The sequence below is a fragment of the Scomber japonicus genome, chromosome 20 (assembly GCF_027409825.1).
Source record: "Scomber japonicus isolate fScoJap1 chromosome 20, fScoJap1.pri, whole genome shotgun sequence".
NCBI lineage: Eukaryota > Metazoa > Chordata > Actinopteri > Scombriformes > Scombridae > Scomber > Scomber japonicus.
In genome coordinates this window covers 5,677,418-5,749,506 of record NC_070597.1, presented here as the reverse complement: position 1 = coordinate 5,749,506, position 72,089 = coordinate 5,677,418, and the positions used below count along the sequence as shown (strand labels likewise).

At 40.9% G+C, this 72,089-nt stretch overlaps 1 protein-coding gene across 1 annotated transcript; it reads right to left on the bottom strand.

Annotated features, from left to right (window-relative positions):
• Positions 1–20,482: 20,482 nt before the first annotated feature.
• On the bottom strand, positions 20,483–67,637 carry LOC128381681 (thyroid hormone receptor alpha-B-like). The gene is made up of 8 exons (XM_053341722.1): positions 67,449–67,637; positions 53,342–53,403; positions 45,724–45,824; positions 43,399–43,546; positions 42,072–42,277; positions 25,981–26,127; positions 22,738–22,996; positions 20,483–21,622 (listed from the first exon to the last, which is right to left on the bottom strand). The coding sequence occupies exons 1-8, from the start codon at positions 67,502–67,504 to the stop codon at positions 21,372–21,374; spliced, it is 1,230 nt and encodes a 409-aa protein (XP_053197697.1). The 5' UTR covers positions 67,505–67,637; the 3' UTR covers positions 20,483–21,371.
• Between the last annotated feature and the right edge of the window lie 4,452 nt (positions 67,638–72,089).

Genomic DNA, 72,089 nt, shown 5'->3' with positions numbered 1-72,089 from the left:
CTCTTGGTCATTTGACCTGTCCAGTATATGATCAGCTGCTTTTCTGTGTTTAAGTCAATCAATCAAATGATTCAGATAAATGCAATTTAGGCCAATATTAACCCTCCTGTTGTCCTCGAGTCAAGGAAGGAAAGGAGGAAGGAAAGGAGGAAGGAAGGGAGGAAGGAAAGAAGGAAGGGAGGAAGAATTAAGGAAGGGAGGAAGAAGGAAGGAAAGAAGGAAGGGAGGACGAATTAAGGAAGGGAGGAAGAAGGAAGGTAGGATGGAGGGAGGAAACAAGGAAGGAGGGAGGGAGAAAGGAAAAGAGGAAGGAAGGAAGGAAAAGAGGAAGGGAGGAAGGAAGGAAAGAAGGAGGAAGGGAGGAAAGAGAGAGGAAGGAACGAAAGAGAGAAGGAAGGGAGGAAGGAAAGAAGGAAGGGAGAAAGGAAAGAAGGAAGCAAGGGAGGAAAGAAGGAACAGTCAAAACAGACTGGGTCAACTTGACCCGGGAGGACAACAGGAAGGTTAAGACAGAACAAGAGTAGACAATAATCATTAAAAAGCAATTGTTGAAAATGTAATAAAATAGATTTAGACGCTATAATAATCATAATTATAAAATAAAGGGAAATAAAACATAGAGAAAATGGATTAAAGCAAACAGAGTAGACAGTAGACTCCGAAACTTTCAAGGATCAATAAGTGAATTTATAATCTAGTCACTGAGGCAACACAAAATAAGCAGGAAATTCTGACTCCAAAAGATTTTTTTTTAACTTTATGGGTAAAAAAAAAAAATCTTTGAAATGCACCTTTGGCATCACAGTGGTGACACACAGAGGAGGAAAGATGTGAGATGTAATGTGGGTCACCATCTCTCACGGTAATGACAACAAGCCACTGGGCCTCAGCAGCAGGAGAGAGGGGCTAACATCTGCTGAGGATGCATGACCCCTGGCAAGAGACTATGAGAGGAATATGAAGAACTTAACAAATGTCATTTTATTTTGCTGTATGAAACAGCGCTCTAATGATGGGTGAAAAACAGTCTTTACTCATGCAGGTCAGGCCTGAAGCTTCACTTATCTGAGGTTTTAACAAGGTCAGGAGACGGCCACCATCTGTCCGTACCTCAGAGATTATCTTTTCTTCTCTAAGTACTCGACCACTAACCATACCTGTCAACACTATAGGCTTTGAAAACAAGGGAGATTTTCTTGGACTTCCACCTGACCATAATTTAACATCTCAAAAAAGGTTTCTTAGCTCTAAATCTTATTACCAGGTGCTTTTACTGTCTGTCCTGCTGTAATCTCAGAGCAAAAAGGTTGCGTTAAGTAGATCAACCTTCATATTAGGCTACAATAAAGTGGAGAAAAGTCAAGAGGAAGAAGAAGATAGAGGATGAAGATGCTGCTTTCTATATGCTGCCAACTGCTGGACAGTTGTGGATCAGCTAGTTAAGATTCTGTAATAGCTAGATAAATAAAAAAAATGGAAATACAAGGGGCTATTACAGACTGGGCGCATGAGAGTTGACAGGGTCATCATAATATAATGTGAAAAGAGTGAGAGGGTGTTTATGTTGAGAATAGGCTACATGCTGTTATACTGGGTGATATCCCTCCTCCACCCTTGTCCTAGGATAACCCTCTTCATAACCACCTCCATCATTACCTCCTTGACTTTATGGATGCTCCTACACACTCACACACACACACACACACACACACACTTTACTCTACATGTTCCTCCCTTCATTATGTTGGTGTATTCGCCTCCAAGACACACACCTCTAATCTCCTTATTAAATTCAATCCTCATTACCCGATCTATAAACACACTATTTATCAAACTAGTGCAAACCCTTTTTTTAATTTATTTTTTTATAAATTCTCGCATGTGTCAACCTCTGACATTTTATAATTTAGAGAAGGAGTTAATCCTTGCCTGCTGCACGCTATGTTGCGCTAGATGAGCACTTATCCTCTGTAATCTTTGCTAATTATTTTTGCTTCACTTTGCATTTCTCATATTTCCACTTTCACTTCTTTAAAAACCTCTTCATGTCTTCATGATGTGCTGACGGAGGCAGTAATGGATTCTTTTAGAAAAGCTTCCATCATCCTGAGTCTTTTACATCACTGCTCCCACATGAATTTTTTCCCCAATTCAGTGCATGTTTTTTTTCCACCCGAGTATTTCTCTATTGAAAATATAACCTGGAACTTATTTAGACTTCTGGATATTGTCATAGTAAAAGAAAATAAATTTTTACTATAATTCATGAAGTAATTCTAGTGTAAATAAACACATTCATGCAATCCAATTTAGATTTAAGTACTGCCAAAAGTTCAGACTTTATACACTATGTCCAAAAAATATGTGGACATCTGAGCATTACACTCATAAATGACTGTTGAACATTTCACTCCAAGAGTAGCATTAATCTGCTGCTAAACCAGCCAAATCTGCTGGGTGATAAAACCCTGGCTCTCATGTTTAGGTGGGAAGTTACCCCAAAAACTGGGTGCGGAAAAAATTGATGTTGATTTAATCTCACTCTTGGGAAGAAAGTGATTGGCGTCTATCCCAAAGTGTGATTGAGAAGCAGCCCTGAACCAAAAGTACATAATAGTATGTGGACATGCAGTGGAAATGATAATATTAATCAGGCTTTAAGATTCATTATCTTTATTTTTGTTGAACTAATCTCACAATTGGGAAGAATGTGATTTGGCTTGTCTCCCAAACTGTAACTCTAACCCAAGAGAGAAGCAGCCCTGAACCAAGAAATACCTACATACAGTAATAATATGTGGATGTGTGTGTCCAAATACATTTGGCCATATTGTATATTTGGATGATCTTTAATTATTTTATTTCCTCCGTCTGTCCATTTAGGGACTTTGAGATCCAGCCAATGTTTACATAAATGTTCCTCGAATAACCCACTTCTTCTTTTTTCCTCCCAGTCTGTGACGTAGGCCTCCAACATCATGTATATGTTTTCACCGAGGGGGCTGTTTGAGGACACTTCTTTCACTCTACTCCGCCGTCCTCACCTGACCTGATTTGAAAGGAAGCAGGGCAATGTATAGGCAACAGGAAGAGGAGGGAGGGAAGGGAGGAGGAGGAGGAGGGGGGCAGGGGTGCGCTCACACTCACACTCACACTCACATAAGAGGTTTCTAATGTATACAGAGCACATGTTGTATACACATCACTGCCCTTAATGTTTTGTAAGAGTTATACATGATTTCTATGGTGAATGGTTACGGTACAAAAGAGGCAGAGATTGTGAGGATTAGAGAGACTGAGAAATAGAGATGAGAGGAGAAAAAAAGCCAGCTACTGTTGGAGCTGATCCATGTAAGATTCTTTAGAAGGAGAGAGTGTTTGTACAAGAGAGTGAAAGAGGCGGAGGGGGGAGAAGGGGGAGAGGTATTAGTAGGCCGTCCTCTCTCCCATGGGTCCCAGTAGTTGGATTTGCATTCTTCTGCTCCACTGTCCTGCTAAACACACATGCTTAGGTTTGCATGAAGTCATTTTTTTTATAGATGTTTGTTTTTTTATTTATGTAAAGATTAAAAAAAAAAAAAAAATCTGCTAGACTATATACTACTGTAGACCATGTGTTTGTGCAGCTGTGGCTGTGTGTTGTACGTGTAATTATCGTGATGTGAAGAAAACCAGAAAAAGCAAGTTGGAAGAAAAATGGTGTCTGCAAACAGTCTTTGAGATTTGAGCATATACTGCAATTGACAGCACAGCTGACCGCAATGTTCTCCTGCTGCTGAGTGGAAAATTCCTGCTATGACGGAGCACGGACCATGAAGTGTATGTGTGTATGTGTGTGTGTGTGTGTTAGAGAGAGAGAGAGAGAGAGAGAGAGAGAGAGAGAGAGATGTGTGTACACATATGAGGAGAGGGAGAGGAATGGAGGAGGGCGATTCGAAGGGGGCTGGGCTATTGTCCAAACAGCTAGCGAGGGATTGGTTGGCAAAAAAGCTGCCTTTGTGAGATCACAGCCCCCACAACAGCTTCCACCCACATGGCGGACTTCATGTGAAAAGATTCACTAATGCCTTCGCCAAGTGAACAAAAAGCTGTTTGTCCTTTTTGGGGAAGTGCATCCTTCAAGTCATTCACATCACCTGCTACACAGACCTAATTACTCACTATGGTGTTAACTGGAGTCAGAGTGGACATCTCACTGGCAACTATAGCAACTACCTGTTATATACTGTAGTGTAGTGTAGCATGAATCACTGTCTATATTTTCATAGGACTTCCAGTTACTCCTTAATTAAGAGAGTAGGTCGTCAAACTGACCATGTTAAAAGTTTAGAGTGTGCAATGAGACACTGAGAAAGCCGATAAACTAAAAAGAAGAAGAAGAAAAAACTTATCTCCTTATCTAGTATTTCAGATATTCCACCTTAAGAGTCAGCTAAGTATATTTGTTAGTTGCAGTCTTTAAAGCTGTGATAATACTTATTTATACAGTCCAGTCTATTAGCAGTGGTTCAAATGACTATGTGCCATGTGAAAAAGAGTCTGCAGCTTCTCTTCTCACAGCTCTATGGAGCATTTGAGCATCTTTGTTTTGGTTTTACAACTTTACTGCTTTTGTTTAAATCTCACCACTCTCACTTTCCTTTTCCAGCAGCAGCAGCAGCAGCAGGCAGCTGTTACAGGCAAAAAAAAAACCCTCTGATAAATGTATTTTCTTTACGTCTTTGTCCAGTTTGACTCAGATGAAGACATAGTAGAGTTGAAACGTTGGTCTCTTTGCACTATTGAAAACCAAATGTATTAATCAGTGTGCTCCAGTCTGTTTTTTTCTTCTTCTTCTCTGAGACACACTACCCACCGAGCACCGAACGAGCAGACGCTGGTGAACATAGCTGGGGCAATTAGCAGCTACGGAGATGGATATTTCCCTCGAGAGTTGATGGAGACCACCATTACTGCTAAAAGGAGAGGTGGATATTGAACCTACATTCATTGGGTGACCACAAACATCACTCAGAATGAGTCATCAGACTGAATGCTATAGATGTTGAATGGGTCTGCTTGATGTGAATAGGTAGTGGTGGGCTGAAACATTCACCAGATAAACTTTATAAAGGTAATAATGCGTCAGTGTTGTGTTTACAGCTGACTGAACCCATTTTCATTCCACAATTATCCTCCTACATTAAAGAAATGTGCTGTTTTTATTTATTTATTTACTATTTCTCTCACTTAAATATTGCAAATATGTGTGTCATGTAGTATTATTTAGCATATTATACTAAATGGGTAAATGTGTCTCCATGAATTTGTGGTAGGTTTAGGTGTAAACAAATCTGTCCTTTTGAAGATGGTTTCACAGCACAGCAGCAATAATAATATGTCCTTTATTATTTGACCACCAGGTGGCGATATACTATCAGACTGGACATGTCACCCTCAAGTGACCCTTCACAACCTAAACCAACACTGCAGACCTTTACTCCACATTATCATTTACAGTCTCTCACAATCCAACCTGGCTAATTTCAACAACTGTGAAAACAGTTCAGTCATAAATCCTTTTTTCCTCCAACCTCACAAGTTTTCATTCCTCCATATCTGAGTTATCACAGGTGGGGGTGGAGGTGGGTGCTACCAATAGGCTTTGCACAATTTGCTGAGCTGCTGGCCTCATAACCCTAATCCAAATTGCCTCAACTTGCAGCAAAAGCATGCATCATAAACCCATGACATGCAGATTTATAAGGTACGTGTAGTGATGCTGATTGTTTTTTTTGCCCCTCCAGCATTTTAGTAAAACAAAATAGACTTAAACTCACTGAGGGGCAATAAAACATCAGCTGAGAACCACTGCATTAGGTTTTTATTTGAACTATAAGACCCACAACCTTTCCAACTGCGACGACAAATCACTTTGAGTTTCAGCAGTCATAACCTTGTGACCAGCTGTCTCTCACTGGGAAACCTCACAGCACTCTGAGAGACATCTGATTTGATCTGTCAATAAGTCGGACAGGATGTGCTGTGACATGTGCTGATGAACTGAACAGTGCTGCCAGCGCCTGTCTTTCCACTCTGACACTGATTAAACAAGACAAACCTTGTTTACTCTTCATTTAGCCATTATTTCAAGCCCACAGAGTTTATATCCTTTTGCCACGTGTAACTGCAAAGAACATTGTTTTTCAATTATGTAAATATTTTTTATACCAAAGGGAGGTGCTCGCATACCGGCGAACATAGCTGGCCTCAATCTAAGTAGGATTAAGTGCTCATCTTGGATTATGGTACACGGGGACATTTACATTTTCATCTATTATTACTAAAACCTGCGACAACACTGCAGAGCATGCTTGAACAAGTGTTGATGTGGTGATAATTTGATTTGAGCTTTTTTTTGCTGTCCAAATTATCAATTCAGAGTTAAATACTGATTGAAATTGTGAAGAATAAGAATGATTTGTTAAGAAAATAACAGCTTTAATCTCTATTTTTACCACTCTGGGATGGAAGTGTGCACTATAATCATGACAGACCATTAATAGTAACTGGATCGGTCAATAAAAACCCTAAAATTACTCTCCTCAAACATGCACAGCTGCATATAAGACAGAGACAATGAGTTGATAACAAGAGGAAAAGTTTTTGTGGGTTTCATTTATTAGTCCATTAAAGAAAACCTTCCAGCACATGATGTAGTTGGAGAACTGAGAGCCAATAACAGACCAAAGAGCCAGTGAGATGTAAATTTAGTCACATATTTATTACATAAATATATAGTAAAATAGACCAGCGACAATTACCATAAAAATATCTTCCTTTAAAACCCTGACCATAAACAAAGATTTGAAAATCACACATTGACATTTACAAACACGCTGATTGTCTGGACCTGTCATAAGCAGCCCACCACAAAAACCTGACATCACACCACCCACTGGACTCATGTTAAGAGGAGGAGGAGGAGAAGGAGGAGGAGAGGGAGGTAAAAAAAAAAAAAGGGGAGGCGGGGGTGGCGAGTGCTCAGGATCAGCAGGGGATTGGGTATAGTTGCAGGGAGGACAGGTCCAGGTGAGAAAGGGCTTGGTGTGATAAAAGATGGTGTGGGTGGTGTGAGAGGAGATCACAGTAGATATTAGGAGGTTTTCCTGCGCATGTGTGTTCATTTAAAAAAAAAAAAAAAAAAAAGGAAAGAAAATGTATTCATTTCGCCCAGAGCGTTGCCTAAAGCTTAACTGTGTGTCCTTGCATGTTTGTTTGCCCCTGTGCTTCGTCTGGAATGAATCCTGAATATTGTTCCTTTGATTAGTATGCCTGTGACATTGACGTCATTTGAGAGTTAAATAAAAACAGAAACAGAGCAGCGAAGAACGAAACCTGGTTCAAATAATACTTGCAGATATCGTCTAGCTCTAGTTCTAGGTGGTTTATAGCATCAGGGTAATTGACTCAGTATCCTGCTGTATGTTGCAGTCCAGTCAGTCACAGAAAAATACACTGAATGAACTTTGAAATACTTTCCTCTACTCTTTGTGTTACCCTGAAAATATATGAAGATCCGGCCCCTCTAGATAGAGACGGAAGTAGAGATGTCTACTCTCAGTACAGCGATCGGCCATGTGTTTCCCTGCTGTCCTCCATCCATTGTTTCGCAGCCCTAGCATGAAGATGTACCTACAAACTCTATTTCCTGAAAGCACAGTGTTTTATTTCCCTTTGGCTTCTCATTCTCTCCAAAAAAACCTCCCTTTATCATATAACAGCCCAGCCCTGATCCAGGACCGTGACGTGCACAAACCTGCACGTTTCAATCAATCACAGGCTCACAAAATGAATTACATGAAGAATGTGTAAAATACAAACTGATTGGATGGTGGGCAATCTTCTTAGGTGAGTGTGAAGGAACAAAGCAAGTAAATACAAAGCAGGTAAAGTCAAAAATGGTGCAAGTCGCCCCCACTGAATCAAGTGCTGCTCAACAGCAGTCAGTCAGTGGGAAAGAAATCCTACAGCTTCCTGCTTTGTATTGTTTTAGAGACTTTTGTTACTTTACACTCGTTTAACACCAATATTACATAGTTTTTATCAACTTCAATGAAAGGAGCTAGAGTAATTTGTGTTTTATGTTCCTTTAAAATATCTTTGTTGTATCTCGGTTGTCTGCCATCCAACGGGTTTGATTTTCAACATCTTCCTGTAATTAGTCCTGCATCAGAACATGTGACAGCTTTGCCTCAGTGTGTTGCATTTTGTTGTTCCCGGTTGGCTTAAAGAGTCACATGGGATTTGCCTGGCTTATAGTTTGCATGGAGAGCTGCAACAACAGGTTGACACACTTTCAACGGAACTGACAAAAACACCTCACATCCCATCTTTGGCACCCTCCCTACAAACCCTGACCCTGACCGGATGGGTCGTGACCCCTGAGCATCTGCAGAACACATTATATTTTTTTTTCCCAGCAGCCTCTGCAGTCACAGTGAGGTGAAGAACTCTTGAAGGAGTGATATAAAAGTAAGAAAAGTCGATGTATTAGCTAATTTGCATGTACTCTAATTGAGTTTTCGCAAGTTTTGTAAACTGCTGGTTTGAAGTTGTGAATTTAGAGTGTGTGTTTCCTTAGTCACAAATATACAGAGCAAGCTGAACAGCGTCCTTGAGAAAATAGGACAATAGAGATTGCAAAAGAAACAACAAATCAAAAACAGAACCCAGAGAGAGCTGCACTTTCCCAGATTTTGAGGTTGTCTTCAGCATGCTTCTATTGGTTGAAATTGCTGAAATTATCTGGACACACAAGATTTGCAAAAGGTGTTAAAATGTACCATCCAGACCTTGAAACCAGCACATGAGGCCTTCATTAATGCTAAATCAAGACAGACTAAACTCCTGCACATCGTCAATGCTTAAAGTCTGTTCATTCAGATCTACTTTTTCGTCTCATTGCTGACTTTCTTGATTTATCTTATGTTCTCTGACGCACCTGTTGTTTTTTTTCTTTACAGATGTGTGAAGATCATTCTTTGAGACAGTGTATTGGAAAATAGTGAATATAGACACATTTAGTTCATAGACATTTGTACAACATGAACCCCTCCTGAAATAGAGCCTGACAAGGAAACATATACCATGACTAACTGCTGCATACAAGACTTGGACTTGTTGTGTCCACCAGGTGGCGACACCACTGAATCGACACTCTTTGAAGCATTGTGTGTTTTTGCTGCAAGTTATTACGAAAACACTGTAAGCATGCCAAGCTTTCTGTACATGCAACACTGAGTCCTTCCCGTTGTAAACAGTGTGAGCAAAAAAGTCGTACGACAACGACGTCCCAGTGGAGCAGCCTTAAAAAAGTGGTGGTTGGTGGTTTGCTGGTGTTGTATAAAGTGGCATGGACCTGCTACAGAGTGGAAAATGGTTCATAATTTGATCCCTTTCTTTAGATTTTAAAGCTAGCCGAGCAGAGAGCGTTTCATCCGGTTTTGCATACAACAATAGGCTCGTGTACTGAATGTGCCAAGTGAGCTGATAGCGTATGTGCTCCGAGGGTGTTTGGCAGAACAGAGGACATGGGGACATAATGGACCAAGAGCACGGGGGATAAGAGGACGGAAAGCACCTTTTGAGGCCAGTTTATCAAACCTGAGCAGTTCTGAACCATTTCAAAACCTTATTATCAACCTGACAAATATTGCATATTTTACTGATAAACACAGATCTCCTCAGACTACAACACAATCCACACAATTGAACTAATCTCTAATCTCTATCTCTGATTGATATATATACTAGTAAACAATGAGCTAATTTGTGTACATTCTTAGCTGTCTAGGCATGTGATATTCCCGCCCGTTTACAAAAATATCCCCATGACTATAAATCTCCTTGTAGATAGTCTGAGCAACACTAAACCAATCAACTCTCAAGCTTACGCCTCAACATCACCTGTAAGTGCTCTTAGTTCTTGCCTGGAAATTGGTGCACTAGGTAAGATTCCCAAAATAGGATAATGTCTGTGTCCACTAAAAACTATTCATAATGTCTGATGGCCAGATTGTAGTGTAGAGCAGTGAATAGACCTCTATGTGTGCCACTGGATTAGGGATGGGGGTGTTATCTCACATATCGTCTCTTACTCAGCCATTAACAAGCATTTCATAAAAGCATGGACTATGAAACAAAATTGAACAGTCACTATTTTAAAAAAAAACTAACAGTCTGGACATGAATATTTATGCTCCAACAATATAATAATAATAATTAACAGTCTGAGGGTGATGGTGAGCTCAATAAACAGATTTGGCACTTTGCTCACAGGCTTAACTATTCCCTACTGATTTTTCTGTAGCACTAATGTGGCCACAACGGTGATATTGGCTTAGATTTAGTCATTTAATATTGTGTGCAGCAATAACCTAAAAATCTATCTCAGGAGTCCTTAACTGCTACCACCCAGCACACTAATTCACTCTTTCCCAGATATCCAACTCCCCAGCTTGCATTTTTTAAGTGCAAGCCTTCATAAAAAAGCCTCCAGTGCTCTATGAAAAATGGTGTAGAACAATGCCCCAGAGGAGGAGGGTAACAAAAGCAATCGATAAGGCCGTCAGCTGGAAAGAGAAGCAAAACTGTAAAGCCTTGAACTGCAACCGCGGCAGTAAGCTTTGAGCAAAACAGCGCAGGTTCTGTTTGTGGGAGCTTTTCTTTTCAAATATTACCCACTCACACTTTTGTTAATCTCTTACCTACTTCAAGGGATGATAATGACACTTATTCCCACCTCTACATCAGTAGGTGGTAGCAGGATGTTGGGTTCTGTTTTGCGCTGTTGTTGGCTCTCGAGGAGTCAATGCAGCAACAGCCTGACGCCTAGTGTCATGTATAAGCATGAAAAAAAACCCCCACATAAGAATTGTATGTAAGAAGGTTTGAATGCATATCAGGGCCTTTAAGTATGTTTAGAGTTGTGTTTCACTCAGTTTTGCCTCTGATCCAAGCGGCAACAACTACGACTTTAAATCCCTTAAAATTGCAGTACCACTGACAGCCACTAGATGGTGCTGGAACTCCCTGACTCCCATAGACCCCGTTCAAAAAATGTCAACTTCTCCTATGAAATGCAAAATTTTTTCAATGAGTCATTACGGTTTCAATCTCAACGTAAGTGTGCTGGTGGACATTTTGGAAAGTACTGCTCTGTTCTTAAGATCTAAAGACAAATAGTAGCTCTGAAGTCGGTTGTGTTGTCTGTCGCACTATTTCGGTAAGTTCAATGTTATGATGATAGCGATGCCTGCCGTGTTAGTTAATGTTAGCAAAAGTCTGCCCTGTTTCGGCTTAAGTTAGCCGAAAGTTAGCCTTAGCTTCAGTCTGAGGTAGCAGGGAAAGGAAACACATCGCACTCCTTATTCGGACGGTCCTGTCTCCAACAATAAGCTGCGACTCTGGGCTTCAAACGGTCTCCATTGCAAACCAGTGGGCAACAACATGCCTTGCTATGTCCATCTGTGTACACTGTCTATGCTCTGGACTGTAGACCAGCACTGTTATACAGGTCTTGCTATTATGGTGTTTGTTTATTGTGTATACCTGCTCCTAACTTATTAATACTATAACATAATACTGAAAACTCATGAGCTCCAGTAACCAAAATTACATGAATTCTGAATTCACTTAAATATGTAAATACCTGTCAAAACCTGTAGTTGCATATGGTAATGTGAGGAATTGAATGTTTTTGTATATGATTATTGTTGAGAAAAGGTAACTATTTGGCAGTCTCTAGTATGTAAATACAAATAAAATTCAGCTATGAGGAGTCAATGCAGCAACTGCTCATTTAGCCTTTTTATCTGAATAACTGTCTGCATGGTTGCATACAACGCTTGCAATTCAGTTTTAATCTCTTGCAACCACCCTCAAATATAAATGGTTCCCAAGTCACCCCTTCTCTCGGTTAGCCTGCTGAACACAATATTAGTTACATTCTTCGAAGGAAATAATACAAGTCTATGACAGCACTCTGTTTTACAGACTTCCGTCATGTACCTTGGCCTTAAAAGGTGCTTTTGAGGGTTCGGGAAGGAAAGCGAAGCAGGTCGATCAGATATCAGCACAACAGACATTCATAGCAAAGCGTTCACACACTTACACGCACGGGAAAAAAACAATTCTCTCACTTGAACATGGACGCTGACATTCACATGCACACATCTATATACATGCACAGCCTTGGTTTGAGCCATGCCAACCTTTCAGTACATCACAGTTAAACAGTAAATACTGAAATAGAGCAGGCCAGAGGACGGAGGAACAAAGGCAGTTCCTCTACCCCCAACCCCCCCCCCTCCCCTCAACCCCCGCCCTGCGCCCTCGAGGGTGGATGGTGCCTGCCTTGGATGAGAGCCATGTACTGCTGTATGTACACCATTAGCCGACTGGGTGAGAAAGAGCTGGGTATTGCTGCTGGCACTTTGACCGTAAAGGGAGAAAGTGCAATGACTGGACTTTCACTGACAGTAAGGGCTGAATTTGCTTTTGTACACTCTGGCACGTGTTTATGAGAAAAGTCAAACTGTGATTTATTTAGGATCACATGCTGCAGCTGGACTTTTGAAATAAAAAAAGGCTGGCCTGAATAAAATAAAGAAAAATAAATCTTGTGTTTTTCTTCACGCTGCTATGGAAGCCCACTTCTGCCAAGTGGATGGTAAAAACAAAAATATCCTTAGTAAATCAGAATTATGAGATTGTGACACAACATTATGAAATACTAAGTAATGAAAAACATGAGATAACAAGCAAGTCAGCAGAGTTAAACTGATACTAGGTCAAAAATGGCAACTTCCTATTTCATGATTTTGACATAAGAAAACAAATTGTTTATTATGTTTTTGGCAGTAATGGGCTTCCATAAGATGCAACCTTACCAAACCCAACCACCTCACAAACGTTCCCAACCAAACAAAAACCAACAGACAGTCACACAACACTCTCCCAACTCCACACTTGAAGAAATGTGATCTCATTTATGGTGAAGAAAGCAATGAGGGCATGATTCTTTGTGGTTGATGTAGACTCAGGGTCCCAATTCCTTGAAACCTGGATATCTACAACGTACACCTTTCACATCCTGACACTTGCCCAGGATGAAACACAGAGAAGAAAAAAAGGTTCATGGCAGATTTTGTAAAATTGAGAAGACAAATAAAGATGAGCTAACAATGGTTTTTCATCTAAGGTTCATCATCATTTATTAGAAAATGTTCTTTTACCTGAGAGAATCCTTCAATAGCTTCCTTTACCCAGTCACAAAAAGTGGTCTGTGTTTGTGTGTGTGCATGTGTGTGTGTGTGCGCGTGGAGTGGGTCTGTATGCTAAGCTAATGCTCTCATGGGTGGGCACATTGTAAAAAAAAAGCAACCATGTAATTATTTTTGCACAAACGAATAAAAAAAAGATCTGATGAGACAAGAAATGCATCGAAAGGTTCAATCACTTAGTTATTGCACTTCATTAAAACATAGTTGTAAACTTTATAATTAGTTGTTAACTGCCTTAGCCCAAAGGCAGCAACTCTGTTTATTTTATGGTTTATACTAATTAAATGGTGCAAAACACATTTGGCTTGGGTGCAATTGATTTTTTTATTTTTTATTTTTTGTCGCAATAATTACCACCAAAGATACCACTTATTGTGGTTTGGTTTGGGTCATTCAAAGTGCTTTTTAGTTAAGTGCTTAAGTTCAACTGATGGTCAGCAGATGGTAGATGTTCATCTCAGTGGGGTGACGTAATTATTTTGAAAAAGATTTGTGACTCCAAATCAGATTGAGTCATTTCCTTGCATCTTGAAAGCAGAGGTGATTTTTTTAAAGTAAACTTGCATATGCTACTAACACCCCACTGATCGACATCACCCGCTCTTTAATATTACATTAGCTTGGTCACAGGATAGAAGAAAATTAAAGCTTCACACATATTGCAGAAGGAGTGAATTTAGGGGCTCGTCTAAATGTTGGAATTTAAGGCTCTGAGGCCGTGAATCGAATCTACCCACCGAACCATGAGAGCATTGCATCAAGTAGAGATAAGTAGTTCCCAAACATCCAAATGACACACATATACATACACACACACCACTTTCTGAGCAGTTTACAAAAAACATCACATCTCGTAGTATCCTTATTCTCCACAACACCCCCAGTACCCCTCCTCCTACTTGTTCTTTGGGACTCGGACTACAGCGGTAGAGGTACTGACCCTGAGGACCAGCAGCCTCACCCGTAGCAGTCCGGACCCTTGCCCATACAAAGTAAGCAAGGGTCTTTGTGTCGCAGCAAAGAACCTCTGGAATTCACGCCAGGCCAAATTTGATTTCATATGCACAGACCGGCTCGTTGATGTTGAGCTTGTCTTTTGGAGGGAGTTGGAGGGAAATTGCATAGACACCTTGCTACTTGCATGTCTTCACAAACAACATTTGGCATAGGGGGGGAGGGGGAGGGGACCAGACAACCATAAAACCAAAAAAACATCACAGACAATCTCCACCCTTGTCCAATGTGTCAACATGTTAGAATAAAACCAGGATCATAATATCTATGGAAGGACGGGCTCTGAAACCCGTAAAGCCAGCCTAGAAAACCTCACTCTGCTTGTTGTGGTCTGGCTAAACTCAATTTGTTCGAGTCAAGTTGAGTCATAAATGGGCATAGACCAATTTACTTTCAGTTTTAGCCAGTTGAAAACCAAATATTGCACCCAGTTCAAATTATTGACTCCATTTACACTTTGTCACTTCGTGTGTCTTGGGTGGATCAGTTAGCTACTGGGTTTCCAGATGTTTGAAAAAGATGTGAATGCTTGCTTGTCTACTGTGATAATGGCAGCAGGAGTTGGACTGAAACTACACTATAATTAGCTGTCATTGGAAAACAACACATAGACAAGTCTCACTGATCTGATCACTGACCAGACTGACCGTTGAATGACTCCCATGGGTGACACAGAGCATTGATGGGAGCCTCGGGATACGATTAAACTTTTTGTCACTCCATAAATGAAATTCATCAATGTGGACTGTATGAGTTTATGGACTGTTGTTAACTGTTAATAGTTGTAACTAAACTGCTGGAGTGCACTAGTTTATTCTTCTTCTGGCACTTTTGGTATTTGGCGTGTAAGTCTGGAGAAAAAAAAAAACATGTGGGATTTGAGATCTGGCCAATGCAGAGTAGAAGTGGCTAAGTGTAAATGAAAGTATTAAATTGCATCTGGATTCAATCTGGGTATAAAACTCTTTGAAATGATGACCGAAAATGGGGGTTTCTACTAGTCCCAGGTGTAAACTAGTTCAGGGTTTCTCTGCTCTTATTGATCCTTGTGGGAACATGAGCTTGTGAGATTTTTAGGGCTGGCTTCTCGGAGGCAATGGCTTTTGTGAACAAATGGGGAAATCTGTTTTGGACTCCAACTATGATGTGAGTGTGTAGCAGCCAGGTTAGCTAGCATTCATGCTAAATAATAACCTGCTTGCACTTATCTCCCTCCCCAAAACCTCCCCTACTAAGTCTACAAAACAACCCCAGTCCTCTCCTGACCTTTAAGCCACTGTGGCTGCTGGGAACACTCACATCGATAGTCAGAAAGAAAAAAAAAAAAATCTGATTCCATAGGTGAAAACACACACACACACATGCACACACACACACACACACACACACAAAACTATAGGCATTCATGTGTAGCATGTCATGTCATGGTGAGAATCCGTGGGGTAAGAATCTATCTCTTTGCAAACAAGAGGAGGCACAGGGTTTATGATTAATGTCATGGGGCACTTCTGAATATGGATCGGCATGCACATGTGAGAGTGCACACATACAAATGTATGAAGCATTACACATTACTTTGCTTTTTTGTTTTTTCTCTAACATGACAGTGGGATGGAGTTGTTGAATTTACTTTTGTTGCGATAAATCTTGAGTGTTGTATGTTTTTCTGTATTTACATCCTTGGTTATGGCCAAAATAAAAATGGAAATCAAATGAAAATAACCTAAAAAAAAACAAACAAAAAAAACAAAAAAGAAAACATACAAAAATACATAACATAGTATTGCACCTTGCAGATGGGCAATATATATTCTCTGTTTTGTTGGTTGTTTGTAACGTCTATGTGACACCACTATCCTTTCTGCTGGTGCGTGGAAGTTAGGTTGTGGGTGCCGGGCTCAGGTCCAGCCCCCTCCAGTCAGCTACATTCAATACCATAAAACACTCAGCCATTACAAAAGTCATGATCCCTCAGTCTCTGGGCCCATTCACATTTTTAAGTTACTGTCTGTAGACTGTGCCTTTAAAGTTGGGAGGAGCGCTCACGTTTTTAGGAGATCATCTCGAATGTCGCTGCTGAACATTTTTTCTCCTGTTGGCATTTCATCTCCTGTCATCTTAGAACCAAATCGATAAGATAGCGAGCGCCAAAGCTTGAGGGAAGAGTCTTTTTGTAACTTCTACTGATGCGTACACACAAGCACATATTATCTTAACATATACATTTTTTTTTTAAATCTATATATGCATCTCTGAACTTTCACATGTGCCTGCAAAATATGACTCCTCCCAAGTTCCTTTGAGTTTTGTGTTGTGTGAGGTATGACAAGATTGTGTTTCAGTTTCTTTTTTTGTATTTTCATTTTTTTTTTCTGTTGCATTATTTTTTTCCTGTTTGTGTTTTTCTTTTCTCCAAAGTTGTATTTTTTTTTTTTCATAAAAAAAGAAACAAAAAAATATAAAAAAGAAATTCCTGTTTTTTTGTTGGTTGTAAATTCCTCCTGATAAAAGGGGACGGACAACTGGACAGACACACACAGACAAACAAGATCAGTTGGCTTATCAACACAAAACTATAGATGTGAAAAAGAAGGGAAATATTTTCTATGTTACACTGCACGCATGGTCAAAAAGTGACTACAGCTGTTTTTTTTTTCCTCTTTTACACAGAGCAGTTTAAGCGTCAAAAAACAAACAGAAAAAATAAGAAAAACAACAATGATAAAATGAAAAAACGAAAAAAAAAAAAAATCTCCAATAATTTTGTTCAGGAGTCTTTTTTTTTTTTTTTTTAAAAGTCATCTCTTTTCATTTTGTTTTATGGATTTATAATCATTTCATATATCTTTTTTTTTCTTAATCTAAATCAGACTCAGAAGGTAAAGCAGCATTATAACCCTTACTGTCACACACACATACCCAGTCAGCTCACGAGAACAAAGGACATCAATAGGTTTTTTTTCTTTTTCTCTTTTTCAGTTCTTTTGCAAAGAATCTGTTGGAATCCCAAACCTGCATCTCTGGAATAAGGGATCGCTTTCTGATCCTCACCATATGAAAAGTTGGATATTATCCTTTTTGGAAGGAGCTGAGGGGGGTTTAGGAGTCGGGGGTAGTGGGGGTGTTGGGGGGGGTAAGGGGGCATTTGGGGTTGTCAGCTGGCATGGGAACGAGGGCTCATGTGGGGTTGTTGTAAGGGGACCGAAGGGGAGACGTGCACGTATCCCTACATCGCCGTCTCCCCTTCTTCCTAGTGTTCGTTAACATCGTCACTTAACAACCGACCACATCACCCTCTCACGCCCATGTCAATGATGGCAGTGAGGGTTTGAGGCCCTCCGCTTTCTTTTTTTTCCGTCTCCTGTCCCACGCTTTTCTTCTTCTTCTCCTCTCCCCATTCTCACATTCTCGCCGCTCAAGTCTGTTGTTCCCGTCGCTGCTGCTCTTTTTTTAAAATTCTGCCGTTCACATTCATTCGGTGGCGCCGCTCTAAAAAGGGCAGTTATGGCCAGCCTTGTCTCACAAGGGAGAGGCCTGGATCCTGTTTGGTGTCAATGATTCTGGGCCAAACTTTAGGGGGGGGTGGGATGGTGGTGGGGGTAAAATAACTAAGGGTGCTTAGGGACGATGAGAGGGGGGGAGAGAGGAGGATGATGATTATGATGGAGGGGAGGGTGTTGGAATTTGAAATGTCACCAGGCTGACTCAACTATGGGGAGGATGAGAGGAAAATGAGTACTAAAGGGAGAATGAAGTGCTACAAAGGGCCCCCCACCCTCCTACGCAGGGACCTCTCTCTTAAGGGGCGGTGGTAATGTACTGTTGGTCTAATACTGACAATGGGACAGGTTTGGGACTGAGCCCACTGCAACTGCAAGCCTCTGTCACACAGAGGGTCAGGATGCCCATTTAGGGGTGCGTTTAGTGTAGGGGAGGAAAGAGGGGGGGGGGGGGGGGGTAATGTCTAAACCAACAATTGATGTTGGTTAAATCTTAATGAGTAAGGGGCTGAAGAGAGAGGGCTGCTGCAGTAGTGCAAAAACTCCCACCAGCCTGGCTAGGTGGGGGTTTCATAATGGTTGGTGGGGTGCAATTCAGTCTGAGCTAGGCTCTAGAAAGGGGCAGGGCAGGGTGGGCTGTGGATCTCTGGAAGTGGTGATGATGTGCTTGTGGAAGGGGGGAGGGGGTGGGGGTGTGGGGGGTTCTTCTGAGAGTCAGACCAGACTCCACCGTTGTGCCCAAGGGTGGCGTTCCAGTTCCTCCCTCCTCCAAGCGTTGCTCCAGATGTTTGAAGCAGTAAGGCCCGGCCATCCGTAACGATTATCCACCATCCCTGCCACGCGTTCCTCTGCTTCGGTACTCCTGATGGGGTGCACAATACCCATCCTGTACAAGTACCCGGTATCAACTACTGCTTGGCATTGGATATAAAATAGATTTTCTTAATCTCTTTTTTTCATTCATTCTCTTCTTATGAGAGTGGTAAACCCAGTTAGATTTGGCTTGGCCCCAGAATTGGAATGAACAGAGTGGGCTTTTATAATCAGATCAACATTCTTGAATGGTTTTTTTGGCTGGTACACTGCGATATCTGCCATGGATATTTGCTGTGGGATACTACTGTTATAGTGGTGAGCATTGGCAAAGTGCATAAGACTAAAAGGGAGTTTTAGTTGCTGCTGATCAGGCTTAATTTCTGCTGATAACATTTCAACTTCTTACATCTAATGCACTGTCCATGCATGAAAGAAAGCTTATCTCGATGAAATTTTTATAAAAATCCAATGGCAGCCATCATAAGTACAGTGTAAGATCGCCATGATGCAGAAGGAAACGGCCCTTTCTATGCATGCTAATTCAACGGGCGTGGCCACCAAGGGTTTTCAGTTACTCTGTTATCTATCCTCTTGCTGCTTGCTCAGATGGGTGTCAGCTGGGCTGTACATCCACACTGTCCTTCGTCGCTTCAATGAGTCGGTTTCTGTTTTGACAGAAACAAGGTAAATCCAAATTTCAAAAGATGACACTTGGTCCCATATAACAAAAAGAGATAACCCGAATGTAATGGGTGCCATTCCCTGAAGTCAGTAAAACCTTTCTCACAGGGATGGCTGGCCCTCCTGTCTTCAGTGGTATTTCATTTCAACCAAGTGATAGCACTGAGGGTGTGTGTGTGTGTTTATGCCGTGAGTGTTTTTGTCTTTCCATGACTACAAGTGTGCACCTACACGAATAAAAAATAAAAATCATGCACATCTGTGTGTTAATCTACACATGCGCCAACTTGAATGGTGTATGTCTGTGTGTAGGCTGTGGGCAGCTGCCCTGTGTCCACAGAGGTGAGGTAGTGCCTGACACCACAGGGGCAGTATTGCTGCCTCAGCCTGGGGGTGTGTCCACTTTGAGGTAAATGGTAGCCTTCTTGGCGTTTGCCTGCTCTCAGTGATGCCCATGGTAAAAAAAAAGGCAAATGTGTATGGAATCCTGGAGGGCCTACACTGAGCTGAGTCTGTGAGGAGAGGACTCTGTACAAACCCTGCAGGTTAGGGCTGTATATCAACACTGTCATGCAGTGCATACAGTAAAATGAGGCATTCATGTTACTCTGAGGTGATGTGTGTGTTTTCATGTTTATATTTGTGTGTGAGAGAGAGAGAGAGAGAAAGAGAGAGAGAGAGACAGCGAGAGAGAAAGAGAGAGACAGATAGAGAGAGAGGAAGTGTGTGTATGTGTAAATGAGCTTTGCTGCCTTGCTGGTGGCTGCTGCTATTCAAACTCTCCTTGGAGGCTGGGTGTGGGAGATTTACTCCTGACCCCTGCCTCTGAATCCAGCTATTAAATCTTACTTCCTCCCTGCTCCTCCCTCCTCTCTCCTTCAAAGTGTCCCTCTTCCTAATCCCCTCTCTTCTTTCTTTCTTGGAGAGAGAAGGGCTTAATTGTCATTCATAAGAGGGTAGGCTGCTGGCACAAGCAACTCGGACAATGACAAGGCAAGTCTGCTCGTGTTTGTGTTGCGCGCGTGTGTTTTGTGTGTGTGTACATGTGCGTGTAGGTACGTGTATGTGTACGTGTGTGTGTGTGTGTGTGTACGAGTGTGCGTGCGCACTGTATGTCACAGGAGCCGGTCCAATGACAAAAATGAAGGTAGATATGGAGCCATGGTCTGCACGTTTTTCAAAGGTAGACAACACAATTTCATAAAACTGGAGTAGCCTTGTATAAATATAGCACCGGTTTCACTGGGATCTAAAAAGAAGAAGCTCCAAAAACAGCTGTAACGGCTCAGATTGATTTGAGGAATTGAAAATAAGTAGGTCTGGTAGCTCTGCTTCACTACAGCAATTATACACCAGAGTAATGCAAAAAGCATCTGCTGAAATTTCAATGTGCAGTGTCTGCTGATTGCGTGACTGTGAGCAATAATATGTCACTATTGTCCATATTTTCTGAATTACTGCCTTAACACTTATTCAGAAATAATACTGTGAGGTGCTGGCCAGCATGGGAGCTGGAAACACGGGCTTCAAAACAGATGTGTATCTGTGACCGCTACAAAGAACCAGAGAGGGGGGGTGGACCCCTGCTAAGAGCGCTGCTCTGAGGAACTGAGGTGGAACAGGCTGCGGCTGTGTGTGTGTATGTGTGTGTGTGTATGTGCATGTGCTGTGTGTATTTGTGTACGTGTCTTGGCAAATGGCTACAACTCTTACTAGATAAGACATCATGCTCAGACAGAAGGGCCCCCACACGGATTTTAAAACAGGGGTAAGTATAAGGAGGAGAAAGAGGTGGAGGAGAGGGTGTTCAAAAAACAAAATCCTCTGTTTGCTTGACTCCTGTTGCTGGTGTGTTGTTTCTGTTTTTGTTGTTTCCAGTTTTTAAACCACAAAACTGTGAATACGATGTCGGAGAAATGCAGATTCCTGCCAAGAGGACTCTCCCTCCATCCTTCCCCCATTAAACATGATGGCCCTTCCCATCTCCCAGTTTGCCCCAAACTTCCGCTTCCCTTTGCGTGGTGGCAACTGAGTTTCACACCTCCTGGTCCTCAAAGACCTCCAGGAAGAGAGGCGGGAAGAGTTCGTTGGGACACTCCACCTTCATGTGAAGGAAGCGGCTGGCGTGGCACGCCCCGATCATCCGCAAGTCTGTCACCTTCATCAGGAGCTTCGGCCAGAAGTGGGGAATGTTGTGCTTGCGGTAGTTGATGTAGTGCTCAAACGCCAGCAGGTAGGTCTCCTGGCACTTCTCGATCTTGTCCACGCAGGTCAGCCCGGAGCGGTCTGCGGGGAGCGGGGGAGGGGGAGGAGGAGGAGGCGGGGGGATAGGGAGAGTGAAGGTGAGAGGAGGAGTGGGTGTGGGTGGAAGCAGATGGAAGTAAGAGAGGGAAAAGATAAGTGAGAAGGGGGGAGAGGGAGAGGGGGTAAGGAGAGGAGGAAGGGAGTGGAAGAGGGAGAAGATATGGAAGATGAGCGATGCACAGAAGGAGCGGGGGAGGAGGTGGAGGAGGGACGGAGAGCATTTGCAAATGAGTGCATAAGCAATCATCAGTTCAGTATAATTTCTGACAACATGTCAACATCCAGGCAGGGAAATGTTGATCATCAGTCAGCTCAGTGAACACTTTCATGTGTTATCACGCACGATTAGCATTAAGATATGCCGTATGTACTGTCATGCATTATGGTTGATAGTGTTTTCTGAATACAGAGCCCAGTATTACATAAACACATTGTCTGAATCCTTAATTAAATCAATAATAATCATAATAATAAAAATAAATTCAATAGCAGCGTTAGACAAACCTTAAGTGAGATCTGTGAAGCATTAAATTAAAAACATATTCTTTCCTAAATAATTAAAATATACATATTGAATACTCATCTTATCTTATTTCCTACTTTAATTTCACATATTTGGTTATATGTATTCTCCTGCTTTTTTAATAATATGCTATAATCTATCACTTTGATACCTTTGCAAGAGGCCAACATTATAGACTATATTTCTTTATTTGCATCCAAAACTGAGAGTATATTATGTGTTCTCAAACCAAAAAAAAAAGAGTTCAAAAACAGCTTTGAGTGTGAAAGCTTCTTGTTTTTCACATCTCACTCTTCAGACTTCCTGCTTTTAACATTAAATATGTGATGTTGACTTTTATCTTCAAGCCACGATTACATTTTTGATTCAGGCTCCAAAACCTACAGAGGAACTCAACGGGCAATGACTAGTAATAAGAAGGGTCGTCATGGAGAGCTGTGTGTCTGGAAGAACACAGAAGACTCAAAAATGTACATTTACATTACATTTACTTTGAAATCCTCCAATAAAAAACTCCTGCATTATTCTCAAATTTCAGAATAAGAGCGTGAGGAGTTCTCTGGCGGACACCGACCTGAGCTCATGAGCAGCACGGCCTGCAGCAGGGCCACCTCTGTGTCGTCCAGGTTGAACTGCGCTAAGCTCTTGCCCAAATCAAAGATGGCGTCCGACACTACGCCCAGCCCGCCGTTCTTCAGCTGCTCGCGCTTCACCGCCATCTCCCCGCTCAGCGTTAGCGTCTCGCTCTCTGGGTCGTAGCGCATAGCAGCTCGCAGCGACATGATCTCCATGCAGCAGCCCTTCAACAGGATGATCTGGTCTTCACAAGGCAGCTGGGGAGGGAAGAGGTACATGTTTTATTATATGGACAGTGTTTGGAAGGCTTTGACATAACAATAAAACCTCCAAATCAAAGCATAAATAAAGAAAAACACTTTTGACACTACTTTTGAAATATTTTGTATAGAATACCAACACCAGAATATATTAGAAGTAAAAAACACTTTGATTTTTAGCAGATTGAAGCTGCTTAATTTGTCTAAATGAGATCATGTACGTCTCCAATAGTCATACAATAAAATACATCCCAACTCTCCTAAATTTACTTTAACTCTCCTGTTGTCCTCTTTTGACTGTTCCTTCCTTCCTTCCTTCCTTCCTTCCTTGCTTCCTTACTCCTTTCCTTCCTTCATTCCAACGCTCCTCCCTTCCTGCTTTCCTTCCTTACTTCCTTCCTTCCTCCTTCCCTCCTTACTCCTTTCTTTCCTTCCTTCCTTCCTTGCTTCCTTACTCCTTTACTTCCTTCATTCCAAGGCTCCTTTCTTCCTGCTTCCCTTCCTTCTCTCCTTACTTCCTTGCTAATTTCCTTCCTTCATTCCTAGGCTCCTCCCTTCCTGCTTTCATTCCTTCCTTCCTTCTCTCCTTACTTCCTTGCTTCCTTCCTCCTTCCTCCTTTCCTTCCTTCATTCCTAGGCTCCTCCCTTCCTGCTTTCCTTCCTTATTTCTTTCCTTCTCTCCTTACTTCCTTCCCCCCCCTCTACTCCTTTCATTCCTTCCTTCCTTCTCTCCTTCCTTCCTTCATCTTTTCCTTCCTTCCTCCCTCCCGCCTTACTCCTTTCCTTCCTTCCTTCTTTCCTTCCCTCCTGTCCTACCTTGGCCTGAGGACAACAGAAGGGTTAAAGAGTAAAAGGTCAATGCTTGTGAGTAGAGGGAAAGAGAGAGAAAGAGAGAGAGAGAGAGAGGGAGAGAGAGAGAGAGAGAGAGAGAGAGAGAGAGAGAAAGAGAGAGAGAGAGAGAGAGAGAGAGAGAGAGAGAGAGAGAGAGAGAGAGAAGAAGAAGAATTAAGTAGAAAATAATCTCTCTCATCCATTCACAAGTGAAATGTTTGCACTTGTAGACTTCATTTTGCTTGAGTAGAGTGTTTATGACTAGGAATCACAAAAGCTGGAGCACCGAGGCCAGGAAAAATAAGGGAGGAACCTTATTTTCCGCAGCCTCATCCACCATACTGTAAACATTATACATGTGCACTGATGTAGCGATGACGTACATGGAGGCGTAGTAGCTCCAAAATTCCCCTCCGACTCTTTCAGGAACTTTATAATCATGTAATAATGTCACGTTTCCCACTTCTTACGCACACTATTTGGAATTTCGATCCTGATCCTGGCTCTTGACACCCACCTTTAAAAAGGATAATTCAAGTTTAATACAGCGTGTCCGACCGTCGGAGCGCTCCTGTTAACCGCCTCGTCTGACTTTTATTTTTTAGCTGCGTCGCCACATTCCCCAAGATCTCACCCATTAACTTTTTCACGAAATAGCCGAATTGTAATAAACCGGAATCATCGTCCCCTTAAAAGAAAGATTAAGTGAAGACAAATGATAGGGATGAGGGAGTAATCACAGGAAGCTCAGCTGGGGAAAGGAATAATAGTGAAGCGAGGAAGGCCCAGATGTGGCGCAGAGGAAGGCGATGGGAGAGAGAGAGAGGGGGGGGCATGATGATGGGTTGAAAACCAGCCGACTTTTCCTTTTTTCTTTTTTTTTTTACTTTTACTGATGAACAAAGATTATGACTAATACACCCTGATTTACATGGATATTAGAATCTCTGGGTTGAAACTCATTTGATTAAATCTACAGACTCCGGTGTGCTGAATTAAATCTCACCTTAATGTCAGCTAGTTTCTTATTTCACTGCTCTCGACTGCTGAGTAGATTAATTGGCATTCATTGGCTTGATTTGTCTTATAAATTTGTAGCTGCAGGGCACGTTCAAAGTAAACGCTTATTATGCATTTACGGGGCCCGCATCAATTTGTACAAAAGCAATAAGACTAATTTTTAGTGGCTGGATGAGTGCTGGCTTTTGTTTCCGTGCATTCTTATTAGTCATTCACTGCGGCGGCATGAACAGATCTAATGCAGGCTGAACAGGTTTTCTCCCTCTCCGTCTTTCACCAGATTAAAAAGGCCTTTTTTCATAATTGATTATATTGTGAGTTAAACAGAACATATTGAACATGACTAATTATCTGCTTCGGTGTTTGGAATATTAAAACTCTGAAATTGTTGAGTTTCTTTATTAATCAATAGAATATCCAGCACTCATTTGCTCATTTGAATACTGGCATCCATCATAATTGTAATTATTTATACAATAATAATAGTGTTATTTTACAAAGTGATTGAACTCTACTTCGAAATATGCTGATTTAAAAAAAAAAAGATGACTTAAACCTACAAAAGTGTGATTTATGTTCTCAAAATGCGATTTTATTTTTCTACTTCCTGTAATTCATTACGCCCCAGCTCCCAATCACGTAGCTTTTCTTTCTTTCTGACACACACACACACACACATGCACACGCACACACACAATAGCTCAGCCACCCTGATAATTATCCAATCACACAAGGTCTCATTACAAGCAGCAGAGACAAGACACATGATTACACGTTGCTAATTGAGACAAGGCTAGCGAGAGCAGGAGTCCCTCTCTGATTGTCTGGAGCACAAAAGGAAGCTTCCACATATATTTATACACACAGCAGCGTTTAGATTATTCTGGGAAAAATGAAATTATATAGAAAAATCTACTAAGTTACAACTCTTGTGCCGCATGCTCTTGTGGTATTTCTCAAGAAGCAGAAGAAAAATCGACCCTCTAAATCTCACATTTCCTCAACAAACACACCCAACTTAGAGCCAGCCAGGAGCTTGGCTATCTCTGGTATGTGTTATATCTTTCTCTCTCTCTGTCAGACTCCCACACGGCTCACTTTGCTCCACAGGACCATTAAGGGCCACTCACCTCAGAGAACATGGGCAGTTTTTTGGCAAAGTCAACGACACGGGTGATGGCAGGAGTGATGATCTTCGTGAACTCGCTGAAGGCCTCCAGGTCCACCTTGTCTCCGTCTGACGTCGGGGCAACGGGGGACTGGCCAATTTTGTCTGGCTAAAATTGAAAAAAAAAGAGAAGAAAACGTAGGAGGATGATTAATGACATTAAAGATAAACAGATGGTGGTTAAAAAAAAAAAAAGTGCCACTTAGATCTAATGACAATCCCACATACAGTATATGGTCACCAAGCTTGTGCTCTAAACACTCATAAGATCACAAAATGTGTATTCATCCGCAGCTGAAAATAGTCCCCAACAAATGTACTATTTCCTTCTGTTTAAGTCATATTTGTAGTATATAGTACAAGGAAGTCAGGTAGTAGAAGAGAGGCAATAATAAATTGCTGGTTTTGCTCCAGCCTTATCATCAGAATATCACAAAATGTGTATTAATCCACAGCTGAAAATAGTCCCCAACAAATTCACTATATCCTGTTTAAATCGTATTTGCTATAAACTACAGTGCCCAGCTTACATCTTCAGAGGGAATAAATTAGTTTGGGTATAGTACAAGGAAGTCAGGTAGTAGAAGGAAGTCATGTAGTAGAAGAGAGGCAATAATAATTTGATGGTTATAAGTGCTGGTAATAATCCGCAGCTGAAAATAGTCCCCAACAAAAGCATTATTTCCTTCTGTTTAAGTCATATTAGCTAAAAACTACAGTGCCCAAAATAATTAGAAAATTATTGAGCCTTTAAAAAACATATTTGTGAACTGTATGTTTAGGTTACATCATTAGTTTGGGTATAGTACAAGGAAGTCATGTAGTAGAAGAGAGGCAATAATAATTTACTGGTTATGCTCATCAGAATATCACAAAATGTGTATTAATCCGCATCTGAAAATAGTCCCCAACAAATGCACTATTTCCTTGGGTTTAAGTCATATTTGCTGTAAACTACAGTGCCCAGCTTAAATCTTCAGTGGGAAGTCAGGTAGTAGAAAAGAGGCAATAATAATTTGCTGGTTATAATTGTGGTATTAATCCGCAGCTGAAAATAGTCCCCAACAAATGTACTATTTCCTTCTGTTTAAGTCACATTAGCTAAAAACTACAGTACCCAGCTGTTGGAAATGACAGACCCTTAATAAAAAACAAATATTTGTGAGCTGTATGTATAAGTTACATCTTCAGTGGGAATAAATGAGTTTGGGTATAGTACAAGGAAGTCATGTAGTAGAAGAGAGGCAATAATACATTGCTGGTTTTGGCCCAGCCTTATCATTTAAATGAAACATGAAAGTAAATATTCTACAATAGAAAAGGAGGAGGGGAGCATAATTGAGTCGGGTAGAATAAAGAACACAGCAGAGTTTACAAGGCAAGAAATAGAGTGCACTAAACTACAATAGAGGGCATTATAACAAGCTACAGTGAAGGGTAAGGGTGTGTTCTTAGACAAGAAAAAGCATAAAAGAATAAAATAATAGTATAGAAGACTTGATAAGAGTGGTGTGGAGCTTTGAAGGGAATAAAAAGGAGGAAACAACACAGCTTTAAATGGTTTTTATACCCTTTTTCTCCCTTCTACAAAGTGCTCACTTGCCTTGGGAGACAATTAAAACCAATTTATCAGATAAGGACAGCGGCATCGTGCTCTGTGAAAGAAATGGGACATGTCACCAGGCAGATAGCACTTACTTAGGAGGTCTGCAGAGAGGGAGCTGCACATCATCAATACATACAGTGTGTGTTTACAGAGTCGTGTATATTCAGGAAAATATATTGTTTTATCCTCCGGTGAATAAAGAGTGTGTCGAAGCCGGAGTCATTTATTCAAGCTGGGAGTTTCTACGATAAATGGGGATGAGATAAAAGTATGAGAATAATCACCTCACACAAGCAATCATCCATCATAATCCAAGAGGTAGAGGGGGCTGCGTAAATCAGCGGCGCATAAATCAGAGCAAACTTATTCAGTCCTGGGCTGAGAGCTCGGGAGCTGAGCGATAGACTTGGAGGTGTATAGAGGGTGTGTGATGGTAACGCTGAGGTATTTAGAAACCCCCCAGGGTATCATTTTCTAGCCCCGTCAAAAAATCCACACATGCTCCTCTTTCTATTAAAATGATAAGGAGATGCTGAGCAGAGCACGAGCCACCTGAGGTCAGTCTCTAATGATGGTAGAGGAAGATGGTGGAGATAACATTAAAGCAGGGATGTCAAACATACGGCTCGTGGGCCAGAACTGGCCAGCCGAGGGGTCCGTTCCGGCCCACCTTCCTTCCTTCCTTCCTTCCTTCCTCTTTCTTTCCTTCCTCCTTCCCTCTTTGTTACCTTCCTTCCTTCTTTCCCCTGTCCTTCTTTCCTTCCTCCCTCCCTCTGTTACCTTCCTTCCTTCCTTCCTTCTCCCCCTCCCTTCCTTCTTTCCTTCCTTCCTCCCTCCCTCCCTCTTTGTTAGCTTCCCTCCTTCCTTCCTTCTTTCCTCTGTCCTTCTTTCCTTCCTTCCTCTTTTCCTTTCTCCCTCCTTCTTTCCTCTGTCCTTCCTTCCTTCCTCCCTCCCTTCCTCTTTTCCTTTCTCCCTCCTTTTTTCCTCTGTCCTTCCTTCCTTCCTCCCTCCCTTCTTCTTTTCCTTTCTCCCTCCTTCCCTCCTTCCTTCCTTCCTTTCTCGAGGACAACAGGAGGGTTAACACTAGTGTCGCTCTGTCTTGACTATTTTCTTCTCAACACTAGAAATGAAAAAAAGCGAAAATGACCTCCAGCAGTGAAACCAATGATTTTCTTTGCTGCAGTCCATCTAAGTAATTATTTCATCTTCTTTTTTTTTTAACAAATTTTGCATAATTTCTCAGTAGGTTTGGGCGACATATCTATTTTTTCATACCTTCGTACCTTCTTTTTTTGACTCGTCACCTGGGTATACGGTGTAATGTATGAGATTGTCTAGCCAACCAAGCTGCGTGTCTCACATGTAATTAGCCTACTTAGACAAGTCTTGGTTAGTTTAAATACTTATGGCCTACTTATTCTTATACTTATGGCACAGAATAGTGAATAGATAGGAAAAGGAAGTGTCTTTCTTTTATAGATTCTTGCTGGAGGATCTGATTACACTTGTAATGTAACATCAGTGAGCTTAACGGAGATTATGACCAGCAGCTGAATAAAATCATGTAGCTAATAAGAGACTAAACCCAAAATATTCCCAAACAGGGTCAGAGGCATTTTTCCTTTTTTTTATTATTAGTCCTTTAATGCAGGCGTGTCAAACTCATTTTCATTCAAGGGCCACATACAGTCCAATTTGATCTCATGTGGGCTGGATCATTAAAAAGATGGGAGGAAGGAGGGAAGAAAAAAAGGAAGGAAGGAACGAAAAGGAGACAGGAAAGAAAGATGGAAGGAAGGAGGGAGGGAGGGAAGAAAGGTATGATGGACGGACAGAATGATGGATGGAAGGACAGAAGAAAGGAAGTAAGGAAAGATGGAAGGAAGGATAAAAGGAACGAAAGGAAGGCAGGAAGGAAAGAAAGGGAGGAAAGAAATATGGAAGGAAGGGAGGAAGGAAGGAAGGAAGGAAGGAAGGAAGGAAGGAAGGAAGGAAAAGGAGACAGGAAAGAAAGATGGAAGGAAGGAGGGAGGGAGGGAAGAAAGGTATGATGGACGGACAGAATGATGGATGAAAGGGCAGAAGAAAGGAAGTAAGGAGAGATGGAAGGAAGGATAAAAGGAACGAAAGGTAGACAGGAAGGAAAGAAAGGGAGGAAGGAAATATGGAAGGAAGGACAGAAGGAAGGAAGGAAAGATGGAAGGAAGGATAAAAGGAACGAAAGGAAGACAGGAAGGAAAGAAAGGGAGGAAGGAAATATGGAAGGAAGAACAGAAGGACGGAAGGAAAGATGGAAGGAAGGAAGGAAGGAAGGAAGGAAGGAAGGAAATCCCATTGACTTGAATTGAATGGACACATGCTATAGTCTCAATTACAGCAGCTTAGAAGAACAAACAGCATGTCACCAGTTGACAGTTGACCCAGATGACAGAGATGAATGAAGCCTCTTTATCTCACGTTGTTTAGCAGGTTGCTTTAAACCATTCTGGAGGAAGTTATTTCCTCACGTATCTCTTGCTGTTATCTAGCCATGAAGATAAACATTATGGGTTTTGTTTGTCCAGGTGTTGAGATAGCCGAGATTTCTGCCTTCACCCCAAGCCACCCCCCCACCCCCGCCCACTACAACAAAGCTATAAGAGATAGAGGATAAGCAGAGGTAGATGTACACAGGCGGATGTTTGATGTAAGGATCACAGAGTTTAAAGCAGATTATAATTTGTAACATAAAAGATTAAACCAGCGAGAGATAAAGTATGTAAGTAACCTTCCTCCAGGGTCAAATTGACCCCGTCTGTTTTGGCTGTTCCTTCTTTCCTTCCTTCATCTGTCCTTTCTCCCTCCTTCCTCCCTTCCTTCCTCCATCCTTTCCTTCCTTCCTCCCTCCCTCCTACCTTCCTTCCTTATTTCCTCGCTCCTTTCATTCCTTCCTTCCTTCCTTCCCTCCTTTCCTTCCTTCCTTCTTCATTCCTCCTTCATTTCCTTCCTTCCTCCCTTCCTTCTTTCCTCCCTCCCTCCCACCTTCCTTCCTTCCTTATTTCCTCGCTCCTTTCCTTCCTTCCCTTCCTCCCTCCTTTCCTTCCTTCCTTCTTCCTTCATTTCCTTCCTTCCTTCCTTCCTTCTTTCCTCCCTCCCTCCCACCTTCCTTCCTTCTTTATTTCCTCCGTCCTTCCTTCATCTGTCCTTACTCCCTCCTTCCTCCCTTCCTTATTTCCTCCCTCCTTTCCTTCCTTCCTCCCTCCTTGCCATCCATCCTTCCTTCCTTATTTCCTCCCTCCTTTCCTTCCTTCCTTCCGTCTTTCCTTTCGTCTTTCCTTTACTCCCTCCCTTCCTTCCTCCCTCCTTTCCTTCCTTCTTCCTCCCTTCCTCGACTCTAGGACAACAGGAGGGTTAAAGCAGTGAGGTAGTAAGAAGGTAAATTGAGTCCATCAGGATACAATAAAAGACACATTTAGTTGCAACATAGCTACAAAAAAAAGACGAGTTCACACAGACAGACAGAGATGTATGTGTGTGTTTATATGTGTGTGATGGTGTTTGTGAATATTCCTCCCATCTTCGGCCTGTGGGGGTTTCTTATGGCTTCCCTTATGTATAGTTATTGTTTGCTTATTTAAGTGAATGGCTGGCACAGAGGGAAAACACTAGCCTGCAGAGCTGGTGAGGTTTGTGCTTGTTATTCAGAGAGCTTCAACATTATGGGGCAATAGTATCAAGATCTCTATGAGTGTTATAAAGTTGGTAAAAAAAAAGAAGAAGAAGATATTTGGATTAAAACAGTGAGAGATAAAGTTATTATCCTTCGTGTCATCCTCCTGGGTCAAATTGACCCTGTCTGTTCTGGCTGTTCCTTCTTTCCTTCCTTCATCTGTCCTTTCTCCCTCCTTCCTCCCTCCCTCTCCTACTTTTCTTCCGTCCTTATTTCCTCCCTCCTTTCCTTCCTTCCTCCCTCCTTTCCATCTATCCTTCCTTCCTTCCTTCCCCCTTTCCCTTCCTTACTCCCTCCTTTCGTTCTTTCCTCCCTTCCTTCCTTCCTCCCTCCTTTCCTTCCTTCTTTATTTCCTCCATCCTTCCCTTCCTTCTTTATTTCTTCCGTCCTTCCTCTCTCCTTTCCATCCATCCTTTCTTTCCTTCCTTCCTCCCTCCTTTCATTCCTTCCTCCCTCCTTTCCTTTCTTCTGTATTCCCTCCGTCCTTCCTTCCTTCCTTTCCTTCCATTATGGGGCAATAGTATCAAGCTCTCTAAGAAGCCAAAATAGTCAAAAAAAAAAAAAGAGAAGATATTTGGACTTCAACAGGAAACACAGTACACATTGGCAATTGACAATCTGTAAATCAAGAAAATAAAAAGGGGGGGGGGGGGTAACTTTTTCTTTGTTTTTACTGCAGTTTCAACAGTTACATAGCGTGTTTCAACTGTTGACCTTTTATCAGATGGATTAGTTCTGAAAAGTTTGCTCCAGCAGCGCCGCATGAAGAGAAATGAGCTCCATATGTTTTAATGTGGCTAATCAGAATGGATGGTTCGGCCTGTGTGCTATGAACTGTACATTTTGGCTCATATACTGGATGTGATTATAACTTCATTAAAATGCATTATACATGAAGGAAATTAATTGTATAACATCACTTTTTAACCCTCCTGTTGTCCTCGAGTCAAGGAAGGAAGGGAGGAAGAAGGAAGGAAAGGAGGGAAAGGAGGAAGGAAGGATGAAAGGAGAAAGGAAGGAAGAAGGAAGGATGGAAGGGAGGAAGAAGGAAGGAAGTATGGATGGAAAGGAGGGAGGCAGGAGGGAGGAAGAAGGAAGGATGGAAGGGAGGAAGAAGGAAGGAAGTATGGATGGAAAGGAGGGAGGCAGGAGGGAGGAAGGAAGGAGAGAAGGAAAGGAGGGAAGGAAGAAGGAAGGATGAAAGGAGAAAGGAAGGAAGGAAGGAAGGAAGGAAGGAAGGAAGGAAGGAAGGAAGGAGGAAGGAAAGAAGGAAAGGAGAAAAGGAGAAAAGGAGGAAGGAAGGAAGGAAGGAAGGAAGGATGGAAGGAGAAAGGAAGGATGGAAGGGAGGAAGAAGGAAGGAAGTATGGATGGAAAGGAGGGAGGCAGGAGGGAGGAAGGAAGGAGAGAAGGACATAGGAAAGAGGGAAGGAAGGAAGGAAGGAAGGAAGGAAGGAAGGAAGGAAATCATAATGCATAGAAAGTGAGTTTTTTACTGTCTTATGATTTGTTGTATGTGTCGACTATTTTTACTGAACTTGGAAAATCTAGTTTCTGACACTCTGCCTCATTTTCACCCCCGAGGACACTTACATTTTTAATTTAAGCTTATTATATTTCCAACTTCCTTTTTTTTTTTAGCTGACTCACTTTGCTCTAAGTTTTAATTGCTTAGGGTTTTAATATGTTAGTATTTCATTAATTTGGTTTTATTTATTTATTTATTCTTACTGTGGTTCTTATCTTATGTGGTTCTGTAACTCAATATATCACAGAGTCTATATAAAGCAGAGGAGTCAAACTCATCTTCATTCAAGGGCCACATACAGACCAATTTGATCTCATGTGGGCCGGATCATTAAAAAGATGGAAGGAAGGGAGGAACGAAGGGAAGGAAAAGAAGACAGGAAGGACAGAAGGAAGGAAAGAAGGAAGGAAGGAAAAAAGAAAGAAAGGGAAGAAGGAAGGAAGGAAGGAAAAAAGAAAGAAAGACAGAAAGAAAGAAAGAAAGAAAGACAGAAAGAAATAAACAAACAAAGAAAGGAAGGAAGGAAGGAAGGACAGTGGGCCGGATTGGATCCCTAGGCGGGCCGGTTGTGGCCCACGGGCCGCAAGGGAAGAAGGACAGAAGGAAGGAAGGAAGGAAGGAAGAAAGGGAAGAAGGACAGAAGGAAGGAAGGAAGGAAGGAAGGAAGGAAGGAAGGAATGAATAAAATGTGATATATCAGTGGGAGATTGACAAAGTTGTTGATTAATAGCAGTTACCCCATGGCTATTTTACAAGATGCTATTTTGTGGAAGGAACGAAGGGAAGGAAAAGAAGACAGGAAGGACAGAAGGAAGGAAGGAAGGAAGGAAAGAAGAAAGGGAAGAAGGACAGAAGGAAAGAAGGAGGGAAGGAAGGAAGGAAGGAAGGAAGGAAGGAAGGAATAAAATGTGATATATCAGTGGGAGATTGACAGAGTGGTTGATCATTAGCAGTTACCCCATGGCTATTTTGAAAGATGCTATTTTGTGTCTGGCTTCAAAACTCATTTTTAGTAAAAAAAGAAAAAAGAAAAAGCTCAATCGCAATAAAATATACATCTAAACCAGATTGATCGGAATAAATTGATAATATATCTGACTATCTATGTTCAACCAAAGCCATAGAAGTCCTCATACAGATTTTAAATGGCTGAGCAGAACATCTGAAGCCTGCAGGTCGACTCTGTGCTGTTTGAGAAATGTTTCAGAGACCAACAGCGAACGACTGTGGATCGAAAAAAAAAAAAAGGGGAGATTTGTGTGATTTAAAAGACTGCTTTGCTTGGCCAGGAAAAGGAAATAAAAGACTTGGAGTGTGAAAAGTAAAACGTTTACTCCCAGGATAGAAGGAGTAAGAGCACATAGCATCCTGCAGCCATTTTTGCTGTCATACTCGATTATTTTTATCATGTGAATTTTAGCCCTATTAAATGTTTCACAATAGTAAGTGTATACATATGTACTAACAGATGCACATAGATACAAACACACTAGGTTTCATATTAAACCACATATGGATATGCTTCAGAGGACTGTTGCCTCACTGATAAGATACTCACAAATCACTTTTAATGCATTTTAATACAAAGTTAGAACTAAATATTGGGACTGCTTCTAGACAGATGTGCAGACATGCTCATACACAAAAATCACAGCCGTATGAACAGAATCTGTGCTCGTAAAAAGCTGTTTCCAGATGCCTGACCACAGACTGTGAGAGGGAGAACACTATGTAACTGTAACTCAGGCTCAGTGTGTGTGTGTGTGTGTGTGTGTGTGTGTGTGTGTGTGTGTGTGTGTGTGCCTGCAGATTTTAGAGGCTTAGTGAGTTTTCAGCCAAGCTACACAACAATGGAAAAGACACATGAGTGAAGCAGGTTTTTCTCGACGTGGTGTTGGTAGTTCGGTCTTAGCAGCTGTGAAAAATCCAAAACCCCCCCCTAGGGCTTTTTTAGTGTCAAAAAAACCATTAGCTAAGTGCCAATATGATCCTTAAAAAATATAGCTGACCGGGTCCATTCACTCATGGCAATATAACACTTTAAAGTAGACCCTTTCAAAGCATGACAAGCGGATTGACTCAAATGCCCTTCCCACATTTAACAGTGGACCCAAGTGAGACTCCATTTAACATGAATGTAGCTCTGAGTTATCTACAGGAGACATGTAACGATGTAATGCTTTATATTATCTATATGGACCCACATCCTTATCATCATTTCCTACATTTGCAGTGACTTGGGTGATTCCATGCCTCGATGGATTTAAGCTGCAAAAATTGGTTTCCTATCAAGTAAATGGTTGGTAGATCTTATGAGTTTAATAGATGATATCATGGATGCATTAGGATCCAAGTGCAGGTGAATATGTTTCATAAGGACTCTATATATATATTTAACTACGCTCATCTTTAGGATATAAATGGACCACTAGTTTTCTTTATTTTTCATCACAAAGTCATTCACTCATCAGTTAAGCTTTGTGTCGTCCTCCCGGGTCAAATTGACCCAGTCTGTTTTGAATGTGCCTGCCTTCCTTCCTTCCTTCCTTCCCCTGTCCTTCTTTCCTTCCTTCCTCCCTCTTTCTTTCCTCCCTACCTCCCTCTTTGTTACCTTCTCTTCCTTCCTTCCTTCTCTCTTTCGTTCCTTCCCCTACCTTCCTTCTTTCCTCTGTCCTTCTTTCCTTCCTTCCTCCCTTCCTTCTTTCCTCTGTCCTTCTTTCCTCCCTTCCCCTTTTCCTTTCTCCCTTCTTCCTTCTTTCCTCCCTTCCTTCCTTCCTTCTTTCCTTCCTTCCTCCCTCCCTCCCTTCCTTCCTTCCTCTTTTCCTTTCTCCCTCCTTCCTTTCCTTCTTTCCTTTCTCGAGGACAACAGGAGGGTTAAAAGTGTTTATTTAGGTAGACAGCATTATACTGGCTGTCTAACCTATTGAATTTAACCATTAGTGCACTTTATCAGTATATATCTTCTTCTTCTTCTTATCAAATGACTGCAGCGTTTCAGCTTGACCTGACTGTAATCGGTGCATCATTCGAACAAAGTCATCCCTGAGTGAGTCGTCATCATCTGGGAGCAAAAGTACAGTACAGTGCATGACGGCGAGCGGTGGCCCTTTTTATAGCCTCTGTACCCACAAGGCTCAATGGTCTCATCCTGGTTGGCATTGCATGTAAATTTAGATATTCAGAGTTCAGTAGCCACAGACTCCAGAGCCCCATTAGAGGGGGAAAGACTGTGTGAAATGGGACTGTTTATCCTTTTTAGATGAACCAAGCTCGAGGCTGAGATTGGCTGTTTCTACACAGTTCTACTCAACCCTGCTCAAGGAAGAAAATCTGGTGTCTTTACACTCAAATCTAACCGTAACCCTCGACATTGTAACCATGGTGCTAAACCTAAATCTGGATTCAAGCACACAAAATCTCCAAAAACTAAAAAAAAAAACACAATCCAGCTTCAAATCCATCTTTTCTCCCATAAGGAAATGACTGTCTTCTCTACTTGAAGCTTCACACCTCCTCACCTAATCCCCACATGGCCCCCTTCCAACCACACCTGGGGACTTCCTTCTTGTTGCCTAGCAACTTCTTTCACAATACCTGCCATTAGACCACAAGGACTTTCAACCCCTCTTCAGATGAACCCCCCATTATTTTTCCAATATAAAACCAACCTCAACCTAACAGGTCCTTCATGTAGATTTCTAATGTTTAAATAAAGGGAAAGTAAGGTTAGACACCGAGGGACAGCGAGGAAGGAACCAAAGAAATGAAGACAGGAAAGAGATTAAAGCCAAAATAGGGAGTCGAGGTGTGAATGAAAACTATGAGGGGAATTAGGTCTGGTTAAGAGCCCAGAGGGATTAGGATGAATAAACCTTTCAAATAGTGGAGAGAACTGAGAGACACTGAGAAATGAAGACACAGACGGAGGGAAACAGAAATAGTGAGCAGGGGAATATGGAGCGATAAAGCCATGGAGAGAGCTACACTGACAGTAATATGAGGACAGAGACTCAGCTTTCTGCCAGCTAGATAAAATGAAACCCTATCATTCATGACATTAGCTTGAATGTTTGAGGACATAGTCTATTGTTCAGTTAGGTTAGGTTGAGATGTGAAATTGAAGCACTAACACTAAAGCAGGCACCCTTGTGTCATGTGTCTTATATATATATTCATGAGAAGGAGTAATATATACCTTAGAGAACATCACACACAAATTATTATCCAAGGAAAAAGTTTTATGAAACTGGGGCATGAAAAATAAAATGATGTAAATTTATTTTATGGTTTTTTGCACAGTGTTAGTAACAGTATTGTTCTTACAGTGGTTGTAATTTGTGTTAGAATATGTTTTACTTAACCCTCCTGTTGTCCTCAGGTCAAGGAAGGACAGAAGGAAGAAGGAAAAGAGGAAGGAAGTAAGGAAGGAAGGAAGAAAGGGGGTAAGGAGGGAGGAAAGGAGGAAGGAAGGAAGGAAGGAAGGAGTAAGGAAGGAAGGAAGAAAGGAGTAAGGAGGGAGGAAAGGAGGAAGGAAGGAAGGAAGGAAGAAAGGAAGGATAGGAGTAAGGAGGGAGGAAAGGAGGAAGGAAGGAAGGAAGGAAGGAAGGAAGGAAAGGAGTAAGGAGAGAGGAAAGGAGGAAGGAAAGAAGGAAGAAAGGAAGGATAGGAGTAAGGAGGGAGGAAAGGAGTAAGGACGAAAAGAGGAAGGAAGGAAGGAAGGAAGGAAGGAAGGAAGGAAGGAAGGAAGGAAGGAAGGAAGGAAGGAAGGAAGGAAGGAAAGGAGTAAGGATGAAAAGAGGAAGGAAGGAAAGAAAGAAAGGAGTAAGGAGGGATGGAGGAAGGAAGCAAGGAAGGATGGAAGGTGGAGGGAGCAAAGAAAAAGGGGAGGAGGGGAAGAAGGAAGGAAAAATTAAAGAAAGAAGGAGGAAGGAAGGAAGGAAAGAAGGAACAGTCAAAAGAGACGGGGTCAATTTGACCCGGGAGGACGACAGGAGGGTTAAAGGCAATGATTGGAAGTCTGACCCTAACCTTAACACATGTGCAAGGCTTTTTCCCATCTCCCTCTGCTCCTGATCCGCCTACTCATGATGTTGTTTAATGATGTTAATGTTCACTTCTTTTGGATTTAATAATGGCAGATGATTATGCTAATTGTTGACATTTGGTTTCTTTGTGTGAGGTTATACTGGTTACTTCACAGTTAAGATTTATTATGTTGGCCTTTGTCCACCCTGAAGTTAAATCGAGCTCTTTCTGCATCATTTCATTTTGCAAATAAATAAACCAACTTTCTTTATGTTAAGCTGTTTGTCTTTGTGGTTGCTAGGGACTCAGGGAAAGACGATGCTTATTCGTGTTAGGTCTTCTTGGACACATCTCGTCTGTTTTCTTTTCTCGCTTCAATCCGCTGTAAGTTTGGTCAGTAGTTTTTCTTCTTCTAACTGCGGCTAACCATTACGATGTTCATGTGCCTGGAGAGCAGAGACTAAGCTAAGACGTGCTTTATGTGAGAAATTGGTGGAGAAAGGTGAGAAGGTGTTACCCTCGTTAGCTGCGGCTGCGGCTGAGGAAAAAAGGAAGCCGCACTAGTGGTGGATACCAAAGTGTTGGAGGTTGCTGGCTGGCGTACTCGCTGCTGCTGCTGATGGTGTGTGTCGACTGAACCAGCCTCTAATCATCCTGCAGGGTATGTCCTCAAACAATCATGAATAATTCAACGATTATTCCAGTTTATTCTTGTAGTTTCAGCTATTTTTATAACACCAAGTGAACTGCTGATCTGGGAATGCTGGGACAATGCTATAAAGAGGACATGAGGGCCAGGAAACACAACCAGTCAGAGGACCAGACATACTGTCAACAAACCTCAACTTCAGCCAACTTTATTTCCATGAGACAATGAAGGCGAACAATTAAACTTTCCCTGGGAAACATCTGTGCTGGTGCTATAGCCATAGCTGTGCACACACACACTGTTTTCCTGTGCAATGAGGGATGATTACACAAGTCATTCATTATTTATTTGTTCTGCTCACGGTAATGCACGGCTCCAGGAAGGAATAAAAACCATTCACGATCGAAACACACAACCCAATCGACAAATTCCATGAAAAAGGAGCAGGAAGAAGACAATCCTATTAGTCTTGCTTCTTACTCAAAACATTATAAACAACAGGAAAAGATGGTCTGTCAATTGTAGTGACTTAACAACCAATACCATCAATACCACCAATACCAATCACCACCAACTAAGGAAACCCATAACCTGAACACTTCATATGGTCTGATACTTTATACTTTCTTTATAACGTTTCTTGAACTGAATCATATTTATTTGTTCTGCTCAGGGTAATGCACGGCTCCAGGAAGGAATAAAAACCATTCACGATCAAAACACAACCCAATTGACAAATTCCATGAAAAAGCAGCAGGAAGAAGACAATCCTATTAGTCTTGCCCCTTACTCAAAACATTATAAACAACAGGGATAGATGGTGTGAGGGAGTTTTTTTGTCATGAGGGACTCATTGTGTCAGGTGGGCTGTAACAACTGTAAACACCTAAGCCACAGGCCTTTTGTTATACTTGATAAGACATTAACAGCAAACTGACCATGTTTGACCTAGTAGGGGGTCAGCAAATGATATCAGTGGTGTTTGAAGCAAGGTTATTATAGTTTTGAAATTTTCTTTAGTTTTTATTTTTATTTAGTTTTTCAGTTTGCTTTTTTATTTCAGTTTAGTTTTAGTTAGTTCATCAAGTGATTTAGTAGTTTTAGTTTGGTTTTATTTTGAAGGAATTGACTAGTTTTAGTTTAGTTTTATTTTGAAGGAATTGACTAGTTTCAGTTTAGTTTTATTTTGAAGTAATTGACTAGTTTTAGTTTGGTTTTATTTTGAAGGAATTGACTAGCTTCAGTTTAGTTTTTATTTAGTTTTAGTCTTAGTTTTAGTTTTTCAGGTATTAAGAGAAAGCCTTGACTTGTAGAAGCTGAAAAGGATAAAAGAATATGTGACACCAAATATGGTTTATCATATCATATATAAGTCCTTTTAATTTCACTCTTTAACCATGGCTGCTGCAGGACAGGAAGTAATCGAGGGAGAATATGAAACAACAACTAAAACGAAGCTGAATTTATCTGCAATTCAGTTTAGTTTTACATTGTTCATTATAGTTTTTATTTAGTTTTAATTGTAGTTTTTATTTTAATTCCAGTTAACTAAATCATATTTTCATTGCTAGTTTTAGTTTCAGTCTTAGTTTTCGTTAACTATATTTAACCCTGGTTTGAAGGGTTTCTGTCTTTTGTTACTTTACGACTTCATTTGTTGTACTTTATTACTTTGTCACCCTGTCTTATTCAAATTTCCACTGGGAGGGTTAGGGTTCTGTATAAAAGCTGAAACTAGTTGTTGCTTGGCAGAACGACTGTGTGTCCTTCTCCATGCTGGCGTGTACTGAGTAAAAGAGAAAGATTCATCACTCCATCGTATGTGCTTTTCTTCAGAGAAACTTCTATTAAAAAAATTCTATTCCAATGGTCTGTCAATTGTAGTGACTTAACCACCAATACCACCAATACCATCAATACCAATCACCACCAACTAAGGAAACCCATTACCTGAACACTTCATATGGTCTCATACTTTATACTTTCTTTATAACGCTTCTTGAACTGAATCATATTTATTTGACCCTTTAAATGGTTTTGTAGAGAATTCCACAGTTTGACGCCAACAACTGGAAATACACATCTGCTGTAAATTAGAGCGTGCATACTGATGCTTGAAATTAAATTTCCTTCTCTGGTCTTTGTCCACTGAACTAAAAATAAACAACTACATTTACTGGTAATGTGTGTGACTCAGCTAAATCTTCATTAGTACGTGTTGCTCAACACTTTTACAGAGTAGCTAAAGTATGCCAATATAAATAATATGTGAACAGTGGAGAAGTTGTATTGCTTTTCTGACTTGTTTTCACTAAACCATCTTTTAAGTTGGACCACTTCAGTCACAGTGAATTCTGCTAAAGCTTTTAATTTATTTCCTGAAGTTAAAGAATCGTGTCATCTGCAAATAAAATGAACTGCAATATATTTGACACTTCACATATGTCACTTTTATACAAAATAAAAAGTTGACACCCATAAAATTGAGCTTTGTGGGACTCCAAATTCAATTTTCATACACTCTGATGTATTACCAGCAAACTAATACTGGCAGTAGTAGTGTTAAGGCCATATTTGAATATTGTATATTTGCAAAGATTTTACATTTTTGTGACATTTCCAATTTATGTCATCATTTAATAACAACAGACAAACATCATTTAGTTATAAGTAAGGTTATTATTTGAAGTAATGTTGATTGTCTTATCTGGCATTGACTGTTATGTAAGCTACATCTGTGCTCCATTAGTCTGTCCTGAGCATATGGGATTCTCCGCCGAGAGGTCCAATCCGGCCCAGTTTCCTTCTTTCTCTTTTCCTTCCTTCCATCCTTCCTTCCTACTTTTCTTCCTTCCTTCCATCTGTCCTTCTTCCCTTCCTTCCTTCCTTCCATCTGTCCTTCTTCCCTCCCTTCCTTCCTTGCCTTCATCCCTTCCTTCCTCCCTCCTCTTTCATTTCTTCCTTCCAATCTTCCCTTCCTTCCTTCCATCTGTCCTTCTTCCCTTCATTCCTTCCTTCCATCTTTCACTCCTTCCTTCCGATCTTCCCTTCCTTCCTTCCCTTCCTTCCTTCCATCTTTCATTCCTTCCTTCCGATCTTCCCTTCCTTCTTTTCTTCCTTCATTCTTCATTCTCTTCCTTCTCCTCCTTCTTTTCCTTCCATCCTTCCTTCCTTTTTAGTGATTCGGCTCACATGAGATCAAATTGGGCTGTGTATGGCCCTTGAATGAAAATGAGTTTAACACCCCTGCATTAAATCATCCTTTTCTTTACACTTGCTGCTTTGGTTCTCTTTCTGAATTATTTTATTAATTAGGTAGTTGTGAAAAATGCATCAAGGTTGTTGAGTTGCTTGTGAAACTAATTAGAGAGTGTTTTGCTTGTCTTGTTATATATGAGAGACGAGACAGTGTTATTATTGACATTTTCCTTTTGTTGTAATCACAAATTGATGTTTTCTTTGTTTGTCTTTCAGAGCTAACAGAATGTACAATGCCTCATATGCCTGTAATCAATTTAAGTATTGAGCGCTTCTTACCAGGAATTTGCGTTTCTGTTTCCACTGGGCGCCCTGAGCATTGGTGTGTCGATGGGCTTCTGTCACCAGGCGGATCAGCTCCCACTCGGACCCCGTGGGCTCTGGACGGTTCTGGAGGGTTTTCACCATTTCCTCCTTCTTGCGTCGCTCCCTGTTCTCTTCGATGAGACGCCGTTTAGCAACACGCTTTGAGTCGTCCAGCACCACTGAGAGGAGATAAGAGGAAGGCAGAGGGAAAGAGAGATATGTAATAAGCATATTGCACATTGTTACAATAACTAGGCTTTACACCATCAGGATTTTTGGGGCCGATCACCAATCAGTGAGTTTAAATAAACCGATCACCGATCCGATCACGTCTTCTTTGTCCACGCTCTGTTTCTTAAACTCAGCATGCTCCTCCTCGTGTTCCCTATCCAGGTACATTTGTGGAGTTGAAACATTTAGCAGATGCTTCCCCACGAGGTTCTTTAGTGTTGCACAGATTACAAATAGCTTGTGTTTTATCTGTCTGCCCACAACACCCACATGTTTGTTCAAATCCGACAGCTCATGATTCAAGATTCAAAAAAACTTTATTGTCCGTCACATCGTTTCAGCTCCAACATGGACGGATGTGATTTGAGAAATTGAAGATTTGGAGTAAAGAAGGAGAAAAAGAAGTGAAATCCTGCTACTGTAGTTAGTTTATGTAGAAGCTTTGGTTGCTAAGGGATATGTTCCGTGGTTGCTAGGCTGGTTGCTAAGGGGGGCCTTAAAGAGACAGGAGCTAAAACGGCCTGTTTCAGAAAGAGGCTAAACTGAGCGGCTGCATAAAGGACCAGTAGAAGATAAATAAGGAGTTTTTAACTGGAAATCATGTAAAGATATTATATATATATATTATATATATATAGATATTATATATATATATATAACATGTCGGTGGTGTGGAACTTCTTCTTCAGAGTAAATGAGACAGATAAAACACAAGCCATCTGCAATCTATGCAACGGGAGCATCTGCAAAAAGTTTCAACCTGACGTCATTGATCGCATCGGTGAATTAAGACATTACAGACGATCTCACTAATTGCATAAAATGCTAAATATCGGCCGATCTGATATAGCCCATCAGATTGGCGTAAAGCCTAACAATAAATATAAAGTTACAATATTAAGCCCCCACATGGTTTATCTCTCCTGCATTACTACTATATAAAATATCATCTTCTCTTCAGTGTGATTCATGCAAGACTTCATACCACAGCTCCTGCATGTCTCTGTATATTATTTTAATATTTTAATATCATGTCTTTTTGTATGTAATGTGTGTATGCAGCACTCACAGTCCATGGCCATGCCCACTGCAATGCACTTCTTGAAGCGGCAGAGCTGACACTGGTTGCGGGTGATCTTGTCGATGATGCAGCAGCCATCGTACTTACAGGAGTAGGCGGGGTGGAGGTTCTTTTGAATGGTCCTACGGAAGAAACCCTGCAGTAAGAGAGAGGATAAGAGAGAGAGAGAGAGAGAGAGAGAGAGAGAGAGAGAGAGAGAGAGAGAGATATGAATGGATGGATGGACACACACAGAAGCAAATGCACTGAGAGACAGAAAACAGAGAATCTATAAATAAAAGAAACTTTGAGTGTCAGCTTGTTGCTCCTCATTACAGCCACTATGTTTACATGCACACTAATATTCCATTATTACTCCCAATACGATGACAGATATGATACGGGGTCATGTATCATATTCCATGTGGGATATATGCTGATGTTATCCAGGTTTAAGGAGGCATTCTTGGACATGTATATAATTGAGGGGTTTTAACCACAGTTGCTAACACACGGCCTCTTGCCTGTTTACGCTCGGCTCTGTCTGCTGTAAACAAACCCGAAAATGCTGGAGCAGGAAGGGAAGGCAGACAGAAGAGAGGAGCGAGAGAGGAGTGGAGAGTGGAGAGTGGAGAGCTGGAAAAAACAAGAGTGAGCCTTCTCCACGACGACGGGCACAGATGGGATTTGTTATTATCCTGACTGACGATGATGATGACTCGGTGTCACGCACAAAAAAAAAAAAAAAAACACAGAGCGGAGGATCAACATAGGTATTGGATGTACCTCTAAATATAAATTTAGAATATCAGTCAAATCGATATCCCTTCTAAATATCAGGCAGAAGCTCTCTAATGTTTATCACCTCGCTGGTTTACTTCACAGCCTGTGGAGATTATCTGATTTCCGTTTCCACTGCAGCAGAGGGGAAGCCTTGTAAACCCTCCGCATGTAAACGGGAATATTGGGGGAATATTAATTTTCATTACCCATGTAAACATCTTAGTAGGAATGCTGTCTCTTTTTTTTATGCTGCACTCTCATATTTTATGCTCTAGTTTAGTCTAGCTTTTTTTGTTTTCTTTCTCTTTTTCTATTTGTCTGTACTTTGTTTTCTTTTTTATCATATTTGAGGTTTTTAAAAAGAATTTGTTTTCATGTTTCCAATTTTTACTCTTCAGTTGTGCTTGTTTTCTTTTTATTATAATGGGTTGTTGTATGTTTATATTAACAATATGTTTTTATGCTTCCAATTCTTTGATTCTTAAATCATCTAATCTTTTGTTTTTTTTATGTAAAGCCCCATTAAGTAACCCGTGTGTATCAAATACACTATACAAATAAAGCTGCCCTACCTTGCCATGCCTTTTTTGGAATAAGGCCAAAAAACCGGAATATCTTGTGCATGTAAATGTAAATGATCTAATTTGTTGTCTGATTGAATTTCTACCAAGTTTGAGGCTATTTCTATCAATTTTAACATTGTTGAAAATCAATAATGTAGAAATAAGTTCATCAAAGTGAATTTATATCCATCAAATCCATTAAATCCTAATATTATGACAGCATTAGATTAAAGCTATTCTTCAATTAACTTCATTTATGCAACTTTATTTCATTGTATAACGTCTTTATTTCCATATCACTTCACTCATGTATCAAATGCACTATATAAATAAAGCCGCCCTACCTTGCCATGCCTTTTTTGGAATAAAGCCAAAAAACTGGAATATCTTGTGCATGTAAATGTGATCTATGTGACAATTTTGGAAATCAAATGTTTAATCTAATATATGATCTAATTTCTACCAAGTTTGAGACAATTTCTATCAATTTTAACATTGTTGAGAATTCAATAGTGTAGGAATAAGTTCATCAAAGTGAATTTATATCCATCAAATCCATTAAATCCTAATATTATGACAGCATTAGATTAAAGCTATTCTTCACTTAACTTCATTTATGCAACTTTATTTCATTGTATAATGTCTTTATTTCTGTATCACTTCACTCATTAACATGCAGATGAACAAAAGGAACAAAAGCAGACTAATCATACAATAAAGTGACAGCAGGGAAGACAGATGAGACAAGGCTGTGAGCTGATGTGACAGACTGACAGGTCTCATATACATCAATAGGTCGTCTCTGCCTGTGTTTGCATACTTTGAAGCGAGTGATTGTGTGTGTGTATCAGAGTGTGTGTGAGTATGTGTTGTTCAGCATATCAGCTTTTATGGTAGACATTATGTGTTGGATATGAAGCTTGTGTGTCTTAAAGTGAGGTTTTATGTGTGTGTGTGTGTGTGTGTGTGTGTGTGCGTGCAGACGAACCTTGCAGCCCTCGCAGGTAATGCAGCGGTAGTGGTAACCTGTGGCCTTGTCACCACACACCACACATGGCTCATCCTTCTCGAGGTAGCTGGGGATGTACCCTGAAAGCACAAAGTTACCAAGGTTACAATCTGTTTAAAATGATTTCTTTATTGATCTACTGCTATTCAAGACATCCTGGATACACCTCCTCTGTCCACCACACTATTATCCAATCACTCTCCCCCCAACCCTATGATTTATTCACCACCTTACCTTCTGTCACATTAATGCATAGCTCACTTTTACCCAGCCAACATGTCCTTCCAATACATGATTTAATACCGCTGTGGAAAGACTTCACATGAGCCATCTACACAATAAACACATTGAAAGCTGGAATCATGAGCTTTTTCTCTTCTATCTCACTTCCTGAAAGATTTCTGATATCATCATATGTGAATGCATTATCTTCTTGGCCAATGAGAAGCTTCCACACAACAAGCAATATACAATGGTAGTTATGGCCACGCCTCAACAAGATCTTAACATAGACATACAGTACAGTAGTTGGACCGGTTCTTCTCTGTATTTGTCTTGCAACACTATAGCATCAAAAGAAACTGCCACATATACATTATAATTCATCCTACATCTCTGAGTCACTGCAGCAAAGTGAGAAGTTAAACCACTGGAGGTCAGCAGAAACAAGACTTTCACTAAGTGCATGTATAGTTTAGTTTTAAGTCAGGTTTAAAGTTTGAATTATGGTTAAGAAGAGCTAAATGCACACTTTAGTTACCTCATCCTTCTTAGTTTTTTAGTTTTGTGAGAGTATATTTCAAATTAATGTTGTCAAAATTTTACGAACAGGCCCTTTAATATTAGTTTAATTGAGTTTAACACTAGTATAGTTTATTGTAATCCTGAGTGCAATGTGCTTGAGTCTTTAAAAAGTCCTCTTTAATTACAGGTGTTATAATTATTATGAGGTATATAGGTTACATGAGCTCCACTGCCAGCAGATCTAAATATGTTTGGATTGTTCTCCCTCCTTCCCTCCCTCTCTCTCTCTCTCTCTCTCTCTCTCTCTCTCTCTTTCCCTCCCTCCCTCCCTCTCTCTACAATCCTCCTCTCTCTCTGCAGTCTTTCCTCTGCCCCTAAACTCAGGACAGTTTGTTCTTTTTCCATACTGCCTGCAAGACCAGTGAGACTGCACGAGGGAGGGAGGATAGAGACACAGGAAATAGCAGATTTCCAGACATTTCATGTGATATATAGCAAAGAAACAGGAGAGGGAGAGGAGATGGTACACTGCAAGTCACAAATAAATACACAAGTATATATATATGTGTGTGTGTGTGTGTGTGTGTGTGTTAAAGACTGACACTGACACACACACACACACACACACACTCCCTGCCCTCTATACATACTGAACATATGTGTACGTATGTGTGTGTCATGACATATACAGTGCACTTGTGTGTGTGTAATAAGACGTGGTGAGAGCTGTGACTGGCAGTGTCAGTTGGGCCCTGCCTTTTGGCTTTGTTACAGATTTTAGAGGCGGGGGGGGATGGTGTGGAGGGGGAGGAGAGGGGAGGAAGGGTGGGGTGGGGGGGGGCAAGAAGAGGATGGTGGGAAAGAGAGAAGAAAAAAAAAGAGAGAGAGAGGAGGGAAAGAGCAACAGTTGCTAAAGGGGTGCAGATGACATTTTGGCCAAATTGTTTTTTTTTTTTTGGAAGAGCTTTCTGTTGAATAGAACAATTAATTAAGTACTATAATAAAAAATTTGATAAAAAAAAAAAAAAGTAAAGACTTAAAAACTTAAATAAATCATGGTGTGAATTTGCACCTCTTAAGGGTTTACTTAAGAAAGGAAACTTGGTGAAAACTTTGTCTATGGCTGTGCTGTGTATGAAACGCTGGAGGACTTTTACTTTAAAACAACAAATACAGTGGCGACACACACACACACACACACACACACACACACACACACACACACACACACACACACACACACACACACAGCGACTAAGCCCCCAGGAAGTGCGCCAGGCTTTTTAGACTGAAGCCAATTTGACATTGGGCCTTTCTCAAAACCAAGTGCACCAAATTTGGTCTTGTGTACTTGCTAGTTAAGACTTGGCAAGTTGGACTGAGGAGTAGAAACCTCTGAGGACGGGGAGGACGTAGTGCGATTCGTTCTGCTTCAACATAACTACCTGAAACTCAACTCATTGACTGAAAGATGCAGTAAAAATACTGCTATTCGATCTGTAAAGTAGCTATAATACAAAATTCAAACTGTAGTTTAGCTTAACCCTCCTGTTGTCCTCGAGTCAAGGAAGGAAGGGAGGAAGGAAAGGAGGAAGAAGGAAGGAAGGATGGAAGGGAGGAAGAAGGAAGGAAAGGAGGAAGAAGGAAGGAAGGGTGGACGGGAGGAAGAATGAAGGAAAGGAGAGAGGAAGAAGGAAGAAAAGGAGAGATGGCGGGAGGAAGGAAGGAAGGAAGGAAGATAGGAGGGAGGGAGGGGGGGAAGGAAGGGAGGAACGAAGGACAGGAAGGAAGGAAAGGAAGGAAGGGGGAGGAAGGAAGGAGAGAAGGAAGGAAAGGACGAAGGAAAGGAAAGAAGGACAGAAAGAAGGAATGAAGGAAATAAGGAAGGAGGGAAGGAAAGAAGGACAGAAGGAAGGGAAGGAAAGAAGGACTGAAGGAAGGAATGAAGGAAAGAAGGACAGAAGGAAGGGAGGAAGGAAGGAGGGAAGGAAAGAAGGACAGAAGGAAGGAAAGAAGGACAGAAGGAAGGGAGGAAGGAAAGGAAAGAAGGACAGAAGGAAGGAATGAAGGAAAGAAAGAAGGAGGGAAGGAAAGAAGGACAGAAGGAAGGAATGAAGGAAAGGAAAGAAGGACAGAAGGAAGGAATGAAGGAAAAGCAGACGACAGGAAGGTTAATAAAATAAGAAGATATTTAATATAGAGTGGTTCGGTGTATAAGCAACAACGTCTCTCACTCTCATTAGCTGCAGCTACTCATCAAAGGCATGCAGTTTAAACATTCAATCAAACCACATTCCCATCTGTAATTACAGGTTGGGTATTCATAACAGCATTTGGCCTATAGTCACGATTGTATTCTCACTAGTCAGAGCAGAAATTAAAGGTATCGATGATTGATGAACATTCTTACTGGAGGGAAGAATTGTATTTCAACATGTCTACTACTGTGATTGTGCTAGTAAAAAAAAAACACATTGAGGTTATCTGGCTATAAATCCACATAGAGTATAAGTGGCTGTTTTAACATTCAATAGCATGACTTCATATGCTGTATAACAAGGGTGTCAAACATGCGGCCCGTGGGGCCAGAACCAGGCCGCCAAGGGGTCCAATTCGGCCCACTTTCCTTCCTGTCTTTTTTTCCTCCCTTCCTTCCACCTGTCCTTTCTTTCTTCTCCTTATCTTTCCTTCTCACCTTCCTTCTATTTGTCTTTCTTTCATTCCTTCCTTCCTTCCTTCCTTTTGTCCTCCCTCCCTCCCTTCCTTCCTTCCTTCCTTCCCTCCTTATTTTCCTCTTTTTAATGATCCGGCCCACATGAGATCAAATTGGGCTGTTTGTGGCCCTTGAATGAAAATGAGTTTGACACCTCTGCTGTATAATGTATATATCTGTAATTCAAGATTTCAGATATTGACAATGACATTATTCCTATCCACAACTTTCATTTACACCCTCGTGTATTGGGCTTTTTAATTTCAGATATCCACATCTTTGATATGAACAATCTGGATATCTGCAATATAATTCTTCCTAGGAAAAACTCATCATATCATCATCATCATCAAAACAATTCCTTTCAGATATGCAGAGTCATAATTTTATAATCAGATATCCAAAATGAAAAAAAGTGACTATTAAATATGTAATTACAGATAATACACAACAATATACACAAAGGTATAGTGGTTATCTGTTGACAGGTAAATACGGCACCATCAGATATCCATAATATATCTGAAATCAGAGTTTTAGGGTAATTAGGGCCCGAGCGCTGACCCATGCATGGGGTGGGGAGGGCCCATTCATCGCAGCTTGCAGCTTTAATTATTATTATTATTATTAGTCTACTGTATGTGACCATTGTATGAAAACTGTACGTTAGTGTTATTTGCACGACTGAGATAGGCCTATATTATAGATGCACTTTGCTACTGTAGATAAATATAACACCAATCACTTCATATCCCACATTGCCCTTTTAATGTTTATTATTTTCTAAAATGGTAAAAAAAAAAAAAGTGTTTGCAAGAGAGAATGTTAATGCCACCGCAGGTTTCAGTGACTATTCAGGTGGAATTTTCCATCCATGCCCCTCCTCGCTGTAAGGTATGTCAGGAGGAATTATGCATGCAGAAATGATTTGAAGTTGTTTTTTTGGGTTTTTTTTTTTGCTCACATTCAAAGTTCCTACTGCATTTATGTGCAGTGTTACAACTGACCTGCAGCGCACTGTGTAATTTTAATATAATTATGTGGTGTCTGTTTACTCAATGATTCAAGTTTGCACTTTAGAACAAGACCAGACATGTCCCGCCATACTACGCCTGACATATTTTGCAATGGAAGGACACAGTCTCAGAGTAATTTAATAAAAAATTTTAAAAAAGCTATTGTGCCACTTCTTCTTCTTCAGTCAGTGAGTCAGTGATTCAGGCACAGACATTCGCTTCGTTTATAGGGCTGGTCTCTGCAGTCCTTGCCAAAAAAGAAAACAAGTAACAGAGGACGAAGAAGGAGAAAAGGAGGATGAGAGAGGGGGGGAATTAAGAGGAAGCAGGAGAGAAACCGGCCAAATGAAAGATAACAAGGACATCCGAGAACGATCATATAGGAAAAACGTCAGCTCCAGTGTGTCAGCGGGGCCCGAGCAGCAGCATCAGCCGGATCCAGAGAGCCAGTCTGCTGTGGCCGTGTTTGGAAGCCAAGCCCAAAATCAATACCGCTGCAGCTCTCTGGCTCTGGCTGGCCGCCCCTCCCATAACGGGCACTGCAATACCTCCACCGACATTAAAAAAAAAAACAACAACCCAGGAAAAGGGAAGGAGTTTTTTCTAAAGTGGTTGAGTTAAGATAAATATTTTGTCTTCACGTTTCCCAACATAGCAGCTGCCATAGTAGCGTTTTTTAAAAATGATTATTAATGTGTGGATGAAGGCTGTATGAATCAGGTCCCTGAAGGAGTCTCAGGATTTGTTTCTCCAAGGCCTTTACATGATAACACCACTGGCGAGGCGACATTTGAGACTGTAAACATTGACGACATTAGGGGGACGAGATTTCAGCTGGACACAGAAGCTGAAGTTGAAACAACAGCTGTTATATAAAATCTAGTGCTGACAACCAAGGCTGTGTTTATGGGCCCCTTTCCTGATTGGCACAAATATATTGTCGGTCTATCCAGTTTTGCTTATTGTTAAAATGTTAACATAAAAAGTGTTTACTACACTATCAGGATCACAAATTCCCCAAGATGTCACTGTCCAGTTAAATATACTGTCAGAACAGACGCAGAACAGCTAAAAAACTTTTATAAGATACAGAAAAGCTGCAAATCATCACACCAAAGAATTGACTGATTGTTAAAGCTGCACTAACAGACTTTTTTTGGCCACTTGGGGGCAGTAGAACAAGCTAAAAGCACAGCATTGACACATTCAAAACTTATAAACTTGCTTTAGCTCACATGGTAGCAAACTGTTTCCTTTTTTTTACACATTCAGCAGACAAGGAATAACATTAACATTCATTTGGACTTAATATTCACTCAAATAATGCCTCACATCATGAGGGAAATATCCGACTCTTGAGATGAATGCTCTATCAACTAGTTGCTGATGACTTTGTCTGTTTTCAGGCAGCATACAGTGAATTTATCAACGCCTTTTCACTGAAGAAGTGTGAAGAACAATCTGCTTTCAAGCCGCGAAACCAAAATAATGAGCTGAAAGATGCTAAAATGCTTTATAGAGAGACAGGTCACTACGATCGACTCTTTTTAACCCTCCTGTCGTCCTCGAGTCAAGGAAGGAAGGGAGGAAGAAGGAAGAATGGAAGGAAAGGGGGAAGGAAGAATGGAAGGAAGGAAGGAAGGAAGGAAGGAAGGAAGAAAGGAAGGAAGGCAGGAAGGACAGAGGAAAGAAGGAAGGGACGAAGGAAAGGAAGGAAGGAAGGAAAGAAGAAAGGAAGAAAGGAAGAAAGAAAGGAAGAAGGAAGGAAGGAAGGAAGGAAGGAAGGAAGGAAGGAAGGAAGGAAAGAAGGAAGGAAGGAAGGAAGGAAGAAAGAAAGAAACAGACAGGGTCAATTTGACCCGGGAGAATGACACAAGGGTTAAATTATAATCAAAGAAGATTGGAGGAGCTTTAACAGTGTCAATAATTCTGCTGTTGCTCTATAAATCAATTAAATAATCAATCAATTAACACTAGAATTGGTTCAGCCATCACTGAGTAAACTGCATTTTCAATTAACATGTAAAATTGAGTTGAGTATGAAATAGTTATGTTGGGTTATTTCACTTAATTAAAACATGTTTTAATCACAACAAAATGCGTTATATATAAATATATATATATTGCATAAAGAAGGATTATTCCAAAGCCTGCCTCTTTATGAAATTAGCATTATGAGAAATGACTGTTGGACTGTCTCCTCCAGACCACATCGTAAAAACTGACCAATATTGACGCACATGTTGGACAAGTGCTCTTTAGTGCCCCAAAAGGCTAAAATGTGGTTGAGGGTCCACTCTCCCACAGGAAAACACTGACATCATTATAGTGTGTGTAATTCAATCTCTGACCAACCGTGCCCCCTCAGACAGACATATTGTCATATTTTCCCAGTTCAAATGGACCATAGCAGGTAAAATATGGTACAGTACGATGTTCCAGCAGTGAAGCAGAGAGGCCTGCCTGCTGAGAGGGAACATTTGCGGAGAGGACTGGCCTTAGGGGGGGGGGATATATTTTATAAATGCCAAATCAACCATCCTGTATACTCAGATTTTTATATTGGTATTCCTCTCAGCCTCATATCTCTGTCTGTATCGCTCACTTTCATTCTCAACTTCTTTTTTTAAACTTGGGGGGGGGAGTTGAAGCTGTCACTCAGACATAAGAAAAAGCTAGCAGAGCAGAAAGCTTTCATTTATTGATGGCAGATGCCAAGTTGTTTTCCTTTTTTTTTTTTTCCTCTTTGGAGGTGACAAATCGAAAGCGTAATGCACACAAGGCAGCAATGAATCATGTACCACTAGCTTCTGTGCAGTCACTCAGCTGCTTGTGGCAACGAGTGACAGCTACTTCCTTTTTCTACTATCTTTCCTTTTCAAAACAGATTCACACAAAAAAATACATATCAAAAACATCTTTAAAGCAAATGCTGGGAAAATGGATTTTCAAAATAAATGGTTCCCCTTGGAGTGCATTTATATTCTGAAGTAGAGGTGAAGTATTTAAAGATGCATTCAGACTTCATCCACACGTCAGAGGAGACGGTGGAAGTTTGTTTTTTCTGGATGTCATTTTGAAGTTGCTGCCGAGTGTCTCAAAACTAAATCCATCAGTTACTCACCAGTCATACTCTTCACCGAACATTGGCTGTTCTTCCTCTTCCTTTTCGGGCCATTGAGCCACCTGAGAGATGGAAAGAGAGAAAGAGAGATGAGTAAATATATGCCTTGAGTGAATATACGACACATTTTCAGCTGGATTTGACACAACATCTGTATCTGGAAGGAAAGAAGGAAGGAAGGAAGGAAGGAAGGAAGGAAGGACAGATGGAGGGAAGGAAGGAAGGAAGGAAGGAGGGAAGGAAGGAAGGACAGATGGGGGAAGGAAGGAAGGAAGGAAGGAAGGAAAAAAAAAGAAAAAAGATATCTGAGAATTTCTACTTTCGGATCACATATCTAGAGGTGGTGAGAAAAAGAAAGAAACCAAACTCCTACATCGAGTAAGTCCAGCAAAAAGCTACACACGCCTATCTCCTTTCAGAGTTGAGATGAGATGAAGAGATGGTCCCATGTTGACAAGTCCGTCCGTGTATGCTTATTAATACCAAGTGTGAGTGCAAACAGCTGTTATCAGATGTCATTATCTGGATTATGTATCTGGATACAGATCACATGCTAATGCTAATGCTAATACCAGCTGTAAATGAGGCCTATGGCAATGTTAGAGCATAAATTACCATCAGATCAAGTAATACGGTGTGTGTGTGTGTGTGTGTGTGTGTGTGTGTGTGTGTGTGTGTGTGTGTGTGTGTGTGTGTGTGTGTGTGTGTGTCTCTTCATGGTTTTGTGTGTGTTTTTTGGATACCTTACTGCAGGGGTGTCAAACATGCGGCCCGTGGGCCAGAACCGGCCCGCCGAGGGGTCTAATTCGGCCCACTTTTCTTCCTGTCTTTTTTCCTTCCATTTGTCCTTCCTCCCTTCCTTCCATCTTTCCTTCCTTCATTCCATCCTCCCTGTCATCTTTTCTTCCTGTCTTTTTTTCCTTCCTTCCATCTGTCCTTCATCCCTTCCTTCCATCTTTCCTCCCTTTCATCTTTCCTTCCTGTCCTTTTTTCCAACCTTTCCATTCTTTTCTTTCTTCCCTTCCACCTGCCTCACCTTCCTTAAATTTGACCTTCCTCCCTTCCTTCCTTCCTTCCTTCCTTCTTTTTAATGGTCCGGCCCACATGAGATCAAATTGGGCTGTTTGTGGCCCTTGAATGAAAATGAGTTTAACACCTCTGCCTTACTGCATAAAGGATTTCCTCTTGTGGGCCCAAAATTCGACTGCCTACTTTTTCTACATTTGTCTAAATCTTCTGGTGTTTACTTTATCGCACCGTATCGCCAAAACTCGCCTACAATACGCTGCTCAAATTACCTTGAAAAAAACAGGAGCGTGTTTTGCTGCCACTTTGATTTCTAACAGAGGAGTGTTGGAGCTCTCTAGACCATTAAATAAAAGGTTTGATCATGAACTCTGTGTCAAACGGAGGAAGGGAGTAGAGAACGAAATGAAAAGCAGAGAGAGAGAGAGACTCTTCAGGGAGCTCCCAAAACAATTGGAAACAGCAAGAAAAAAAAAAAGAAGAAGAAGAAGAAGACTTGTGTGTGAAGAATACAATCAAACCTCCCCAAAACAGCTCCAATTATTAGGGTACACATGGGAAAAGCAGAGAAGACTCAACAACAGAGGCAACACAAACACACTAATAAGTATCGAGCACACGCAAAGCAACACACACACACACACACACACACAGGAGCAGACACACACACACGGGAGCAGACACACACACACACCTGCAACCACACGGACACGCGAAAGGCATGTAGAGCGCAGATGGGAACTGGCAGCTCTGAAGGGAATTATGAAAGTACAGAGATGGAGGATGGGTTGAGAAGAGGAAGAGGAGGAGGAGGAGGAGGAGGAAGAGGAGGAGGAGGGATGGTGGAGAGAGAGAGAGAGAGAAAAAAGTGTTTCTGAAAGGAGGGTAAGGGAGAGTCAGTGAGTGCTCCGTGTCAGTGGTTTAGTATCCCGAGAGTCCAGCTCTGTGCTCTCAGACACTCTAGCCTCTAGCTTTCCTCCCACCAGCCGAGCCCTTTAATACCAGCTTCTGGAGAGAGGGGGAGGCGGGAGGCGGCGGCGGGGGGGGGGGGGGGGGGGGGGGGCAGGACTCCATTAAAACGAGGTCCCACTCTGTTAAGACGCAGTGTGTGCTGCCCTATAGGTTACATTAGCTTTGAACCGCAGTGTGTTTTCATGTTTTTATTATCTGGATGAAAGATGCTTCCTCTGTTGCTTTTTCTGAGGTTTCACCCTTTCTTTTTTCTCTCTATTAAATCTTTTTCTGTGGAGACTTTTATTGTCCTAAATTGAGGGTCTAAAGATCAGCGTTGTATGTTATAAAGCTTGTAAAGCCTTTTGTGATTGTATAAAATGTCTTATTTGTGATATAAAAAACTGTCTCTACCCTACAGTCTATTTAAAAACTAACTATACTGTATATTCAAGCATTTAATATACAAGAAATGGAAGTTCCTTGCCTTTTAATTCATTGAAAATGTAATTTCGCAATATTGTGACAGGTTAAAAAAAATCATATCTATCTCACATTTCCTTTTTTCCTTACTCATAATAAAAAAGTGGATTAGATTGCACACACAAAAAAATACATTTAATTGTCCCAAATTGAGGGTCTAAAGATCAGCATTGTATGTTATAAAGCTTGTAAAGCCTAAAAGCCTAAAGTAAAATGTCTTATTTGTGATATAAAATACTGTCTCTGCTGTACAGTCTATTTAAAAAACCTTTAAGTACTAACTATACTGTATATTAAAGCATTTAATGTACAAGAAATAGAAGTTCCTTGCCATTTAATTCATTGAAAATGTAAATTAGCAATATTGTGACAGGTTAAAAAAATCATATCTATCTCTTATTTCCTTCTTTCCTTGCTCATAATAAAAAAGTGGATTAAATTACACACAAAAAATACATTTAAAATTAAAAACACAATGTTCTCTTTGCATGGTGAGGCAGTTCAATGCAGAGATTTTTTTGGGTGTGCCTTTAAATCCTGAGTGTTTTTTTTTAGCTGGCTTCTTTATTCTGCTGCAGCTATTTATATATCAGCACACCTCGTCGTGTCATGTTATTTGCTTACATGTAGAGACGTGACCCGACAAAGATCTCTAACTAAATAATGGGCTGGAGTCAAGCTGCTCTGTACATGAAAACCTACTTCTTCCTCATCTTCTCATGCTCTATAATGAGGAGACCTCATGCAAAGTGACTACTTTGTTCCCCTAAGAATGGTCAAGAGGTCTACACGCTGCTCTCTCACTTCTCTTCTAAGCCTGCCTGCTTTTCTATTTCACACCAGTAAACAATGTTTCTCCCCTTAGGAAACATAATATAATTGCCTGTTCAGTTCAGCAGTTACACTAATTGAGCCTAAATGAGATTTATTTATTTTTTTTTATTAATCTTAAATGCCAACTCAAACTGTGCATTTTTTTTTTTTAACCTTGGCTCCAATTACAGCGCTGTTTTGTCGATGGCTCCGTTTGCTCTTTTTATCACCATTCACAATCAGCTGGCTTTTTAAAAAGAGGCATTAAATGAAGCTGTTGGATAGCCTTTGTGTGTTATAAAGCTTGATTTGTCACGAATGTTGTGCCCCGAAGCATCTTATTAGCAACTCATCTGTGGCCAATCTCATGGATGTGATGTTCTTTCTCATCATGCAGGAGGAGGAGTGTATAATAGGGAGTACTGCGGGAGGATCTGATGTGACAACCGCTTGCCTCACCTGCGATGACACTAATCAACACATCTGGGCAAAAGCAATAATTGGCCATGAGAAAAATCCCCAAGAAGTCTTTTAAAGATGGCTTTTCATTTGTGTCACGGGTTAAAATGAAGTGTCAGTACAACAGGCAGGGAGAAAGGAGGAAGGAAATAAAAAAGAATTAAAGCTGTCACAGTAACACAAAGACAAGGTGGGGTTTTCACTACATGCCACTCAAGAGGTATACGTCTCTTCCTCTGCCAATTGGCTTTAACATCAGTCCCGTACAGCTGCTGGAGGCAACAACTGTCAAATTGTCAGCTATGTGACACTTCAGTCCTCCCCCCGGTACGGGCTTGCATGTTGTTAAAGATTGAAACATCAGCAAACTGGATGAAAAACAGATACTCCTTATTCAGGTCCCTGTCACTCTGATGGTGACTCTGTGTGTGTGTGTGTGTGTACTCCGCTGGGAGCTTACATTCAAAACAACAGGTACGATTTCACAGCTCGCCACATGTTGAGTGTTTTATTTCACCTCGTCTGAGCTGTGTGCAAGCCAGAGCGTTGGCACGGCGATGATACGATAATAAAAATGATCCCAGCTCTGCTTCTAACCCTCTATTAGGAGATGATCAATCCCAAAATAGCGCTAATGAAAAATGACTACGCTCACAGCCTAAAATGAGCAAAAAAGCACTCTCTTTCTCTCGTCTTTACTGGATTAGCTGATAGTAGATAATCAGATGGAAACCAAAGTGAAGAGAGAGAGGACTCCTCCAACCAGGCGACGTTGCGGGTTATGTGGCATGTGCTGTAAACATTGGGCTACCAGGGCGCTCCGAGCTTAGAGGATTCTTGGCGGTGTCTCAGAAATGCTTTTTCGTTGACTCTTTGGTGGAAGAATAAGAGAGAAAACAGAGCTTCACGTGGCCACGAAAAAACAAACAAAAATGGAAAAACTGAAGAGAAAACATCACCGCAGAACAACACAACATACACAATTATGGTGTAGAGTTCACCTTTCCATGCATATTTACTGCAAGAGGTTACACCATAAACAATAATTAGCTTCTTGTCTGACATGATGGTTGATTTGGGTGCCTGGATGTAAAAACACAGCGAGTGAATGAGCGCAAATGCAAAAAGTAAAGGCCTGCTTCATGGATGACAAACATTATGCATAATCAATTTAAAAAAAAAATGTTTTAAAATAGAGTGTGAGTCTTCGCAGGTTGAGGCACGCTGCCGTTTTGCTGCACATACCACAGGAGAGCTTTTCAATTTCCAACTCTTGACAGGATTGCAACACAGCTCTAAATATGTACGATCCCGCACACTGTGCCTCTTAGCAACCTGAGCCAACCCCACAGAAACCTGCACATACTGTACTCACTGCTCCAGCACACACACACACACACACACAATCACACACATGCTCTCACACACACATACACTCAGATTATAAAACATTTGATTTGTAAGATTTTGATTCCAATGGTGCAATCTCTCCGTGCACAATATGTACACATGTTGCGCAATCGAGAGCCCCGCAACAGCTTCCCAAAACAATCCCTGACCAAAAGTATCAACAAGCACGAGCCAAAAAAGATGATATGAGACTTACAGTACTGACCTGATGACGCAGTGGGACTGTAAAATATGCATGGTGCAGGAGGAGGAGGAGGAGAAGGAGGAGGAGGAGGAGCAGTGCTAGTTGAAGTTGCAGATGTAGCTCACTAGCTGTCACACAGTCCCTCTCATGTAGAGAGTTAGTGTCTGTCTCTATCTGTGTTTCTCACCCCTGAATGTCTCTACCAGTTATACTATGTTTAGCCTGCTGACCCACTCAAATACACTGTGCCTCTCTCCCTCCCTCTCCCTCCCTCTTCCTCCCTCTTCCTCGTTGCTAGTACCACCCAGTCTACCCTGATTGGAGAAAAGCCAGTTTCTCCACCTGTGACTTTGACAGTAACTGTGGAGAACGCCTAACAGGTAATTGCTGAGCTGCCAGGTAACTGAGCACTCCCATGAGACTCTTGCTATTTTAAGACGGGGACGCAGCGTTGGAAGAGGGGGTGGGGGGTGGGGGGGGGGGGGTTCATTAAGGCTACAGCGGCATGCACGCACACAGGCACGCCGGCACGCACGACCGCAAGAGATATCAAGGAGCGTAGCGAAGCGGGAGTCAACAGCGCTGACAGAGAACCACATGTCCTCACAGATGATCCTCTTAAATTGGCACGCTTAATATTCTAGTGTGTCATTGTCAACAAATCCCATGCTGGATCTCTTTTAAAGAAACAACGTCTGATTACTCTGAAAGAAATAGTCCAGTCGACAGCGAGCGGTGTGGATTATCCGGAGAAGCAGGAGACACATCGGTAAAGACTCTGCCGTGTCTCTGCTGAATTTCCTCTTAAATGTCATTTTGCATTACTGTGAGTGCTACACATGTAATTCCATTCACCTCAAGTACTGTAGATATTTCAACCCCACCAGAGGAAAGAGAGAAAAATGAGCCTTTAAATCAAGAAATTTGGGAGGGGGGTGGTTTTGGAGGGACTGAGAAGCACCTGCTGTGAAGCTCATGCTCCTCAAACAGACAGAACAATACAAAGTCACTCAGAATAGTCCGGAGAATTATATCCATAACAGCATCTGAATGAGGCCCCCTGTCCTATGTTTAGAGTGCCACAGTGGCCTATTGTTCAGCACGCATGCTACAGGCCTACAGCTGGGTCTATCCCGTCCCATACGTCCAGCGCTAATGGACACTTTGTTCCCTCGTGTGTCCCGCCACTGTCTAAATTACAGGCTAAGCTATAAGGATATGTAGCAGCGAGACAACTCCCTCTGTCCAAATAAACACGTGTGCATTAACCCGCACAAAACCAACAATAAACATGGAGCTCAATATATCTGTGACTAAGGAAGCTTTAAAAATGGACTGTACTGTAGACTTAATGTGTATATTTAATAGATTTTTTATTTAATTTATCTTGATTGTACTTTGCATCAATAAATTAAATGTTAAACTTTCCTAAAAATACCTCCTACAATAATAAAATGAAACTGTTGAGCTAATAGTGAAATTAACTTAAGAAAGAAAAGTGTTATAAAAGGGAAAATGTAGGAAATAATTACCATTTTTAAATCATGTAAAATAAAAAAAAAATAAAAAAAAGAACCCTCCTGTTGTTCTCGGGTCAGTTTTGACAGACGCCAACTCAAAAAATGTGCTATAATTTCATTTAAATGAGGCCTCTGAACTATTATTTCCCAAAAAATGAACCTAAATTAAACCTGTGGTAATAGGTTGGAATGAAGTTGGTTAAAAAGGTCTAACACAGAATTGGATGATAATAATTTATACTTTATGCTTTATAAACAGTCAAACCAGACCTGGGAGGTCAAAAGTTAAACAGTCAACAGGAAGTAGACTTAATATCTATATTTAACTGATTTTTGATTTAATTGTTCTTGATTGTACTTTACATCTATAAATTAAATGTTAAACTTTCCTAAAATACCTCCAATAATAATCAAATGAAACTGATGAGCTAATAGTGACATTAAAAACACAGCTCTATAAAATAAAAACTAAGAACAAGAAAAAGAAAGAAAAGTGTTATAAAAGGGAAAATGTAGGAATTAATTACTTTTTAAATCATGTAAAATAAAAAAATAATAAAAAAGGAACCCTCCTGTTGGTTTGACAGGCGCCACCTCAAAAAATGTGCTATAATTTCATTTAAATGAGGCCTATGAACCATTATTTCCCAAAAATTAACCTAAGTTAAACGTGTGGTGATAAGTTGGAATGAAATTGGCTAAAAAAGGTCTAACACAGAATTTAAAACAACAACAGGATGTCAATTAAGATACCTTTCCTTTTAACTTTTAATCCGCTAGATCGAGATTAAGCAGCTTGTTTTGCTATTGGTGAAGTAAAAAAAAAAGAAAAAAGAAAGCTGAGTTGAGGAATTAAACATATTGCATCATATTTTGCCTAATGTGACATCCAGGTGTTGCTTTTAATCTTGTCTCAGCAGTTAAACCACAACCAAAGCAAACAGATCCAACCTGTAAACTGCATGATTCAGCTCACACACACACACACACACACACACACACACACACACACACACACACACACACACACACACACACATAAAGGCTCCATGACTCAGATTATTTGGCATCAATGCTGCATTAAAAAACACGTTTGACCACTTTTCCCTTCTTCTTCTTTTCTTTTTCCAATTAGCAGTCCGTCCGTTTCTTATTTCTTTACCTTTAAAAAGATGCAATTTTCCATCCAACCATCGTTAAATATTGGTTTTATAAAATGTCAGAGCTAATGAAAGAGCAGCTGAGATTCCTGCAGGGGAACTTTTGTTGTACAAATCCAGGAGAAATAATTGACTTGGGATTGACAGCGTTTCGGTCAATTACTCTGATTAGCAGAGGTGTACGCTGGCTGACTCACTAACTCTCTCTCACACACACACACACACACACACACACACACACACACACACACACACACACACACACACACACACACACACACACACACACACACACACGTATAAGTGCACTTCTGGCGCTAATGGCTATGTCTCTCTCTCTCTAATGTAAGTGGAAAGTGAAAGCTGAATTTTGGTTTAAACATTTTTAATCAGGGTAGATTGAATGTTTAGTGAGGTTTCAGAGGTCTGAGTCAGGGGGAATCACAAGTTAAAGGATCAAAATGTACTTAAAAAAAAACAGAAACAGCTCCTTCTACAAAAGTAGGGTGTAGGTATTCATGTTCATGCTAAAGGTTTATGTCTACCTTAAACATATGGACATAATGGAACACTGCCATCTTTTAACCCCTTACATACTAGACTTGAACACATCATCAGTCTTTAATAAATTGCTGATTCATGTTTAATGAATCTTTCAAAGAGCAGAAAGAGTGAATATAAAGATATTTGCAATCACACGCTTTCAATAGTCAGTATTTTTGAATAGTGGGTTTTTAAATCTTTTAATAAATATGAGTCAAACACTCAACAAACATGTGTATTAGCTGGACAAGAACATTTTTAGAAAGTTAAATATTAACCTTCCTGTTGTCCTCGGGTCAAATTGACCCCTGTCTGTTTTGACTGTTCCTTTCTTTCTTCCTTCCTTCCTCCTCTCTTTCTTTTCTCCCTCCCTCCTTTCCTTCCTCCCTTCCTTCCTCCCTCCTTTCCTTACTTCCTTCCTTCCTTTCTCCTCTCTTTCTTTTCTCCCTCCCTCCTTTCCTTCCTTCCTCCCTTCCTTCTTTTCCTCCCTCCTTTCCTTCCTTCTTTCCCCCTTTCTTTCCTCCCTCCTTCCTTTCTTCCTCCTCTCTTTCTTTTCTCCTTCCCTCCTTTCCTTCCTCCCTTCCTTCTTTTCTTTCCTCTCTTCCTTCCTCCCTCCTTTCCTTCCTTCCTTTCCTTCCTCCCTTCCTTCTTGTCTACATTCCTTCCTTCCTCCCTCCTTTCCTTCCTCCCTTCCTTCTTGTCTTCATTCCTTCCTTCCTTCCTTCCTCCTTTCCTTCCTTCTTCCTCCCTCCCTCCTTTCCTTCCTTCCTTCCTTGACTCGAGGACAACAGGAGGGTTAATAGTAATAGTACATTTCTGGCTAAAAGAAAAAAAGTTCTTCAGATGTTTTTTTTTCTTCTCTCAAATGTAAAAAATGGGTCAAATTAGACCCTAAACAGTATTGTAAGGGTTAAGAGAAATACTGGTACATACATAGGATTTTTGAATGGTGGGTTTTTAAATCTTTGAATAAATATGACTGAAACACTCAAAAAATGTGTGTATTAGCTAGACAATAATATTTTTAGAAAGTTAAAATATTTCCATTTTTGTATAATCTTGATTGCATGAGGATAAGTCATCACATTTCTGGCTAAAAGAAAAAAAGTTCTTGAGGCTCAACTGTAAAAATTAGACCCTAAACAGTACTGTAAGGGTTAAGAGAAATACTGGTCCATCCATCAACCTCCTCTATTGAAGCTGACTTTTAAAGCCTACTGTACCTTAATATTCAAATCCAAATAGACAAAGGACCGGCTGACGTAAGGAGTCGTAAAAAATCCATATCAAGAGAGCAAATAGAGCAAATAACAATGCTTTTAACCCGCGTATGACAGGACATCCTCATGTTCAGGATGGGCTGGGGGGGGGGAAGGAAAAGCTCAATCTTGTTTACGTTTTTAGTGGCACCATAGGCCAACTATACCACAGCATGCCAGAGAGAGGGGGGGCAAAGGGTGGGGGCAACCTGAGACACCCAGAGACATGCTGGCTGCGGTAGACATTACAGGCAGTGAGGAAGAAAACACACAGAGGCTTGATTAGGTGACAGATGGTAAAAAAAAAGGAAAAAAACACAGTACAGTATGCTGCAGCTTGGGGAAATTATCACTTTTTTTTGTCCAAGTGTGTCAAGATGCTTATTTATTTTTATCGTAGATATTTTTGACCTTATTTCATCAACATTGGGGATTGATTTACGTCTCCCTGTTGGATGCACGGAGAGGTTTGAGAGTGTTTCCTTGACACAGATACATGCAGAGTGACACACTTATTATCACTCATCTCATGCTGTTTACAAACTTCAACCTACTTCTATTCAAATGCTACATCTAGTTCACCTTTTACATTCATATCATACTTTTAAGTTTACATCTATAGTGCCAATTGGATTGTTGCCAGAGGATTAAAAAAAAAGAAAAGAAGAAGTGGACCAACAACTAAGTGTGATCTCCTTTCATACATATTTGACTGGAGGCTCTCAGATAAGTGTAGAAGATATAAAAAGAAAAAAAAAAAGAAAAAAGGCCTTTTGCAAGATTCCTCTATACAGCAAACCATGTGCATCACTTATGGTGCATGCAACATGGTGCAACCGGCCTTGCATTGACTTGTAACACATCTAAAGACGATGTTAGCAGAAGTGATGCAGAAAGCAGAAACGCTGCTATGCTAACGCTACATACAGTATGGCCGCCCATGTTTGAATTAAAGCCAGAACTTCACAACAACTCCTAATGAGCCATCAAGATAAAGTAAAAGTGGCTTTATGGAGAAAACTGATAAAAAAAATCCTATAAAAGTTGAAACATAATGCTATTGTGTGGTTTCCTTCATATTTAAACATACCAGCAACATATCCAATTATAGAGTAAATCTTCTTTTCCATTGGGTGTTTTCTTGTCTTTGTGTGCGTGATGGTAGCCATAGCATCGACTTCAAAGAAGCCGGACTAGTTCAAAACAATATGAAGCGGAGAGGAGGAGGTGGGGGCAGAGGTTTAATAGAGTCCTCTGTCATGCTGTACACACCACTAATATCCACTTAAAGTAGCAATCGCTCCAGTCTGTCGCCCTCAGAGTTTAATCCTTTGTCCTCTTAATTATCCCCGAGGTGCAAAGCGCTGCAGCCGCCGGGCGCTCGGTGCAGGTGTTGGGAACACACGCAGAGATATGCAGAATACTCACACACAGGACATGTCAAATAAAACCGGTGCACAGACTTCTACATCATCCATGACTACTACGCCAACTGTCTCTGTTCCCCCTGCGGCAGAGCTGTTAATCCCCTGACAGGTGTCCACGTTAGCTGAGGAATCTTCCCGGGCTCGGTCGGATTGACTTTCTTAACACAAGCTTGTAACGCGGCACATGGAGACGCCAGGGTGGGGAATATGATGCAGTGTTCAAGGCAGTCAGCTAGTCCTTCTGCATAGTGATAATAACTCATTACTAATATTAATATGTGAATTTAATTTGAATGTGTGCAGTAGAGGGGGAGAGAGAGAGGTGGTGAAGACTGACAAACGAAGGTCAAATTCAGTGTGTTTGTCTAATGTTTGCTTCATGCTTACTAGGGCTGCTCGATTATGGAAAAAATCATAATCACGATTATTTGGGTCAAAATTGAAATCACGATTATTAAAACGTTTTTTTTTTTTAACTTTAGAAACATGCTGTAGTTATTGGACCTTCGGCTTAATTCATTTTCTCTCTCAGCAGTAGCCTTTTATCTGACGCTTAATGCAACACACAGCAGAAAATGTGCAGAGATATTAGAGCTGAGCGAGTTACCATGACGATAGTTCACACATCACTTCCTGGTTTTTAATAATTAGTCAGTAAACTCAGCATCATCTGACGCAGGCTGGAAACTCTGCACTTTTATTTACAGTTAAAACATTTCGCCGTGTGTTTCAGCTTCAGTCAAACTAATGGAGCTGCGGCGGCTTCCTGTCTAAGCTTTTCAAAATAAAATCTTTGGCATTGAGCGCTATCTCGTTATTATTAAAAATCGTTTCCCCCCTAAATAGTTATCACAATCAAATATCGATTAATTGAGCAGCCTTAATGCTTATCTCCTAGTAGAAAGTGGTAAACACTTGAAATTATGTCTTTTTGATTGCCGGCAAACCACATAGTGTCATAATATAAAAATGACATCTATGTTACAGAGTAAGACCTACGTTCTTATTACAGATAAATCATAAGATTAGCATACTAAGTTAACAGGCTGTCAGCTGTGTGACTTTATATCCGTGCTGTGACGTCTTTCAGAGCACAAACACTGTAAACACACCTGTTGCCTCCTCAGCATGACACACACCACCTATTACACCGCATTTTTATGTAGTCTATGAGCTAAATACCAGTGTTGGGGAAGTAATGTAACACTATTAGTTACATTATATTTGCATTACTCCTTGGCAACGCTGGTGTTGTGTAAAAATAATATATGAACAGATAGTCTCGACCATCATAACTGCCTCAGAGTAATATATAGACAATCAGTTTCTCAGCAGGAGACGGACCAGGCTGAAGAGACTCTACACGTTTCCATCCTGACATAACAGCGGTCCAGATAGCTCACTACAGTTTTCCTGTCTGATGACGGCCGTCCGTTCACTATTATCGGTACTTTACTGGGTTTGTTTCTGAAAGAAGGAGATTAACAAGCAACACACAAGCTTTGTCTGCTTGGTTGAGGTTTGCATACGCTCAGATTGAGCATCACTGTGGGTCGGTTGATGTTTCACTATTAGCTTTGTGTTAGCATGAGAGGTCAGGAAGTTTATACATGATAATTGGAGAACTTATGAAATGCTAGTAACGCCACATTTCTTTGTAATGTGATTACTGACTGCAGACACTGTAAATGCTAATTACAGCATGATGCTAGCCATGCTACCTAGCTGCTAGTCTTTTTTAGTGGGTTGGTGCTCCTGTTAGCATCTGAGCTTCTATGTGAGACACTTCCATAGATGTTTTTGAGCTCACCCTCAGTCCTACAAGATACCAACATTTGACACCAAATGAACTAATTTGAAAAACATGAAGTAACAAGCTCAGTGCCCAACACTAGTATGCAAATGAACCTATTAACACACATGTGAAACTACTCATAAATATCGTTGGCCGTTAACTGTTAATATCCCTCGAGCAACATAAATAACCCAGCGGCTAAATGATACTTGCCGTGTTGACTCCCTTAAAAAATGTATTAGCATGACAACCCATGATTTTTCTAAAAGACACATACCTGACCCGAACATACACTTCCAGACACACGAAAACAAACCAACTGAACTCTTTTTCTCAAGGCCAAAGCTGACTGATATTGACTGATAACTGTTCCTTTTTACCCAGAGGCCTCTTCCAAGCGGAGGGCCCCTTTCCTTTAGGAGAGAGGCTCCATTCCACTAATATTATGTTTTCATTAATGAGAAGGGGGCTTAAACAGTGCCGTGTTTGTTTGTGTATGGGTCTGCCCGACTGGCTCAGCTTCTCAAGAAATGAAGAGAGAAAGAGAGAGAGAGAGGGGGGTGGGGGGTGGGGGGCGGTGTAGTTTGTCGGCATCAGATGTAGCTATAGGCCTTAGTTCTCGGAAAACAATTCAGACAAGGGAGGGTGAGGGAGGGATGGGGGGGGCAGTGAGGAGGAAAAGAGTCTGCGTCGTTGTTTAGCTTGTCTGGACCAAAAAATGGTCTGGAGACGTAAAAACAAGCGAGCAACATACGTAAGAGTTCGACTATTAAAGGGAGGCTGACAAAGAAAAATTCTCTCTTCCTCATGTCCTCAGACAACCTCCCTAAAACATATCGCTACAGCAGAACAGAAAGCCCATGTCTGCTTCTTTTCAGGGATATGAGGCCCTTAGTTTACATCAGAGAAGACAGATCTTAGATGTTTTTTTTCACTACTTTTAAAGACACTGAACATGAAAGCAATAGGAAACAATGGCACGTCAAGCAAATTGCAAAAAACAAGGTTCAAGCAGGGGATTGGTCTTGAAATAGAAGTTCAAAAAGATATATATATATATAATGACGGCCGACTCACCGTTTCTCTTCTCCCTCTGATGGGTTAGGGTCCTGCTCCTTGGGCATGTGTTCCATTCACCTTAATTCCATCCAGCAGCCAATCATGAGAGACTGAGGCAAGCCCCACCCTCGGATGCACACTTGTCATTCGCCGGTCGGGAGGGGTCAGTCAGTGAAACATGACAGGGTCCCGTCCCTGAGTTCTTGGGGAAGGGGGGGTGTGGGGTGGGGCGGGGTAGGGGGGAAGAGGGGGAAAAGGGAGTTGGAACCCCCCCCTGGACTCGTGAGGTGAGGTGTCGTGCGGCTCGGCGGGAAGCTTGAGCGAGAGATGCGGGGGGATACGCCGGAGGTTCTGCAAGGGGGGAGGCGAATGGGCTGGCCCCGGGGCCGTGGCTGGAGGCGGAGGTCGGGCTCTCAGGGGTGCGGAGAGTGAGGGGTGATCCACTCTGGAAGAAGAGGAAGGATACGGTTAGATTTACACTGTCTGGCTGCAGGAAATCTATCAGCAAACACTCTATGAATGATAATGAATGAATCATTTAACCTCCTGTAACCCTCCGTCCTCATATGAGACATTACATTCTGCTTAACCCTCCTGTTGTCCTCCCGGGTCAAATTGACCCCATCTCTTTTGACTGTTCCTTCCTTCCTTCCTTCCTTGCTTCCTTACTCTTTCCTTCCTTCATTCCAAGGCTCCTCCCTTCCTGCTTTCCTTCCTTCTCTCTTTCCTTCCTTCCTCGGCTCCTCCCTTCCTGCTTTCCTTATTTCCTTCCTTCTCTCCTTACTCCCCCCCCCCCACTCCTTACTCCTTTCTTTCCTTCCTTCCTTCCTTCTTTCCTTACTCCTTTCCTCCCTTCATTCCTAGGCTCCTCTCTTCCTGCTTTCATTCCTTCCTTCCTTCTCTCCTTACTTCCTTCCTCCCTCTCTCACTCCCTCCCTCCCTCCTTACTCCTTTCCTTCCTTCCTACTCTGCTTCCTCCCTCCCTTCCTTCCTTCCTTCTTTCCTTCCTCCTGTCCTTCCTTGGCCTGAGGACAACAGGAGGGTTAATCGTAACCTGTTGCTGTCATTCATACACACTTTTTTGTGCCATGTAGTAGTAGCAAAAGGACAATACAGTGTAAAAACCAGATGGCAGCATCTTGGCCTAGTCAATCAACAGCTGATCCCCAGACAAAAGTGGATCAGGTACAAAATAATAATATATATTAGATTATTATTACTATTATTATTATATTATCATTATATATATTATAAATTTATCTTCAAATGACAATAACGGTGTCTTTGATGAAAAAGCATTACTATTACTTCCTTTTGCACCTTTAGATAAACATCAGATTCCTTTTATTGAGGAGTCAGAGTTTTGTCTGCTGAGGTTAGAATAAGATTTTCCTGCTTTTATCAGGTGCAGCTCTTTATATTAACACTACAAACACTGAGGAATCCATCACCAGGAGTTCTGCACATGTCAAAAAAACCCAAACCCCAAAACCCAAACCCCGCCAGTACCCTGAACTTCCACCACAGTCTCCTGAGGCTTTGTGTTGGTTTGTCCTCTAACTCTTCAGAGATCACTGAGTTCATCTTAAATACATGTTTCTCAAGTCGTTCACCAAAGATATGTAGCCATACTGACTGAAATAAGAGTTTCCCTTAAAACGCTCCAGCCACATGTTGAGTCTACACTGAGTTGTTGCTGTCAACTCCACTAAGCCTTCCATGTGAGTGAGTCTCACATTCCAGCTAACATTACATGACCCTCGAATCACATGAACCAGAGGCTTTTCCTTCTGCACAGGGATTCCTCCGAGTCACACACACCAAGTTAAGACTGCATGTAGTGGCCCCGAGGAGGTCAGAGGTGAAACGCTCATCACCTTGAACCTTGTTGCTACTACGAGCGGATAATTCCTAGAAACTGCTTAAGGAATGTCACCTCATACGCAGGGTTAAGTAGCTTTAAGATGAGTGACTGAATCTGCGTGAAGGAGTATGTGCATTTGTGTGTGTGCATGTTGAAGTAGTCAGGGGGTCCTGATCCATTAGCCCCCGCCTGCTTCATCTGTTGTCCGAAGAAGGCTTTACTCTTTCCTCCACTAATCCCAGATTCAATGCCTTTTTAATCCGGAACAATGAGATACAGGGCCATGAGAATGTCCTTAAACATGACTGATATTATTGTTGCCTTTTCTGCTTTAGAGGGATTATGAGTCATATTCAAAACAACCTTACTATGCAGTTAAAAGAGCTTTTTATTGCCTATATCTAAATATATATATGTTATTGTGGACTGATATTATAGCAGAAAGCGACTGATTCAAATCCCAGTATCTTCAGTGTGTTGCTAATGGCACTTTGGATAATAATTATAATGATAAATTGAAACTGTTAAATAAAAATATGCAAATGAGACAATGATTTTGATGATTAAAAATAAAATAAATCCAAATCTTACTTTTTATATTGCTCCATCTCTATATATATGATTTGAAAAACCACTGAGATCATAGTTAAAGTGAATCAGTACACTATATTAATTGAGATGAAAGACTCAATGTATAGCACACTACAGCTTCCTGTCTAACTGGCAGCTCAAATGTTATTTATGTATTTATTTTTTATACTTTATTTATTGTAGTCATTTAATTGTATGCATCTATATGTGATTAGGTGTGTAGGTTCATTAATATATATATGTAAGTAACCAAAAAACAATATTAACAGTATAGATTGAAATTGTTACAGTATATTGTAGTCATTTTAAATTATTTATTTGCTATTTATTTGTCTATTTATGTATCATTTGTCCTGACATTGTTTTTGTTGCTATTATTTGTCCTTAATATTAAAACATTTAAACTTGCTGCAACTTTCATGTGTTAAAAAGCTTTTTAATAGCCCTGAAATTATTGTGATTTCCTCGACCAGATGTTAGGACAGATGTAAAGGATGAGGCTGCAGCTCTATAAGATGATCTAATAGGGGAGGAAGCTCTTTTAAATCATTGTTAAACACCTTTTTTATTTATGTGATAAAAAAAAGCAGCGTGATTTCTTTCGCTGAAACATTAATGTCACTTAATTACCATTTCAAACATTAACATAACACCTTTGCAACTACAACTACAACCTTTATCCCACTGAAAAGTACTGTAATCATACTTAATTTGCCGTGCAACAAACATTATTTCTCTCAAATCACACACACACACACACACACACACACTGCCGCCAGCACCACACGGACAGTCCATTCATTGTTATGAAAAAAAAAGGTCAGGCAGAGTTGACCGCCACTCTGACCCCAGCAGGAGCGACCGCGGTGCGTCGGTGAATAGGAGAGTAATGACATAAGCCCCACAGGCCTACCACTAATGGAGTGTCCTTTATCAAAGGCCTTCTCTCTATCACATCGACTGTAGCTGCAAGTGGCACTAGTCTCAGTCCCGTTGTTTTGTTTGCAGCACAACAATTAGTTGTTTATCACGCTGGGACAGAGAGAGGACAGAGAGAGAAAGAGAGGGGGAAAGAGAGAAAAAAAGGGGGCACATTGTGTGATAAGTAAGTGAAATGAATTCTAAGTAGCAGCAGATAAATGAACAAATGTCACACCTCATTTGAAGAAACATTGAACTATTAGGGAGAAAAGCACCTTTAATGACCTGAGCGTTTATATCTTGTTCTTCGGGTTCCTTTCTAAAGCCAGAAATAGCTAGTCTGAGTGCTTGCTAACACGCTTCAGAAGGCCTTAATTTCTGATTTAAAGTTTAAATAAATAATCCTTACTTTTTATGTAAGGAAATAAAAGCTATATGGATAATAGCACAAATGTCTATAAAGGGTAAAACAGTTTTAACTACTAGCTGGAGCACGTCACTTCTCTGTACAGCACTTTCAGCTAACCTACATAGCATTGCTAACGTTTAGCTAGCAGTTGAAGAGGTTAAGTGAAGTTGAACTGACACCTGAATACACTTTTAGTCTAAAAACAATGTAAGCTATAATGATACTACACCTATTGTGCATATTATCATTATTTTCATTAATGCTTTCCTCACTTTATCAGCAGAAGATAGTGGAAGAAAGTGGAAGCTACTTAGCCTAGCTTGCTAGTGTTAACAATGATTCCCATAAACTGTTACTTTAGCTAGCAGTTTAAGAGGTTAAAGGTGAAGTTGAACTTACATCTGAATACACTTTTAATCTAAAGAGATGTAAGTTATAATGATACTACAGCTATTGTGCATATTATGATTATTTTCTTTAATGCTTTCCTCACTTTATCAGCAGAAGAGAGTGGAAGAAAGTGGAAGCTACTTAGCCTAGCTTACTAGTGTTAGCAATGATTCCCATAAGCAGTTCCAGTTTTTTTCACATTTAATTAATATCAATGTAAGTTTGAAGAGAAAATATCCACTGAAAACCTCCTTTTGGACACGTATTGAATTTCAGGACAGGTTATTTTTCTTTTTCTCCATGGATAACAGGACAAATATTAAACACATAGCATCGCATGCATATATTTCCATAAAAAGGCACAATAGTAGTCTGATAAATCTTCATAAGAAGACTCATCTCTCTCGCTCAGCAGACCTTATAAGCTGCCTTCTTCCATCATAACTATCATGTCCTCGGATGACCTCTTTCCCCACCCAGGAAG

Bases quoted from the DNA above. Each gene is read 5' to 3' on its own strand.
- LOC128381681 (XM_053341722.1), bottom strand. From the start codon at position 67,504: ATGGAACACATGCCCAAGGAGCAGGACCCTAACCCATCAGAGGGAGAA. The intron at 53,404-67,448 runs GTGAGTCGGCCG...TCCATCTCTCAG, and splicing joins TCAGAGGGAGAAGAGAAACG to GTGGCTCAATGGCCCGAAAA. The intron at 42,278-43,398 runs GTGAGTGCTGCA...ATCTCCTCTCAG, and splicing joins AGTGGGCATGGCCATGGACT to TGGTGCTGGACGACTCAAAG.